General features: G+C 40.3%; 1 protein-coding gene across 5 annotated transcripts; it reads left to right on the top strand.

Annotated features, from left to right (window-relative positions):
• Positions 1–21,368: 21,368 nt before the first annotated feature.
• Positions 21,369–66,277, top strand: DRP2 (dystrophin related protein 2). 5 transcript variants are annotated; one of them, XM_079124352.1, is made up of 24 exons: positions 21,369–21,417; positions 21,575–21,642; positions 34,418–34,595; positions 38,901–39,064; positions 40,602–40,758; positions 41,953–42,073; positions 44,326–44,594; positions 44,959–45,105; positions 45,559–45,637; positions 47,341–47,401; positions 47,694–47,755; positions 49,415–49,489; positions 50,352–50,553; positions 50,774–50,859; positions 52,436–52,593; positions 52,932–53,098; positions 55,110–55,221; positions 56,476–56,612; positions 56,925–56,990; positions 57,222–57,287; positions 58,115–58,258; positions 60,185–60,422; positions 61,870–61,990; positions 62,295–66,277. In XM_079124352.1, exons 3-24 carry the CDS (start codon positions 34,479–34,481, stop codon positions 62,417–62,419), a joined length of 2,874 nt encoding a protein of 957 aa, XP_078980478.1. In that variant the 5' UTR covers positions 21,369–21,417; positions 21,575–21,642; positions 34,418–34,478; the 3' UTR covers positions 62,420–66,277. The 5 variants fall into 5 exon arrangements, with proteins under 5 accessions (XP_078980478.1, XP_078980477.1, XP_078980480.1 ...); XM_079124351.1 differs by lacking the exon at positions 21,369–21,417 and having other exon boundaries at positions 21,523–21,642; XM_079124354.1 differs by lacking the exon at positions 21,369–21,417 and having other exon boundaries at positions 21,523–21,642; positions 66,050–66,276.
• The last annotated feature ends 5,812 nt before the right edge of the window (positions 66,278–72,089 follow it).

Genomic DNA, 72,089 nt, shown 5'->3' with positions numbered 1-72,089 from the left:
TGGATGAAATTGGAGAATATCATGCTAAGTGAGATAAGCCAATCTCAAAAAGCCAAAGGACGAATGATATCGCTAATAAGTGGAGGATGACACATAATGGGGGGGAGGGAATGGTTAGTGTTAGGGTTAGAGTTAGGGTTAGGGAGGGGGGCAAATATGGAGGAAGAAAGTACTGTATAGAGGGTAAAGAGGGGTGGGAGGGGTGGGGGGAAGGGGAAAAAATAACAGAATGAATCAAACAACATTACTGTATGTGGATTTATGATTACACAAATGGTATGCCTTTGCGCCATGTACAAACAGAGAGGCAACATGTATCCCATTTGTTTACAATAAAATAAAAAAAAAAAGTAAAGTCTTTGACAGTAGAGAAATAATTCATCCAAATCCTAAATATTACATAAAGTGAAAAAAATGTACTCTTATAATTAACTGCTATATTGACTAAGACTCTCGACTCAGGAAAGCTGAATGTTTACAGCCAGTAATACCATCCATATTCTAAATAGCTTATTAATGATACTTGTCTTTGGTTAAATTGTGTAAAAACTCCCAGAGAAATGAAAAAGAGCACAATATTAAACAAGATGTATAAAGTTCCCAAATTTTATTAGCCTACCAATATGGTCATCCTAGTACTGAACACACTTAAAAATTTTTAAAAATGAAATTAACTTATTTGACATATGATACAGCAATCTCATTAATGGGTATATATTCTAAGGAAATGAAATCAATATGTTGAAGAGACATCTGCACCTCCATGTTCATTATAGCATTCATTATTCTTAATAGCTAAGAAGTGAAAACAACTTAAATGTCTATCATCTGATGAAGGGATAAAAATATGTGGGACAAATGCACAATGGAATACTCTTTGGTCATCAAAAAAATTAAATCCTGTCATTTGCAAGGATATGGATGGAACAGGATATTGTTATGCGAGGCACAGAAAGACAAGTACCACATGATCTCACTCATGTGGAATCTAAAAAAGTGGATCTCATAGAAGTTGAGAGTATATAGATATGCCTTAATTCAAATGTCTTCAAAATAAAGTTATTGAAAAATTAAAAAAAAAAGTTGAGAGTAGAATGGTGGTTACCAGAGGCTAGGGAGAGTAGGGTGAAAGGAATGGGGAAAGGTTGATCAATATAATGGGAACAAGAAGTATGGCTTGCTGTTGCACAGTAGGGTGACTAGTGGTAATGTGCTGTACATTTCAAAAAGCTAGAAAGTATTTTGAAAGTTTTCACCATAGACAGGTGATAATGTTTGAGGAAACTGATATGTTTAACCTGATTTGAATATTACATAATGTATACTTGCATCAAGACATTACATGATACCCCATTAATATGTATCATTTTATGTTTTTATGCATCTGTTAAAATAAATTTTAAAAAATTTTAAGAGATTAGAAGTGGTATAATGCACTAATAAAAATATGAAAGAAAACAGGGCTGGGGTTGTAGCTCAGTGGAAGAGCGCTTGCCTAGCATGTGTGAGGCACTGGGTTTGATTGTCAACACCACATATAAATAAATAAAATTAAGGTCCATTGACAACTAAAAAATATTTTTAAAAAATATGAAAAAAAAACAAAAAAGATCATAAATGGATAAATCTACCTCTGATCTACCACCACAGGATTTCAATTCATTGAGATTTTAGTTTGTAACTGATCCAAATAAATGTACAAGAGACTTCTTTAAATGATTTTTAAATTTACACATAATAATTGTGCATATTTATGGGATACAGGGAAAATTATGTGTAAATGTTTAATGATCAAATCAGGGTGATGAGGTTTTTCATCTTAAATTATCTTTTTGAGTTGGGAACTGTCAAACTTCTTTCTTCTCATTCTTTATGAAATATGTAATAAATTGTTTTAAACTATAGTCACTCTACTGTGCTGTAGAACATTAAGCTTATTTCTCTTATCTAGCTGTATTTTGGTATCCTTTTTATAATCTTTCTCTATTCCTCTTACCTCCACAATTCCTAGCCTCTAATGACCACTACTCTATTCTGTACTTTGAAATCAGTTTTTTTAGTCTTCTCATGTAAGTAAGAACATGGCAGTATTCGTGATTTTGTGCCTGAATTCTTTCACTTAACATAGTGTCTTCCAGCTAAATCTGTGTTGCCACAAATGACAGAATTCTCTTCATTTTTATGACTGAATAATATTCCGTTGTGTATATATACTGCACTTTCTGTATCCACTCATCCATTGAGGTATATATCTAACTTTATAGATTCAAAATCACCTTTTTCTTAAAGAGTGTCCAGCATGATTTAGTATAGAAAATAATTTTTAAGATTAGTTGAAACTCAAAGGGCATCCTAATTTTCCAATTTAGAGGTCTCTACATTATTTAGTTCTCATGATTCATATGCAGATAGTCAGTATCTACTATAGTTCCCAGTCTATCTTTTTATTGATTTGCCTTTTCTTACACTAGCTGAAAAGTCTCTCAATTGCAAGCTTTCAGAGACTACTAAGGATTATTTCTAGAAGTATTTAATTGTGTTTGTAAACTGGGCTAAGGCAACTAGCCATGCCGACAATTTTAGTTCATCTGTACTTAATTCTGCTATAGCCTGTCTATCTGAACAGATTCTCTCTCAAAGAAATTTATGGGATTATATGGAAAAGAATATAATGACAAGAAGGCTATCTACCTATTTATGCCATATACCTATTGGCCCTAATTCTGCCCTCTGGAAGGTCAAAGAATAAGTTCAACTCCTCTTCCACATCTTGGAGAAGATGGCTGTGGCTCCTTTTCTTCTTTTCCCTAAGCCTATTTTGAGTGGAAACAACTAGACTTTTACTCTTTTGGTTATCCTCAGTATGCCATCTAGTTTATTGATGTTTTGCCTTATATTATCTACTTTATTAACACAGCCTCACATCAAATGTTGTTGGTGAGCCATGTTTGTTCATACAGTGGAATATTATACAGCAATAAAATGTCTTTATCTCACAAACATGATGTTGGATGAAAAGGCCATACACACAAGAATATATCTTATTTTATTACATGTATATAAAATTTTGGAAACCAACAAACCAAACCATTAATATTCAGGGACATGTGTAAAGCCATAAAGAAAGATAAGAACATAATTCTCATAAATGTAAAGCTAATGATCACCTTTGTGGATGAGAAGGACTCAAAGATTGTTGGAATTTTGGGGAGCTAGTATAGTAATGCATGTTTCGTGATAGGGCTGTGTGTGTGGCTCTTGGTAAACCATTGAACTATATATTTCTGTGTGCTTATTTTTATATGTGTTATTTTGTTGTTGTTTTGTACCAGGAATTGAACACAGAGTCATTTAACTACTGAGCCTCATCCCTAATCCTTTTTAAATTTTTTAAATTTTGAGACAGGGTCCCACTAAGTTGCTTAGGGCTTTGCTAAATTGCTGACACTGGCCTTGAACTTGTGATCCTCCTGCCTGAGCCTCCTGAACCCCTGGGATTAAAGGCATGAGCCACCACATCCAACTGTATGCGAATATTACTTACAATATAAAAGGTATACAGCAGCATGATACTTTAATGCTTCCAGATTTCTTTATTATCTTTATTTATTTATTTTTATGTGGTGCTGAGGATTGAACCCAGTGCCTTATACATGTAAGGCAAGCACTCTACCACTGAGCTACAGCCCCAACCCATGCTTCCAGATTTCTGATGCTATTTTCTTTGTCACTGTTTCTTTGTCACTGTTTTTGAACAATTGATAGGGATTCAGTAGTTTTATCTGTAAGTACTTTGGGATTCATCCAGGTAAAGAGAAATTATTCTTGATGTTTCAAACAGGGAGTTTCATAAAAAGAACTAGATATTAAGAGTTTTAAAGGAATTGTAGAGTTAGAAGGAGGGGGCAAAAAGAAGAAATGATACTCAGAGATCAAAAACTAATACTCCTGGGTAGAGCTCACCACTTGTATCACTAGAGACATGGCTGAAAACTATGGGGGCTCCTGCCATCAACCCATACACTGAGCCAAAAGCAAGAAACGTGTCTTTTTCCTGCCTTCTGATCTCCTACCAGTGCCTCCTATTGGCAGACCTTACCAGCAGCTATGTTGGCAAGAGAGCCTGGGAAATTAATAGAGCAGAGACTAGAATGGCAGGAATAGAGTCAAGGGGCATTTGGTTTGGGTCCTTACAATTTAATTTTAGAGTGTTAAGATGTTGTCTTGACAGTTGCTTAACTCATTTTTGGATAAAATAATCAATAATTGCTTTACCCCTTCCAGACGAACAAATGATAATTTTCCAACACAGAAAAGACAGAAAAAAAGAGAGATGATATAATTCTGCTTTCTTTCTTCTGTTCTTTAAAGTTTGAATGTTTAGAAGTATCCAAAAAAACTTGACTTATAGAGTAGTGGTAACATTCTACACTCTGAACCTATTGCCTAGGTTAGAATCCAGACTCTTCCACATTCTAGGCCTTGGACAAGTTGTTTAATCTCTCAGTCTTAGTTCTTCTATGTGTAATACAGGAGTAATAATACCACCTTCTTCTCAGGGTAGTTTCAAGTATTTTGTGAATTAATGCATATGAAGCACTTAGAACAATGCTTAGTATATAATGATACTTGATAAATGTTAACCATTATTAGTATTACTTCTTTACCAAACTTATCACCACTAAGTACTAATATGTGGAAAGCAATAATGATGGTAGTTGATGGATTTAAGATTTTTTGCCTAACAATTCTCTGAAGTGATAATCTTTACTCAAGAAGATTCTGAGTATTTACTGGGAGGAATGTAGTGTGGGGAAAATAGTTAAGTTGGTTCTTTTTTTTTGGGTGCTGGGGATCGAACTCAGGGACTTGTGCTTGCAAGGCAAGCACTCTACTGACTGAGCCATCTCCCCAGCCCCCCAAGTTGGTTCTTATTAATGGTTTTGCCATTGATATATATTATTAGAAAAAAAAACAAGTAAAAATAAAACTGACAATTTTCAATCACTAGCCACCAAGAAATAAAGGAAGATGAAGGACTGGAAAGGAAATGGGAATGGGCTATTAGTGACCTACTCCTGAGTATTTTTATATTGCAAACAGAAGAGGTATTTTCTCCTGGAGACCAAGTATAGGGAGAAAGGTGCCTATGGGTCCTGTAGCTACCAAGAGGAGGACACATATTTAGATTGGAAAGAAAAAGTACCTGGCATTCACTTAGAATGAATTTCAAAATACTTCATCAGAAGCCTGGAATTGCTGAGTTAAAGGAGTCACATTTGATACCATATCAGAGCTCTATTCAGATCTCTTTGTATGTATCCAATATTGAAATAACATCATACCTCTTAAAATGCCATAATAAGTAATACTCCTAATGTTGTAAAATCTAAATGAAGATATTTAACCTTTTAAAGAGAAACTCAGAACTGTAGAAGATGTAGATGAGGACTAAATAATCCTGGTTAATTTTTCTGAATGCTTGTCCCAGGAAGGAAAATTTATTAGATCAGACAATGATGTGGTATGTCTAGGATAGGAAGTTCAATTCTACAACGTGAGTTAGTTTGCCAGTGAGATTTTTTTTTTCCTTTTTAACATTCAGGATAGAATGAGGAAAGTGTTCTGGTTATCTATTGTTGTGTAACAAACTACTTCAAGCCTAAAACGATTTTTGTCTCAGTGTTGTGGGTTGAATAAGCTCACCTAGGCAACTCCTGGCTGAGGTTGGAAACATCTAAAGGTTCAATTAGTCAGGATGTTCAGGATGGTTCATCCACATCATTGGTGACTGATACTGGCTGTGGGCTATGAACTCAGATGGGGCTGTCAACTGGAACACTCACATGTGCTATCTCCATATGGCCTGGGTTAATCACAGCATAATGGCCAGATTCTGACAGGAGGTGACACGAGGGCCTAGGTGGAAGCTATTTGGCTGCTTCTAACCTAATCTCAGTACTCACACAGTGGTACTGCTATCTATTGGTCAATGAAGTCTAGGACCAGCCGTGATTCAGGGAAGAAGGATAAGATGTGACTGTAGGGAAGAATGACTCACTAGGGGACCACCAGAGGAAGAAAAGATAGTTAATGTGTATTGTAGCTTATACAGAAGTGTCACAGCAACAAAGAAAAAGAAAGAATATGGAATATAATAATGCCACTGAGGAATTACTAGGGAACATCAAGCATGAAATAGGGAAGGGAATTGAGTATCAAGTGTCTACCATGAGTAAGCACTGATTACAAAGATGAATAAATAAAATGTAGTCTGCCTCCCCTTTAGGGTTAAGGTCACTTGGGAAAATATTTTGAAAATATTTTCTTTTTGTTGGTACTGCATGTGAGTGGGGAGAGGAATTATTGAATGTTAACACAACAATAGTGCTTTTATTTTATCTTTAATTCAAGAAGGAGAATCGTGGCATCAGCTTAGTCATAAATTTCCTTTTGTGCTAAGCTAAGGGATTCAAACCGATCTTAAATGATATGGGGAACCTTGAAGGGTATTAAACAGTGGAGTAACATGATCAGATTTGGTTCTTCAGAAAGTGTGAACTACAGTGTGAGTAGGGAATGTATTGGAAGGGACTGCACTGGAGGCAAGGGGACAAACTAAGAGACTTTTTGCTACAATTAAGGCAAGATGAGGTCCTGAATTAACAATAATAATAGAGTTACAGGTTAGAAAGATTTAAGATGTAGAATGAATGTTGAACTTTCTGACTGATTATATGGGAGCATGTTAGGTTAGGTTTCTAACATAAGCTAGTGAGTAAATAAAACAGTAACATTCACTGAGTTTGCTTTAGTCAGAGAACATTGGTTGCAAGCAGAAAAAAAGACTCTAGCTGACTTAAACAAATAATGAAATGTTTTAGAAGGATATGAGATAAGTCACACCCAAAGGAAGAGCTGAGCTACTGGACCTTAAAAAGGATAGGGACAGAGTAGCTATGAGTTTTTCTGCAGCCGGAAATTGGGGATGTCTTTTTAGTTGTTATTAGATATCCAAGTCCTAGCCAACTTCCATCTTCATATCCACTTGAGATTCAAATTCTTTAAGAAAATTTTACCTTACTTGGATTATATACCCGCTACTATGACAGGGAGGTGGAGGTACTGTGACTGATTTCCATAAGAACCAATGAAATAGGGGAGGTCCAGTTCCCTCAAATGATGATGAATTTATTTTCCAGTAGTAGGGTTGATAATAAGCAGACATATACCTACTGAGAGAAGCAGGTTATGAAAGAAGAGTGGTTACACAGAAGTGAGCTATGGGGAACTAAATTTTTTTCATATTTTATTGGTGCATTATAATTATATACTGTTACATATTTGTACATGCACATGATATAAGATTATAATTTGACCAATATCATTTTTCAGTGCTTACCCTCTTCCTCTGCTCCTCCCTCCCCTGGTCCCTTTCCTCTACTCTACTGATCTCTCATTTTCATGAGACCCCTGCCCTTACTTTCCAAACAGGAGCTCAGTTTTTAAGCATGTTCAGTTTGGGATGCTATGAAACACCCAGTAAGATCTAATCAGTAAGAACCTTTAAAATATGGATAATAATAGTGACTACCTCAATTGTGTTGTGAAAATTAAATGAAGTAAAACAGGTAAAGAATTTAGAATGGATTTGGAACCACTGAATACTAAGTAAGTGTTAGTTACTATACTATCCCATGGCCATCCTTTTGAAAAGTATTTGCTGAATAATATATGCTAGACACTGTGCTCGATATCTAGGGTTGCCATGGGAATGAAAAACGAGAATGCATATAAAACTCTCTGCAGAGTACCCCTATGTAGAAATAAGCAGAAGCCAAATAGAGGAAAAATCTACTGAGCAGAGGATGCACCCTGGTGGTTGGTAGGGGTAAAGAAAGAGAAATAATTTATTCTGTTTTTAATAACACATTGTTAAAAGACAATTTAAGATGTGATGTCACTTATAAGACAACCAGCCTCAATTTCTCCATTTGAAAAATGAAAGTAACACAAACTACTACTTGGGTTATGGTAAAAAATAAATGAGATAACAGTTATATTATATAGCACAATAGATACTCTATACGTATTTGTTGAATAAATGAGACTTTTAAAACTACTCTCTTATATTCATAATGCCATAAGTAAATCAAGGATGAAAGAAGCAGAATATGATGATCCTCAGGACAAGTTATCACAGGTCCTTGGCTAGTGATACTGCCGTAAGCCCTAGCAGAAACTCCTCACTATCCCCACAGATAAAAACTTCCACCAGAGAAAACCTCACCACCAAAGATCCTGTATGCAGAGCTTCTTTTTGTTCTTACTTCTACCTTATGTCCTACTAGGTCTTATTTCTGAAAAACAGTAATTCCAGTACAAATGTTAGGACTGGTCCGAATTCATTCAACAAATACTGAATGGTCTTGTATTAGTTGTATCAGTGTGCTCAGTCTGCCATAACAAAATACCACAGGCAAAGTAACTTAAACAACAAAAATTATTTCTCACAGTTCTTGAGGTTGGGAAGTCCAAGATCAAGACACTGGCCAATTTATTTTCTGGTGAGGGCTCTTTTCCTGGCTTGTAGATAGTTACTTTCTCACTGTGTTTTCATATGACCTTCCCTCCATGTATAAGTAGGGAGGGAGAACAATGATCTCTTTTCCTCCTCTTACAAGATCACTAACCCCATTGGATTGGGATATTACTTTTATTACTTCATCTAGCTCTAACCACCTCAACAAGGCTCTATTTTCAAATATGGTCACACTGGAGGGTAGGGATTTGACGTATGAATTCAGGGATGATACAGATATTCAATCCAAAACACTATGTGTAGATACTATGATAGAATAGGGTTAGAAAGATAAAGAAAGAAAAATCCCTGTTATAATTTATCTCCATATCACCTATTTATAGTATAGCAGAGTGGTTTTGAAACCACAAAGACTTGAATTAGAGTTCCAGCTATGTGACCTTGTGCAATTTATGCCCTTTTGACTTATTTGCAAAACAATGTAACCAATAGTACCTAATTCGTTAATTAATTTAACAGGTATTTGTTGAGCACTAATATATGTCCACTATTTGTTCAACCCATTAGATTGTGAAGCTGAAAGGACTAAAAATACATAATACACTTAGTGCAATGTAAGTATTCCACTAATGTGTTTTCATTACAAAGCAGAGATTCACTGGAAGTTGAATTCTAGGGCTAATGATACCACCTCGACAAAGTCAAGGTCATAACTTCCTCATGGTGTGCCTTTTACCTCTTAGTACTCCCTCACCCCAGGCAAACAAACAGATGTTCTTCCTCCTTCGTTCCCTCTCTCCATTGCCTTAACATCTGAAGTCATCCATATTAGACATGTCCATCATCTTCGATTTTTCTCTTTCCCCTCCATGTCTAATTGACCATTTCATAGTGCTGTGCTGCAGCTGGCTCATACTGGCTCAAGAGAGCTGATTGAGCACATCTCCTAACTCTACACTCAGCAATGTCCTGTTGGTAGCTTGAAATCAGCCGTGGGAGAGTATTTATACCATGGAAATCAGCAAACACTATAAATGAGGATCTTATATTTTTCTTTGGGGGAGCCAGTTGGTTACCAAGTTACTACTGTTTCTTGGTGTTGAAATCTGCCATCTTTTAATCCCTGCAACCACTACCCAAGATGTAGTTCTCATTTCTTATCTAGACATTTGCTAGAGCCTCCCGAATAGCCTCCTTACCTATGCCAACCAAGCCTCCATACCTGAGCTCATGTGGATTGAATTGTTTCATCGTCTTAGAATGCCCCATGGCCTAGAGAAGTAAGCCAACTCCCTTAACATGGCATTCAATGCCCTTCACAATCTTCCCCACTCTACCTTATTCCTTGCTTCCACTGCCTCCATTGTAGCACCCCTCTGCTGTTCAGTTTCTGGATCTTGACTATGAGAACAATGCACTTGAATACCTCTGTGCCCTTGCTTATCACTTACTCAGCCTGAAATGTTCTTCTCTACCTGATGAACATTTAAATATCAGCCCCTCTTGGAAGTCTCACAGATGCTCTTTCTTTGAGGTCAGAATAAATTTCTCAGTCTGTGTGTGATTAGGCTGAGCTTCCCTCCAAATAGGAAATAGTGCTTTAAAAAAAGTAGTGATAGTAGTAGCCTCAAGCTTTCAACAAACAGATCTTTTGGCTAGCTCGGGCCCTGGTAGATTTGAACAGAAAATATTAGACTGAGTTGGTCCTAAACCTGCTTCTCTCTGTGAAAGTCAGGAAGTATAATCAGAGGTTCACAGGGCTGGAAGAGGTCGTCTCTTCACTTTTAGGCAGAACTGTGCCTAACCCACCCAGGAGTAGCAAATTAGAACTTTTTGAACATATCTTGCACAAGAGAAAAGTATTCATAGAAAATTACTTGCCTCTGCCTGGTACTTCCCCCTCACTGTGAGCCTTCTTACCCTAAGTGGGAGGTGCAAAGAACTCTGACGGAGGAATCTGGAGAGTGTACTGATGCGTGGGCTGGTAGCTCCTTGCTGCATAAGGTTCATTTTGCTCAGTCTGCCATTGCCCTGCTTCCCTAACAATTAGATTGGTCACAAATGGTTGTTCACCAGCCCACTGCTTCTGAGGATCAGTCCATAGGGAGTGGAAAACAAAAACAGGGCCTCCAAATGGCAAAGGGACTTGAGAGAAAATAGCAGAGCTGGCACGGGAATGCCTCATGATGTTAACCCACATGACGTATGCCCTAGGGGTCCTCCAGCCCTTCCTTGGGAGGCCCAGATATACTTCACTGGGTTAGATTTTTGTTGTTTTGGTACATGCACATGTGTGTATGTGTATGTGTATAGTATTACACCCAGGGCCTCACATATGCTAAGCAAGTGCTGTACCACTGAGCTATATCCCCAGCATGTTGTTGTTTAAAGACAATGGAATGCCAGCTCAATGAGGGACTAGTGCCTCAGAGAACATAAACATAGAATTTTATGCACTTCTGGCTACAATTCTATAACAAACAGAAGTGCCCACACATGGTTTTATGTGTTTGTGAATTGAGTTCAAAAGGCCCTAACTCTAAGTGCTGTATGTAAAATAAAAGCAATTAGTGCAGCTGTTACCATTGTATTCCCCAATCTGAAATTAAGTTACAGGCAGAAAATACAAAATATTTTTCCCACTTCAGTTTAATCTCAGTTTGGAAGCAGGAAGCTCATTTGTTGTTTTTTTTGTGTCCCTTGCAATGCTTGGCACTACTGTACACAGAATAGACATTCAATAAACATGAAAGCCAGGAATGGGATTAAAGATTCCTACTTTGTAGCTATTAGTAAAATCAAAATAGAATTCTGTCATTCTGTGGCCTGGGAGGCTGAGGCAGGAGGATTGCATGTTCAAAGCCAGCTTCAGTAACTTAGGGAGGTCCTAAGCAACTTAGTGAGACCCTACTTCTAAATAAAAAAAAATTTTTTAAAGGGCTGGGGATGTGGCTCAGTAGTTAAGCACTCCTGGGTTCAATCTCTGGTACCAAAAAGAAAAGAAAATAATTCTGTCATTCTCTGTCTATATTTCTTTTTATGTGGTGCTGAAGATTGAACCCAGTGCATCACACTTGCTAGTCAAGCACTTTAACACTGAGCTACAACCCCAGCCCCTTCTTTTGAACCTTGTTCTGGAAGGCTCCCAACTCTCTCAAGATAGTCATAAATTAATCCTTTCCTCATTATGCTCATCAATCAGCTTTTCTCTCTGCCACTATTTTGCTTTCTCTTGGGGTCATTTGGGGTACCCTCAACGCTTAGAAATACTTCCAAGTAAAATATTACTGGGGGAAATTTGGGATAATTTGGTTCTAGACTTTGCACTCAAGAATCACTGCCCTAGGTCTGCATTGTACTTTATGTTCTGTGATGGAAAATGGGGATCCTAGAGGCTGGGTTGTGTGAGCAGGAAGTCATTTACCCCAGAGCAGAATGTATTGATGTACAACAATGTCCTCTTGAGTGTTAATATTCTTCTGAAACTTCAGTGCTGCTACAAGTCATTCTCTGGCATTTAGGTGTCATTTCTTCTTGAGTGCCTTCAATTGTGACACCTTCTCCACCACTCTTCTCAGCATGCACTTCTTCCCCAGAGCACTTCAGCAATGGGTCCATTAAACTAGCTGAAGGGTTCTAAGATTTTACTTCATTATCCATTGTCTATTTTCCATTGAACCCTGACAGGTATGCTCTGATTCAGCATGAACAATAATAATAGCTAACATTTATTGAATTATTACCATGTGTCAGGCAGCATGCTAGGCACTTCACATGTGGATCTCATTTTATCGTCATAACTACCTTCTGGCATGAATAATTGTAGTCTTTTTGTTTTACTGAGAGAGGAACTAAAGTCAATAAAGCAGAGAGTAGGTCTTCAGATCTTGTTCTGGTAACAACTGCCAGTACCACTCCGAAGTATTAAAATTAAGTGTTCAATAAGTATTTGAGTACGTAAATTATTAGAGGTCTCTAACTTTCAAAGTACTTCTCCAAGGCCTCCCTCAGGTGGTATCACATGTTTTGGGTCCATTGCTTTGAGGAGAGTTTAGACAGATGATTGAGGGCAATTAGATTGTGCTTGACATTTTCAAGCACAATTGAGTCCCACTTCAGGTAAGTAGAGAGCAGTTCAAAAGTGAAATACCTTCTCTGGTCTGTTGAATATGAGTTAACTGTGCTCTGGCAGCCTTCTTACTCTTAATTACTCTTTGGAGAAAGGTTTGAGACCTGGGGAGTAAACACCCCAAACCCACATCATTAACAACTGCAGCTTCCTCATGGTTAGGGGTGAGAGTAAGATGGGGAAGACACATATAAGTTTAGTCTGGAAATATGATTTCCTTTTAATATTATTGATTCAATTAATCTCTATGTGCCTCAGTGTCTCCATTTATGAAATGGAAGCTTCTATGGTTTGAATGCTGAATGTCCCCCAAAGGTCCATGTGTTAAAGGCTTGGTCCCCAGGGTGGTACTATTGGAAGGTGGTGGAACCTTTGGGAGGTGCAACATAGTGACAGCTTCTTAGTTCATTGGAGGTATGCCCTGAAGAAGACTATAGGATCCTGGTTTCTTCCTGTTTTTTTAGTCTGATTCCTAAATCATGATTTAAACTGTTTGTTCTGCCACACACCTGCCATCATCTGCTGCCTTGTCAGAGGTACAAAGCAATGGGGCCACTCAATCTTGTACTGGAAACTCCAGAGTTATGAGCCAAAAAAACCTTTTCTTATTATAAGTTATCTTAGGTATTTTATTATAGTAATGTGAAGCTGATTAACAGAGGAGTAATCTCCCTGGGTTTGCTTCTTATTTCCAAAACAAAATACTGAATTAAAGTGATTCTAAGACTACAAAGACTCTCTGAAGACTTAGCTGATTATAAGCACTATCTCCTGAAGTTGTGGTATATTGATGCAAAAAGGTGTAATGGGAATGATAAAGGTAAAACAGTAGAGTGAAGAAGGGGCAATAAGGAACTGCTGATATAATATTTGTTTGTTTTTGGTAAGAAAGTTGCAATGAGAGATTATTACTTATAATGTACTTTCAAATTACAAAGCACTTTATAACCATTTTTCAGTATAGTCCTACAAACTGAAATAAGACAAAAAGTAGTGAGGCAAGATCTGAAACAGTCAGCCAGTGTATGGGAAATATGAATTGTCAATGAAATGAGAAAATGACAAATATACTTCTTAGGCCCCATACAGTATATCTTTTTTTTTTTTTTTTTGCCGAGGGCTTTGAGCTTGCAAGGCAAGCGCTCTACCAACTGAACTATCTCCCCAGCCCAATACAGTATATCTCGAAGAGACTTGTTCCCTGCTCTTAAAACTATTTCTTAGAAAACTCTGGTTTAATGCTATAACTGGTAAGGGTGAAGAGCTGGGCTATTTTGTAACATTTTGGGCTACTTAACACTGTACTTTGGAAGAATCATGTCTGTGTTTTGCTCTAAGATCCCTCTATATTTCCTTATTTTTAATACTTCTTGTGTTCTCCTTTTTTTTTTTTTTTTTCTAATTTTCCTTGGTAGCAAGTACTGAACGAGAAGCAGCACAGAATGAAGCAAAAGTCGTCTGGACTTTTATAATTTATAAACTAGTGGTAAAATAAGGGGGAGTATAGAACTTTATATATTGTCAGGCAAAAACATGACCAACTATAGTCTACCGTGCCCATCATTTCATGAAAGAATGAGCATCTTAGTGTGGCTAACTATGAGTTAGCCATTTTTTAATCTTGTTTGGTGTTGGAAATGTTTTACACAGACTACCCCTCTTTATGTGCTATTCAACTCTAGGAATCTAAGCAATTCAACTGGTCCTAGTGCTGTATGGCCTAGTAATGGCTGATCAAGCACAAGCTTAGGAAATCAGCTAAACAGAAGCTTTAAAGTTTTAAAAAAAAAATTAGGTATTTGATATCTCAAACAAGGATTGGTTCAGTAAGATATCACTTTACACCCTCTAGGATGGCTATACTTAAAAAAGACTATAATAATTATTGCTAAGGATGTAGAGAAATTGAAATCCTTGTATATTGCTAGTGGGAATGTAAAATTGGACAGCCACTTTGATAAAGTCTATCACTTCCTTAAAAAGTAAATATAGAGTAGCAATATAACCCAAAATTTTATCCCTAGGTATACACATAAAAGAAGTGAAAACATCACCCAACATAGTGGCATACACCTATAATCCCAGTACTTGGGAAGCCGAGATGGGAGAATTGGAAACTCAAAACCAGCGTGGGCAACTTAGTGAGACTCTGTCTCAAAATAAAATAGAAAAAGGACTGGGGAAAATAATAATAAAAACAAAAATGAAAATTAAAAAAGAAAGAAAAATTGCTGGTAGAGTGTATGCCTAGTATGTGCTAGGGCCTGGGTTCAATCCCTAGTCCCCAATACTGTAAAAAAAGGAGAAGGAAAGGAAGTGAAATATGTTCCTGTAAATACTTGTTTTTTTTTCCCACCCTGCGGTGCTGGGGATTTGAACCCCAGTCCTTCTGCATGCTAGGCAAGCACCCTCCGAGATGGGCTATATCGTCAGCACTAAAAACTTGTACATAAATGCTCATAGCAGCAATATTCATGATAACCAAAAGGTAAAAACAACCTAAATGTCTATCACCTGATGAATGGATAAATAAAATGTAGAATATACATGCAACAGAATATTATTCAGTCATAAAAATGAGTGAAATACTGATACCTGGTACAACATGGAAGAATCTTGTTAACATTATGCTAAGTGAAAGAATGTAGATACAAAGGTCACATATTAAATGTTTATATTTATGTAAAATGTCTGGAATAGGAAATTCTATAGAGACAGGTATAGATTAGCAGTTGCCTAGAGTTGGGAGGGGAGTAGAGGGAAATGGGGAGTGACTGATAATAGGCATGGAGTTTTGGGAGAGTGTGATGAAAATTTTCAAAAATTGATTGTGGTGATGGTTGCATAACTCTGAATATACTAAAAGCCATTGAACTGTGTACATTTTTTAAGTTGTAAGTGAACACAATACCTTTATTTTGTTTATTTATTTCTATGTGGTGCTGAGGATCAAACCCAGTGCCTCACACATGCTAGGCAAGTGTGCTACCATTGAGCTCCAACCCCAGCTTGAATTGTGTACTTTTAAAGAATTAATTGTATGTCAATAAAAAAGGATTGCAGTATTAATTATGGAAAATTTCAGTTTTTAACTCTCATGCTTAATTTACAGGTTAGTATTGCTTTGCTTTTGAAATATATATGGGTTTTTAAAGTTTGTACTATTATCTCTTTGGTGCTTGGGGTTTTTAAATGTCTTAAACTAGCCCTGCTAAATCCTAGTTGTACATCATATATCATATTGGATCTGTCTTTTTACCTTCCCCTTCAAAATCATTTTCCCTGTGTTTCATACCTGTCTGGTGATTAGAATGAAAGTGACAAACTAATGAGTATAATGTGTAACAACTGAAGATAGCACTTACATTTTGACAGATGTTTTAACCTGAAGGAAATGATTAATAGGGAATTGCAGGCAATGTGACAGGGCCAGTGGGAGAAGTAATTTTGATTAGTGATAGCATTTCAGTCTTCTTCAAATCATACCGAAGTATGTACCTACTGTCTCTACTCCTGTAAGATTGAATTTAATATTGAATCTAAGAAGGGGATAATCTGAATTTGATTATTATTGGCCAGGCAACACTGTATGAGGCATCTTTTATCACTGACAGACCCTCACCTTGAAGCAGTTCTCATTTTTGCCTCTTCCAGGCAAATATCTTGCCTTTCTTTTGTGATATATATAGAGTTCACTATGAGATGCAAAAAATTAACAACCCTTGTCTTTTAGGCCCAGAGTTACTTTAGATTCCAAAGCAAATTCAGGGTTTTAAGTCATACCTAAAAGGAGCCTCTACCAGTTGATGGTCAATGTATTTGCCAGATGTTATGGCAATAAGTGCTTTTGAGTATGCCAAGAATTATGAAGTGCTAAGTTCTAGGATATGTCCTATTTTTCATATTGTGGGCCTGCTTAGAAGTAGGAGAGAAGTGGGAAGAGTGTTGGTTTTGGAATCAGAAGGATTTGGGATTGAATCCAGCTTGCATTTCTTATTGGCTTTATAAACCTGTGCAAATTGCTTAACATCTCTGAGCTGCAGTTTCCTTGTCTGTAAAGTTGGAAATAATAATCCCTACCTCACTAAAGTGTTTTGAGCACCACAGGAGGTAACAGATGTCAAGTACTTTAATACTGTGTTTGGCACAGGATACGATCCCCAAGAATGCTAATTCCCTTTCTCCTCTCAATGCAGGTAACAAGAATTGCTTACCTTGCTTCAGAAACCTAAACATAATGAAAGTACAAATCAGTAGTAGTTATGTTTAGCCTAGAAAACCAGTAGTTCTTATTGAGTCGTATATCTTATCCTGAAAGCTGGTGGTGAGTGTGCATATGTCTAGCCGTCTGGGTTGGAGGAAGGATAATGTGAAGGATGGTGAATAATAGTCTGAACTGTATTGTTGATATGTCTAGTTAAAGAACTATGGTATTGGATCCAGCATGGAAACAGGGAGCTAATTATATTCCTGACACGGCTTCCTTAGCTACTACAATCTATTCTAGGTCTTTATGTCCTCTGTAGAGAGGGAAACTGCCAGGACCTTAATGCAATGGAAATAATAATCTCTTACATTTGAAGAGCACTTTATGATTTTAATGTATTCAATATATATTCACACCCATTATCCCATTTGATTCTCAACCTAATCAAATGAAGTAAACAGAGCAAATATCCCCTTTCTGGTGAAGGAAAATAACCAAGGCTAAAAAAGGTTAACAGCAATTTTGTAGCAAAATTGGGAGTAGAACCTTTGTCCTTTGACTCTTAATTCTTTCCTCTGTACCACTTTGTAGCTTGGATGATTTTTGTCTAAATGGAATATATCTGAAAACATAAATAGAGCATAATATTTTGTTATATAACACCCCAGATGCTGGAACTGGTTTAGCAGAAGCTTGAAGAACAGCAGAAGAGGGTGGGAGGTAACCAAGAGTGCAAAATGAGTTCTGAATTTTGAGATGTTCAACAAAAGCAGCCAAGAGTGTTCAGAGCATTGACTGGGACGACACTAATTCTTCAACCCTCAGTATATTATGGCTTTGCATTATTCCTCAACTTCAAAGACAAAACTTGATCTTTTGGCATTGGTCCCCTACATCTCTAACATGTTCCTTCATCTACCTGCTTCCTTCACTTATGTCATACATGCTTGGTGGAAACCCTTCCCTGTGACTCATTCTTCCATCCCAATTAATACTAATCTTGCTTGTTCTGAGGCATTTTACTTCTGTCTGTTACTCTACTAACCCTTTCAGTTTTACCACATGGAATTCCCATTCATTGGAAGAAATCTCTGCTACATAAGTAAAAGAATAAGACAGAAGACATGTTGCAAATGATAACTGACAAAGCTTTATTATTATTATCCTCTACATTTTGGTCATACATTTTACTCCTTAGTCTTAGTTGAAACTTGAGAATTATTTGCTTTGATGATATTGCTTTCCCCCAAACTTTCTCCAGCATGTCAGTAACACAGTCTTGACCTGTTTGCATATGTGAGGTGGGTAGGGTAGTGCTGGGGGGGACTTTGTCTAGTAGGGAAACATTCTTCCCAATTCCCAAATTCATATGAGTCAGCAGACTTCCTGCTCCTAATATGATTGTAGGCAACAGGAAAACAGAGATAATGAAAAGATTGAGTATTTTAAAAAAGCAGGAGAGGGAGGGAAGTAGGGAGGGAGAGAGAGAGAGGGGACAGGGGAGAGAAAGAAATGTATATGGAAGTTCTAGGCTTGGGATTGTAGCTCAGTGGTGGAGTGCTTGCCTAGCATGTGTGAGGCACTGGGTTTGATTCTCAGCTCCGCATATAAATAAATAAAATAAAGGTCCATTGCCAACTAAAAGAATATTTAAAAAAAGAATTTCCCAGAGGAGATAAGGAGAGAATGTTGCAATGTTATAGGTAGAGTTGTTGACTTCAGGGAGGAAGAAAAAGGATTTTATTTTGTTTGAAGATGATGTAAAGGGAAGACTTAAATTCTAAAGTGGAGAAGATTTCAGAGATAGCAAGAAAGGAGGTTAGTGTGGTTGGGTGTTTAGGAAGAGTAGAAATTATTTGAAGTAGTACTTTGGTAAACTTGGCCAGGGAGTCAACAGTGAGGTTGTGGAATGGTAAAAGCAGCAAGGGGAATTAACTACACTACCTCCCAGTTTATTGATCATTTAGTGACTTAGCAAGTAATCAATCTAGGAAGAAAAGATTAACAAAAATGGTAATATGAAGAAGATCCACTAGGGGAGAAGGCCCATTCTTCTAAGACAGGACTAATTACTCATTTTTCCACCCTCACTACAGATTGCCCTACTTCAGGTCCTCAACAGATGAATGCTGCAACTCCCCCTACTAGACACCCAAGCTTCTAGCCTTTCTCCCCTCCAAATATCCTTCATTACACTCATCACTCTGTTGTATTTATGTTTAGTTATCTCACCTCTTAGTCTGTGAGCAACTTGAAAGCAGTTTCAGATCCTTCTCTATGCCCTTGGGTCTAGCATAGAACCTAGTATTTAGTAGGTACTTAGTGATTTTTTTTAAATGAAAGCCACTCACTAGGTTGATATTTCTAAAACATAAATCTGATCATGCCACGTTCCTGTTGAAATTTTTAAAATGATCCTTAGCATAAGATTCCAATGCCTCTAGGGTCTCTGATCCTTGTGCTCTTCAATTGCTTCATCTTCTACCATCTTCTCCCCTTTCCCAGCCCAAGCCCTATCTTAATTTAGTCATACTTAACTAGTATTTACAGTCCTTTGGTAAGCCATGTTCTCAGCTTTGTGCTTTTACACATATTTTCTCTCTACCTGAAATGCCCTACCTATCCTTGTCTACCTAGCAAAGTTTAGCTTAGTAATATCAGAGTAGGTCCAAACTTCCTCTTTCCAGTTACCAAGGTGGGCTAAAGTCAAAGTTTGTGACCCAACCTATTTTATCCTTGTTTGCCTTCCTTTAAGAAATAGTTGAGGCTAAACTATTCTGGTTCTCTAGTTTGTCCAGATATCTACTGGGTAAAAATGAATCTTCCTGAGGTTTAAATGTGGGAGTTGTGATGGTAAGCATAGAAATTGTCTCCTGAAACACAACTAGAGACCCTGTTCATCCTAACACCCCCTAGAAAAACCAAAACAAAACAATTCTCCAAATACCCTAACAGACCAACAACAGTAAGGAGTGCACCTTCGTTGGCTTATGAGATGGCTCATTCTCCAAAGCTTCTAGGAGCTAAGTAAGTTGTATAAGTGTGTAGAAGAGGGCAGCAGGCTGTGTGGGTACCATGACAAACTGAAGCACTCTAACTCATCTAAAGGTTATTTGTCTTTTCCCTTTCTTACTCCATTCATAATCACATTCTTGTGGGGCTTGTTCACTCAGGACACTTCAGAGAAAGAAGTCTGATATCTAAGATCTTTTGTGTTTCTGACCTCTAAAGGAAAGTTAGACATTTTGAGTACAAGGAATAGCATAGGACAAAAGATAGATAAACTATCCTGGGAATTCTACCCTAGTCGTGTTTTGTTTTAATTACTTACTTAGGCCTGACACTAGATCAGGCCACTGCTAGGTGGATGAAGGCAGTATAGCATAGTGGTTAATTATGTAGGCATTCCACAGAGGGATCTATATTAAGTCGTAGATCCATAACTTATTAGCTGTGTGACATTGGGCAGGTCACTTAACCTCACTATGTTACAGTACCCTTATCTGTACAATGGGAATAGTAAGTAGAAGCTATTTGCTATGAGGATGAACTGAGCTACTAAGTGTGCAAAACACTTCAAACAGTGCCTAGCTTGTAGCAAATGTTCGATAATATTAGCCATTAATAATATTTTATTATCATAATCTAATAACTAAATCTTGGATGTGACAAACTGATAATGGTTTAATGTTTTCTTTCTCCTGGAACTGTCAGAACTTTAAGTCTTGTTTGCATAGGAGGATGGTGATGGGGGCTTTCTGACTGCTATCCATTCACCCATTCATTCATTTAATTTACTCATTCAACACATATTTATTAAGTAATCTGCTGTGTGCAAGCATTTAGTAAAGAGATATAATATCCTACTAATGGTTTCTTCCAGGTTCCTCAGGGTGTTTGGAACTCAAACCTTTAACAAAGGTGGCAGGTAAAAGAGTAAGGGCTGGTGTAGACAAATGCAGGGAGGGGGACTGGGGTAGTCTTTTAGGAGAGGCATGGAGGTTATATTCTCCTCAAATCATTCAAAGTCCATTTTTTTCCCTACTTGTTGAGATTTTTTTTTTCTATATATAAGATCTAAGAGGAGGTGAAGGTGGGACACAGGGGTCACACTGGAAGACTGCCTCGGTCCCAAGACTGTACTTTGAGTACCAATGACAATTCTAGAGCACAGTGTTTCAATCCCTAACACAGAAACTGAATCCTGGACTGGCTACCAAGGGCCCTTGCCAGCTGCTGGCTCTGAAGTTGGTTTTGGCTCTGGGATAGATCTGTGTAAGTTGGGGCCCAGGCTCCTTGCTCAGCTCAGCAGCTTATATTGATCTCCGGGATTCTTTTGTCTCCTCCTCCCCAGTGGAAGCCTCTCCTCCTCTCCCCCTCTCTCCCTCTGCTTTTCAGGCTCTTCCGCTTTCCTCCTCTGCCTCTGATGAATTGAAATCTCTGAAAGCCGCTATGGCTCTGGTAGTTTTATAAAACTGTCCTTCCTCTTTCTGCATTTGCCCAGTCAAGGGTGTCTTTGCCTGAGGTCGCAGTGATGCTGTTAGTCCTGGTGATGATTGCATAGCAACACAGAGCAGCTCGGAGAGGGGAGGAGGAAAAGGAGAAGGAGGGCAGGGAGGTGGGAGAGACAGAGGGAGAGTGTGCTTACAGCAGCTGTCGGCATTCCTGTCTCAGGGACTTCTTTGCTGATTCACAGAGGCAGTCCAGCCCCAGCCTCCCAGCTTCCAGCTACCGCCTGCTTCTCAGACCTGACGGAGTCAGAAGGTAGGCCACAGAGAAATTATTTCCAAGCCTTGCCCTTGTTCAGCTGGCTGAGGGGAAATAACTGGAGGGGAAGCTCCCTAGGTACTGTGTGAATGTGTGTGTGTGTGTGTGTGTGTGTGTGTGTGTGTGTGCGCGCGCGCGCGCGCGCGTGCCTGTCTGCCTGCATGTGCCTTTGGGGAAAAACTTGCATTAAAAATGCTCATAATTAAGTAGCCACTGCTTAGATTTATAAAGAAAAAAAGATACCCAGAAATAGAAACTCAAGGCAATTTGATCAATGATGATCTAAAAATGAATAAAAGGTAGGTCCTTGGTTTGCTTCTTTGAGAGGAGAGGGTTATTTATTTATTTATTTTAGGTTCTCAATGACATGCTTCTTGTCCAAGGGTAGATTTCCTGGTGAGAGGGAAGGGAAGGTGTGTGGCAAACATTGGCTGGAAAGGGAGAAGAGAGGAAACACAGGACCTTTGAGCAAATTTTCTGAGCAAATGAGTATTCTGACCAGCAGATAGGACACAGGAGTTCTTCCCTGAAGTAAATGGGGCTCTGACCTAAGAGCCTGGGGCTCAAGGGCTCATCTAATCTCTGCATATACTTCCTGGCTCCCTTCATTTTCCCTATTGCACTTTAGTTCCTTGTGTTCTTCCCTGTAATCAGGAGGCATCTCTCTACTCTTGAGAGCATAGCTTTGAGTGGTTTCAAATCGACTTACTTCTCTTACAGTCCAACACCCAATTTCCTTCTGCTCTCCTTACCTTTCCAAGGATCAGACCAAGCATCCCAACCTGGTAAGTGAGCCTGAGATTGTATGGATAGTTAAGGTTTATTCTTCCCTTGGTAGACAGGTAGAGACAGGCCTCATGGGTACTGGGTCCAAGCAGGTGGTGGAGCTGGGGTGGGGTAGGATAGAGGAGGAGGGATGTGAGCAGCAGCTGCTGTCGGCTTCCATTGAGCATGGTGCTGTCTGGAAAGAACATACTTTTATGTTTTCTTTTTGATGGTTCAAAAGAACAAAGGCTTTTAAAAAGCTGTCTAGTTCACCTTACTCCTGACTTTTCCAATGAAATCCTTGTTTCTAGATTAAAGGTCCTCAAGTAAATCACCTTTCAAAAAGACCCTGTGGGAGCCACAAACCTCAGATTTTCTCTTTAAACTTGGGTGGGGAAAGAGCTCTAAAAAATCCTAAGTCCTTCTAAGGAAACCCCCCTGAAAAGGTAGTGCTGCAAGTTGAATAAGTATCCTGTCTCTGACAGAAGGCTAAGTTCCTCTGTCCCTGGGAGGACAGGCCTATTTGCAGTCCAGTTCCCTGCAAACTATTTCTGTGGGATGAGGGCACATGGAAAGAGCTCTTCTCCTTATGAAACTAGCTAAACAGTTAGTTTAGCCCTAACTAAACAGCTCTGAGCTCATCCCTGAAGTACCCTTCAGTTCTGCTATCACCTAAAGGAGGGGAACATGGTTTGAAGTAGCAAAACAGCAAAGACACAAAAGCCAGATGTAGAGAACATATCTGAGATGCAGCCTCCAGCCACAGATTCTCAGAAGTTTCTGATGTTGAATCTACCACAATGTCAGCTGGGATAGAGTCTCACTAATGAAATCTGGGAAGATAGCCTTATAAACTTATCAGCAATACTTGCTCATAAGAACCCTACTCAGTAGAAATTACACTATAAAACTACATTTTTCCCTTACAAAGGATTCTAAAAACACATTAGCAACTAAAATAACAAGTAAATCCTCTTATGATAGCATTTATTCTGGGAGAACATTGATAGATTCTGTTCTGAAGTGTCGCTGCGTATTTGTGTTTGCGTGTGTGTGCGTGCGTGTGTGTGTGTATGTGTGTGTGAGTGTTTATGTGTGTGAGCATTCTGTGAGATTTTTGGAAATACTTCTTAACTAAATTTTCCTTTTGGAGACTCACAGTGTACATAAGCATATTAAAGTCTCTGAGAAGTACTGCTGTGAACAAATAATTTTATTTAACCCTGTATATTCCAAACTGATTTTACCAGGGAACAATTTTCTATATGGAAAACACTTTAGCATCTTGTAGGCATGATTTTGAGAATTGCTGCTAAAAATACCCCCAAACAACCAAACAAAAAACCTGAAAGTAATAGTCATGTGGAAAACACTTGTAAAATAATCTAGTCCAACACTGCATTTTTAAACATGAAAAACCCACAAGGTTAAAAATATTCTTCTTCCCATAACTGGTGGGTTTCTCAGATTGTCTTCTGATTTCCAGCTCACTGCACCCAACTGCTGCTTCTTCTCTAGCAGGTTCTTTCCTGTAAAATTAGTTCTAGGAAAATGAAGCAGATTTGAGTAATAATATTTAATTTCAAGTTCAACATTTGTATTTAATACATTTCCTTTAGTATTTTATTATATTTCCAAATGGTCGACTTTCCTTTCAGCATGGGATTTGTGGCATTTTAAAAACATTTTGTTACCCAGTGTTTTGTGCATTCAAAAGGGTATAAATAATAATTCAGTGAGAATCAGAATCCCCACTACCCAGTTTAAGAAACATACCAGAGTAGCTAAATCCCCTTTCTATCCTTCCTTAATTAAAATTCCCTCCCTCCAAAGTAGCCACTGTTCTGGATGTAGTGCTTATCATTCCCATTCATTTATTTATATTTTTACCACAGATGTATGTAGCTTTAAACAACATATACTATTGTTTTATGTTTAAATTTTTATATCAATAGCATGTTATATATATATATATATATTCTTCTACAACTTGTTTTTTTATTCAGTATTATATTTGCAAAATGTATCTATGTTGTAACATGTGACTCTAGTTTGCTATTCTTTTCACTGATCTATTATGGACATATAACAATTTGTCCATTCAGCTATTGATGGATATTGAGGCTATTTCAAGTTTGGGGTGGTCAAAGTTAGGGCTACTATGATCATTATTGCATACATATTCTTTTTTTTTAGTATTTTTTTTTATTGTAAACAAATGGGATATATGTTGTTTCTCTATTTGTACATGGAGTCAAGGCATACCATTTGTTTAATCATAAATTTACATAAGGTAATGTTGTTTGATTCATTCTGTTATTTTTTCCCTTCCCCCCACCCCTTCCACCTCTCTTTTCCCTCTATACAGTCCTTCCTTCCTCCATTCTTACCACCCTCCTTAACCCTAACCCTAAACCTAACCCTAACCCTAACGCTAACCCCTCCCACCCCCCATTATATGTCCTCATCCGCTTATCAGCGAGATCATTCATCCTTTAGTTTTTTTGAGATTGGCTTATCTCGCTTAGCATGATATTCTCCAATTTCATCCATTTGCCTGCAAATGCCATAATTTTATCATTCTTCATGGTGGAGTAATATTCCATTCCATTGTGCATACATATTCTTAAGTGACATTTTTTTTTGGTAGTGGGGATTGAACCCAGGGGTGCTCATCTACTGAGCCACATCCCCAGCCCTTTTTATTTTTTATTTTGAGACAGGGTTGTAGTAAGTTGCTTAGGGCCTTGCTAAGTTGCCAAGGCTGACTTTGAACTTGTGATCCTTCTACCTCAACCTCTTGAGTTGTAGGTTACTACTGCCTTTTTTGGTGTATGTTGGGGTGTGGGTACTGGAGATAGAACTCAGGAGCACTTTGCCATGAGCCAAATCCTCAGCCCTATTTCATGTTTTATTTAGAGACAGGGTCTCACTGAGTTGCTTAGCACCTCACTTTTGCTGAGGCTGGCTTTGAACTCACGATCCTCCTGTCTTGGCCTCCCAAACCACTGGAATTTTAGGTTTGCACTACTGTGCCCAGTGTAGTTGACTATTTCTATCAGGAAGATGGAATTGTTCCCTCACAGAGTATGAACCTCAGCACCCTCAAGAGATATTGTCAAGTTACTCTCCAAAATGGTTTACTAACTTATACTCCCACTAGCAGTATATAAAAATTTCTGTCTTATTGCATTGATTGGTTCTTAGAACAAAATTCTCACCCATGGGGAAATATCTCTGATTTTTTCCAGGGGAAACAACATTTTTCAAAATTGCTTTACTGCTCACTTCTAAGGAACACATGTCCTTGTTTCCATTTGTAAATGAAAGGATTGGCCTAAGTGATATTGAAGGTCCCTTCAGTTTGACAATCTGAGTTCCTCTGATTTATTCAATAAGTGAGGTACATCTGAAGTGCAACTTTGGTTTTTGGCTGTATTGCAAGAAATTACTTGAGGAACACATAACAAAGTTACCAATGGGAAGCGTGTCTCCTCTCTTACTGCCGTGCCATCAAGTATAGGGGCAGTACTATAAAAGGGAAAGCAGTCACACAGCATCACCTTAGATTGGGGAGAGGAATCTGTAGCCCACTAGAAGGGGAGTCTTCTTCCCACTTCCCTGTTATTTCTCAAACTTCTCCATCTTAGAATTCTTTCCCTATTTCTTGATTTTTTCTCCTTCAAATTATTTAAGAATATATATATATTCTCATATATCAGATATATGCATATATATACATATATGCATATACATATATACATATATATATATGCATATATCTGATATGTATGAGAATCCCTTCATACAACTCACCAGAAATAATGTCAACAAACAGTTTGGTGTGTATTTACCCAGGCTTTCTTTCTGTACATATATATATGTAGAGTCAAAAATTTTTTTTTTTTTGCAAAATTGGACTTCGACCAGACATACTATTCTGACATTTGTTTTATTTTACCTAAATATAAATGTTTGAAATCTGTTAAACCATTTCATATAGATCTACTGCTCTCTAACAGCTACATCGTATTCCATCGTGTGAGTGGCTACCATAATAGATTGTATTTGAGCACTTACTGAATGCCAGAAACTATAGAATAACTGCTTGCAACAAGGCTACAAGGCAGGCCTTTTTGTTATCCCTGCTTTATAGATGTAAGAAGTGAAGTACAATAAGGTTAGGGAGCATGTCCAGATATGTGCTAGTAAGTGGGAGAGCCAGATGCAATTATGAGCATCCAGGCTCCAGGCCCATGTCCTTAACTGTCACACTATGCCATCTCTTGGACATAATCCATTCACCATTTCCCTGTTGGTGGACATTTAAGTTGATTGCATATTTTTACTATTACAAACAGTACTGCAGCAGACATCTTTGTTCACTTCTGTAAGTCTTTATGTAATGGAGGTTCCTAGACTTCTGTAGTTTTTAGGTGGAAAGAGCTTATTCTTTAATTCAAAAAATATTTATTGAACTCTATGTTCTGGGCAAGCTTTGAGCTCAAACTAAGAGTATTGACCAGAACTTTACTTCTCAGATGCCCTAGAAAGGTCATTTAAGTGCTTTGCAAAATTTGCCAGCCTGGTGCTGCCCCTGACCTAAGACTTAACTACATCCTGTCTGTTCTTAATTGATTGTATCTTTGCTTAGATAGTAGTATCACTGAATTTGTGCTTGGACTTGCATTTGATGAGCTGTAGCCCAAAAATCCTCTCTACCTTCTGGGGGGGGGGGGGGTCAGTGACTAAAATGTCTCAGATTCTGGGTTCTAGACTTTACACAGGCAGAACAGTGTAATGGTGAACTTGTAGTCTAGGACACAACTCTTGGTACAAATCCCAGCTCCTCACCACAATTTGATAGTGTGACTCTGAACAAGTTACTAACTGCCTCTGTGGCTGTTTTCTCACTGCACATCAAATATAACAGTAGTAACTACTTCACAGGGTTGTCATGAATATTAAATGAATCAATATATGTAGACTGCTTAGTTAATATATACAAAACATGAAATGCAATACAACAGTAAGTTGTAACTGCTATTATTTGTCTGGATACAGAAAAACTGCCAAACCAATCTCGCCATAAAATAATTGAAGAGCTCCATAACATTTTGGAGAGGAGTGGGGAAAGAGGGAAGAAGTAGCTATTATTAAATGGATAATATGCTCACATGGTTCAAAATTCAAAAAGTGTGAAATAATAGTAAAAAGAAATCCTAGGGGCTGGGGTTGTGGCTCAGTGGTAGAGCACTCACCTAGAGCATGTGAGGCACTGGGTTCAATCCTCAGCACCACATAAAAATAAATAAAAATAAAGGTATTGTGTCCAACTACAACTAAAAAATATTTTTAAAAAATCCTATTGATGTGTCTGCTGCTGCTGATGGAGCCTTAGAGGTGCGAATAATAATTAAATTTCTCAACCTAGCCAGTGATTATATGGGGATTTGCTACATAATAATTCAATATACTTTACATATATGCTTTATGCAATTTTTTTTTATTGTAAACAAATGGGATACATGTTGTTTCTCTGTTTGTACATGGCGTAAAGGCATACCATTTGTGTATTCATAAATTTACATAGAGTAATGTTGTTTGATTCATTCTGTTATTTTTTCCCTTCCCCCCACCCCTCCCACCCCTCTTTACCCTCTATACAGTACTTTCTTCCTCCATACTTGCCCCCCTCCCTAACCCTAACTCTAACCCTAACATTAACCCTTCCTTCCCCCCCTTTATGTGTCATCCTCCACTTATTAGCGATATCATTCGTCCTTTGGCTTTTTGAGATTGGCTTATCTCACTTAGCATGATATTCTCCAATTTCATCCATTTGCCTGCAAATGCCATAATTTTGTCATTCTTTATGGCTGAGTAATATTCCATTGTGTATATATACCACAGTTTCTTTATCCACTCATCAATTGAAGGGCATCTAGGTTGGTTCCATAGTCTGGCTATTGTGAATTGAGCAGCTATGAACATTGATGTGGCTGTATCTCTGTAGTATGCTGATTTTAAGTCCTTTGGGTATAGGCCAAGGAGTGGGATAGCTGGGTCAAATGGAGGGTCCATTCCAAGTTTTCTAAGGAATCTCCACACTGCTTTCCAGAGTGGCTGCACTAATTTGCAGCCCCACCAGCAATGTATGAGTGTACCTTTCTCCCCACATCCTCGCCAACACCTGTTGCTTGTATTTTTGATAATCGCCATTCTAATTGGGGTGAGATGGAATCTTAGGGTGGTTTTGATTTGCATTTCTCTTATTACTAGAGATGTTGAACATTTTTTTGCTTTATGCAATTTTTGTAAGTATATTTCTTTATTAAAAAGGGGAAGATAGAGGGAAATACCAAAGGAATGGAGAGAATTTCTCAATAGTAGCTGTTCAGTTCTTTTTCTCTGATGGTAACAGGTTCTCTGGTATGCTTCTAGTGCTATTTTATGCAAATTTAAGCACATATTTTCCTTTTTTATACAAATGTAGACTAACCACCTTAGTTTTTTTCTTGTTTTTACTTAAAATTTATCTTAAGGAGCTGTTCCATATTGGCACATAAAGTGTTTTTAATTCTTTTTAAATAGTGCTCTCCCCTAGTGGAGGGTAGACCTCCATTATATGGAATTATTTATTTAAATGGTCCCCTAGTAATGGGCATTTATGTTGTTTGCAACTTTTTGACATTTCAAGACTTGCTAACATTGTGCATACAATTCACACAATGCAAGTAAATATGTAAATCTAAAGCTTTTCTTGTATTCTGTCCCAGGATTTGCATCAAAAAAGTTAAGGACCTGTGTACTTACCTAATTGGAGTTCAACTCAATAAATTAAGTTGAAAACAGTTATTGACTGCCTGTCTTGTGCCTAGCACTGTGTTTAGAAATATGTGGACTAAAATAAATATCAGGCATGGACCTTGTCTTCCATAAGCCAATACTCTTGCTTTCATACCGGAATCCTGGCATTTCCCACACATTTTAAAAACTTCCATCTATGCCCAAGATAAACAATATCTTTCCTCCTAAATCTTGCTGGAAGGGCCTTATATGTATCCCAGAACCAAAAGAATATTTCTAGCATTCAGTTATTTCTAAAAGCTACAACTTGGTATCTAGCAGGAGTTCTAGGGGAGAGCACAGAAGGGTTATTTCCACCCCAAAAGCATACTCCACACTATTCCATGTGTTCAAATCTTCTCCAGCACCTTAGCTCAAAAACATCTCTTCCACAAGTATATCCCAATTCCTCCAACTAGAAGTGAACATTTCCTCCTCCATGACCTCTTATGATGTGATTTCCAGGTCCCACATAAGGTATGAATAATTTTCCCTTAAACTTTTTTGTTTATATGTCTTATTTACCACTTGACCTGTTAAGAACCAAGTCTGTTTCATCTCCAATTCTTCATAGCCTCTGCAGATTTAAAGGAGAACTAGGGAGAGAATCAATATGTGCAGGTGGTAAGTTGGAGCAGGATGGAGCTAAGTAGAGAAGCAGAGGAATCTCTGTGTAGAACAAAGAGCATAGGCTCAGACATTAATAGACCTAGGTTCACTTATGTTTCAGTATCTTCTTCTATAAAATGGGATTATAATTCTGTCTGAGACCTTTCCAGGGTGTGCTGAGGATCACAAAAGACAGCCTGGAAGACTACAAGGCATTCTGTATAAATAGAGAGAAACTTAACATTTGACAAACTAGCAAACCAAGGCCTAGAGAGATGAAATGACTTGAGGTTTGTAGTCAGGAGAAGAGTCTGAAAGTATAGTCATGCTGGGATTAGAAGGAGCTTAATTCCATTTCTGCCTGTGTTGGGATTGGAAGGTATGAGTTCATTGATTCCTGGGTTTATCTCACTTTTGTCTTGTGAAGTATTAGCCTGGCATCAGGTCAGTAGAGGAATAAGAAGGAAGTTAATTTGTAGAGAAGTGAATCTCAAAATAGGAAAGAAGAGATAGTTTACAAAACAAGAAATACAAATGGCCACTAAAAATATGAGGTGGGATTAAGCCTCTCTAGTAATTAAGGAAATGCAAAGTAATTCTCAAGATGCCTTTTTCACTCGTAAACTTGGCAAATAAAATAATACATACTGTTGGCAGGTGTGATGGGAAATTGGCACTCACACATTGTTGGTAGAAGTATAAAGTGATATAACTTTTTTCCCTAGGGCAATTTATAAATGTGTGTCACAAGCCTGAAACTGGTTCTATAGTTTTAATCCAGGAATTCCCCCTTCTAGGAAATTATACTAAGGAAATAATCACAAATATGCACAAAGATGTTCACTGCAGTTTGACTTATAAAACAAAAGAACTGTAAGCATATGTCTAGATGTTACATTATGGTATATACATTCAGTGGAATACTATATAACAATGATTATAGCTAACACTGAGCCATGCAGTATTGCCAGACAATGTGCTAAATTATTTAAATACATGGTTAATTTTAATTGTTAGAATAATTCTGGTATCACCATAATACCCATTTTGCAGATGAGGACACTGAAGCTCAGAGAGATTAACTTATTCCAGGCTATACTGTTAATAGGTTGAATAGTATAGATTTGACTCTAGTTCTGTCTGATGCGAGAGCCCACAACCTCAACCAAAGTTCTCTAGCATATATACAGCTGTTAAAATAATGTTTTAGAGGAATAGTTAATGGCATTCTAAAATGACCATGATATAGCAAGTGAAAAAAACAGGATACAAAATGATAGCAGAGTATGATGACCATTTTATTTTAAAAAATGCATGTCTATATATTTTCACAGAGAAACTATCATGTCTTCAAACCCATTAGTAATTACTATCTCTGGATGGTAATGTTAGAGATTATTTTGGTTTTCATCAAGATGTTTATATTTTTCAGTTTTTCTATAAATAACTTGCATTAAGAGCTGGGGATGTAACCCAGTGGTGGAATGCTTGCCTACTATGCACAAGGCCCTGAGTATGATCCCCAGTACCACAAATAAATACAATCTTTTACAGAGGTTAAACTTTTTTTTTTTTTGTGATGCTGGGGATTGAACCCAGGGCCTTGCACTTCTGAGGCAAGCACTCTACCAACTGAGCTATATCCCCAGCCCTACAGAGGTTAAACTTTTAAAGTCTGAGGATACAGCCCAGTGATAGAGGATTTGCCTAGCATGCATGAGATCGTGGGTTCAATCCCCAGCACCACAAAAAAATCTGTTTTTTAATTTTAAGAACATGCATTAACCTTGAAACAAAATAAAATATTAATATGAAAAGAAGTCTGAAAAGATAAAGAAAATGTTTACATATACACAATGGAATATTACTCAGCCATAAAGAAGAATTAAATTATGGCATTTGCTGGTAAATGGATGGAACCAGAGACTACCATGCTAAGTGAAATAAGCCAGTTTCCCAAAGCCAAAGGCTGAATGTTCTCTCTGATATGCGGATGCTAACTCACAATAGGTAGTGGGGTTGGGCCGGGGGTGGGGGCGTGGGAGAGAGAATGGGAGGACCACTGAATTGGACAGGGTAGAGTAGGGGGAAGGAAGCAGGGGAGGAATAGGAAAGACAGCAGAACGAATTGTACATATCTTTCCTATGTTCACATATGAATATATAACCAGTGAAACTCCATATCATGTACAACCACAAAAATGGGAAATTATACTCCATGTATGTATGATATGTCAAAATACATTCTACTGCCATGTATAACTAAAAACAACAAATAAAAAATTTTAAAAAAGTCCTAAAGCAAACCTTTTGTAGCCTTTATGCCCATAACACATTCATAGCAATACATTTTTTTATCTGAGTGACTGACTTTTTATGTTAGTGTGTGATGATAGAGGAATCATCTTTTCAACCATTCTTTGGAGAATCTCCTTGGGAGTGAGGAGCTCTGTAGTTGTTTAGTCTCTAGAGATTTTGACTGTAAAGTGTCTTTGTGCCCTCATAATCTATAATCATTTCTAAAATCTTTGGGCCATAGACCCCTGAGGAAGAGGGAAGAGTACTTGATGCAAGGAATCTATGGATCTTTAAATGTACCAGTGTTTTTCTCACTCTGTATGTTCTAAAAGTACAGATACTATTGTGGGCATGAGTGGGTGAAGTGAGATTTTTTTTTTAATTTTAAGAAGGGGCCCTTACACCTAAATGTAGGGAACCACTGGAATAGAGTCTAAAAATGGTGGCTGTGTAATCATCAGCATCAGGAATTCAAGAGATCAGTTCTTGCCATTTAGATCAGGGTTTCCTTTCTTTCTTTCTTTCTTTCTTTTTTTTTTTTTTTTTTTTTTTTTTTTTTTTTTGGTATGGGGGATTGAACTCAGGGGCACTGGACCACGAGCCACATCCCCAGCCCTATTTTGTATTTGTTTAGGGACAGAATCTCACTGAGTTGCTTAGTGCCTCTCTTTTGCTGAGGCTGGCTTTGAACTCTCGATCCTCCTGCCTCAGCTTCCTGAGCCGCTGGGATTGCAGGCATGCACCAGCACACCCAGCTGGATCAGGGTTTCTATGTATTTTTGCCAGGCATTAAGGGAGAGCACCTTTATCATTTACAGGTAATGTCTTTGCCACCCATCCTCATCACATTTGTGAACATTGGTGTATATTGGTTTGTACATTTAAAAGTTTTACTCAAAGCTCTCCATTTCTGAGTTTAGCTCCTCACACCTAAAACTTATAAGCACAGCTATTATGTAACACTATTCTCACTTCTTACCACACCAAATTTTCTTTCTCCTGTCTTCCCTCTTGCTGTTGGCAATACTGTTCACCCAAATTAGGAACCTTAACTCTTTCATGTCCCTTACCTTTCACATCCAATTGATCACTGAGCCAAATACATTTTACCTCTCTAATGTATTGTCAATCTGTGCTGCCTGCTTCATCCTCACAGCCTGCCTGTCATACCATCTACTCAATGGGTTCTTCCCTTGGGAGAATCACTCCACAAGGCAGGAAGAGGACTCTATAAAATGAAAATCTGGTCATGTTACTCTCCTGCTCAAAGTCTTCAATGCCTCCCTGTTGTCTTCAATGCCTCCCTGCTTGTTATTTGAGGCATGGCCCAATCTGGCCAGAGCCTCATTTTCCAACCTTATCTCCTGCTACACCCCACAAAGCAGCTACCTTGTCTTCTGATCATACTGAACGTACCACATTTTATTTTTGTGTTGTTTGGAATATTATTTTTTGTTTTATCTTCTTTGCCTAATGGCAGTTCCATTTCATTTTCACGACTCACTTCAAGCATATTCATTGCTCTTAAATGTGCTTGACCTGACCAGAAAGAAGTCACCTTTCCCTCATCTGTCTCTTTACTCAATCCCACAAATACTTCTATTATAATGAAAATAACACTTTATGGTCTTTATTTTCCCTGTATTTGTTCTCTCTGTATGTGAACTCTTCAGGATCAGGCTCCATGTCTTTTTCATTGCTGTGCCTCCTAAACTCTAGCTATGTTGAACTCACTGTTCTCTGAATATACTATGTCTTTTTCAACATCAGCCTTTGCATAAGTGGGTATATCTGCCATGAATACCCTTCTCTATTTCTCTCCTTCTCTGCATAGGCAAACATCTGCTCTTCTTTCAAGACTTATCTCAAATAGAGTGTCTCTGAATCTACACATTTTCAAATTGAGTTAGCCATTCCGCACTCTGTGCTCCTCTAGACTTCCAGTTCAATCTTGTTTACAGCATTTTTAATGCAAGCATTCTGTTATAATTATTAGCTTACCTGACTGCCTACCCCACCCACTTCAGACATCAATTCATCTTTGTATCATTGGCATCAAGAATAGCATGTAAATAATAAATAATTACTTAATCAATGATTATTTTATGGCATATGGTGACCCAGGAAGAACTAATAGGTGATCAGTAAACTTTGAATTCTTATTTACATAACTGATCAAGGCATCTATGGGTAGGTGCTAAATTGACTTTTTCTAGTCTTGACTCTAAATTTCTCCTTGTTACTCTTCCAGGTGCTTAATGCTTAGCAGTTGGTCTGCTGCTCATCCTCACCCCCCATGAGCCTTGGTTCTGATGCAACCTATGGTCATGCAGGGATGCCCTTACACCCTCCCACGATATCATGAGTGGCGGGCTGCTGACAGGTTCCATCAGAGCAGCAGTCTCCGAAGCACCTGCCCTCAGCCTCAGGTAAGAGTCCAATAGTAAAAGAAAGACCTGTGGAGAAACAGTGAATGTGGCTTAGGGGTACACATAGGGGTAAGAACCTATGAGGCTTAGGGGTATTCTCTGTATGTGTGAAACCATTTGGATAGCATGGGGGTCTCTTCAGGTCCATCCGTTATCACTGATAAGGCTCTTTTTTTGGCGGGGGCATGGTGTAAGGGAGGTGTTGGACTGGGAAAGCCAAAAGGCCCACTGTGGGTTACAGATCTGGGGAGGCTCCAGAATAGCATGGTCCTTAGGCACGACCTAGGACAAATCAAGACCTTCCTTTGCTTTGTGATATAGCTCACATTCTGCAGGTATATTTCTTATGCCATTGGCTCCTCCTCTCAAGTCCCTAGTATTCCCTGTAGTTCCTGGCCTGGCCCAGCTTAGAACTCACTGAGCTTCATACCTATCTTTCCTCTCTCTCCTCTCCTTTGGAATACAGTGATGGAGGTGTATGTATCTGTCTGTGTATGTTGGTAGGAGGGTAGAGGATGTGTGAAAGGCAGTAATCTAGAGAGGACATCTGTCTTTCCTGACAATGAGGGAGATCCAAGGAAAGTTGAAGAGAGATGCACAAGTATACTTTGGGTTGTCCTCCAGTGCTTTGAGATCCAGGGGCCACTGGGATGTGAGCAAGCACTGTCTCCTAGAGTCACACTAATGGACTGTAGTGCTAAGTCACTGCTAGGGTAGCAGGAGCAACTAAATGTATAGGGAGAAGGAAAGGAGGGAGAAAGTGGGATGAAAAATATGGATTCTGTGGAGCTTGTTTTATGAAGGATAATGAGGGAAGGTCCAGGTCCAGGAAGCATGAGCGTCATGTCCTTCTGAAATGTTTCCCACATCTAGCTAGGGAGAAATTGCTACCTCTAGTATATTATCAAACCCAGGGTCAACTTATGAGTCCCCCAGTAACCTACCCCTTTTCTGGAGTGGGGCTTTCTTGGGGTTGCCGAATTGAGATGCCTGGACCCTTCTAAAAGGCTGCTTTGCTCATCGTCCACCCATTCCAGGCTTCACCACCTAGGCAGAGGGCCCTGAGGGCTTCATTTTGTGATTGTGAATGGTATAGCCCAACCCCTCTCTTCTGCCATGGTTTAGTTTCTCTTCCTTCCATATGGCCTTTGTCTCAAAGTTTCAAGAGATGGGTAGAAAGCCCTGTGGTGGGTGGGGTGTGAAAAGCAGACCTTGGCCACAAAAGCCAGAAGCAGAAGGCAATTGATAGGGAAAGAGAAAGAAAACAGTTAGTTTTTATGATTTTCCCATTTTGTGCCTGGCTCTGTTAGGTGGGACTTGAGAGTATAAGGCGAACTAGGAGAGTGGAGGCGAACTAGGAAACTAAGAAGAAGGCTGGAGGGAGTTAAAGGCTAACATGGGTGGAACCCAGCTCATCGTGGGTGCTTCCTCCAGGACAGCCAGGACAACTTGGTTATGGCTAGGTCACAAAGGACTATTTCTAACTCTGGGGCATATTCACTCCAAAGTACTCTGTGAGACTGGCTTGAGCCTAGTTATGCCAGAACAAGAGAAGCTGCATCCAGGAGCTAGAGCCACTCCCTACTCTTGACCTGTCATTCCCTAGCCTCCCGAGTTGGCTCCACCCCAGACCACTAGAAAGGGTCAGACAGCTGTTCCAACTATTCCTGTAGGTGGACCTCAGCATGGAAACAATGTAGAACTGTGGAAAGCCCAGAAGACTCTGTGGGAGATAAATGAGGATGAGAACAGAACTCTTTTTGGTAAAAATGAAGTGTTTTCCCTAAGTGCTGAGGGGTGGGAACCCAGTTCAGGAATGTTAACCTTTGCCCAGGCAAGTCTGCTAGAGTTGGAGAAGAGCAGCCACTTCCAGGAAGGGCTCTGCCCTTTGATCAGTGACTTATGGGAAAGGGCTTTCCTGGGCTCCACCAAGCATCTCATGGGCGGGCACAGGAGCCTCTTTGACACTGGCATCCTGCACGGAGCTGTTAGGTTCCATTGCCCCCTCCCTCTCCTGAACAGGTCCAAAGGGAAGTCCAGAGGCCATCGATGTCCTTCTGTCCTCAGGGTACAGTGAGAAATCTCAGTGTTATGACTCTTCCTTCAATCCTCTCTGCCTCACAAAGCCAGGGCAGAGCATTCCCATATTTTCACAGTGGGCTCCAGTGAATCTTCTGGCCCCTGCACTCATTCAATGATAATTAAATTCAAAGCGATTCTACTGCCTTAGCTTCCTGATCCTGCCATCCCATGGCTCTGTCCACAGGTGTGCCACACATATTCATCACTGTCTCTGAGGAAGCTTACTTAGTTACTTAGTTGAGGAGAAGGCTTATCTTTCTCTCAGACTTATCCTCCTGCCAGGCCTTGGGGAAATTGCTTACCAGAGGTTTGTCACCAAAGTGGTCTGATCCTTTCTTCCACCTCAGAGGATGGGTGAACCTGGAGGTGGAGTGAGCCCTTTGTGTCTTCCATGGAAAGGGAAAATAAATCAACAGAAACTACCCTCTGCATGTCCCTCCTAAGCACCATGGAATGTCCAGTCCCACTCCTGCTATCCTTGCCAGCCTGGGAGGGCCATCCTGGCCCCGGTGTGGAGGGCCCAGTTGGGAGTGAGCCGGAATTCCCCAGGAACAAAGCTTCGATTCAACAGCCAGGCCCTGACATAGCCGCCCCCTCCAGATTCCTGGGGGGTCAATAAACAAACAGGGTGACAGCCCCCGCCTCCTGGCCTGGCTCAGTTCTTCCTGCCTCCCTGAGCAGGCTTGCTCAGAGCTCATCAGGACTCTGCCTGTCTGTGGTCTGGATTCCTGCTGAAGGATAATCATGGAGCTGCCTGATCTGGCCATGGACTCCCAAGGCAGCACAGGTAGGGTCAGCTCTGGAGCCACAGGGTGGCTGAGTCCTAAGCATGGTCCCCAGAGCTTGGCAACTCCCTCACTTTGCTTTCATGGTGTGGTTGTGAGCTGTGGTCTTAATGAGATGATTGATTTCCTAGATTGCCTGGAGAGTTTGTGTGAGGAGGAAGTATGATTTGAAGGGAGAGGAGATTACAGGAGTCTCAGCCACTAGCAGAGCCAGTTTCTTTCCACAGGAAGGCAGGAAGGTAGACAGGCAGACCTGTGGGTCTCCACCTGGGGTGGAGCAGCCCAAACTGAGATTTCCTACTCTAATTTCCTTTTCCTCCACCCATCCTGATTTCTGACTGGACAGACCTGGGATCGTGCAGTAGCTACTTTCTTAAAGGCTATTTGACATAGCTACCCTTCCCCAAAACCCCACAATAACCTAATACACAATAACCTAATACCAGTACATGGAAGAGCAAGTGATGGACTATGAGCCAGAGTTCCTAGGGCTAGAACTTAGCAAGCTCCATGGCTTGTCCTCTTGGGTGCTGACTCTGGGTCAAAGTCCTTTGGAGATCAGGATTCAGATTGCTGCCTGAGCCTTTTCTTAGTTCATGTTCATGTTCTGACCAGTGCTCTTCAGGATGATTTCCAACCTTTCTGACTGGTGGGATATACAGGTGGGAAAATGAAGAGACCACATAAAGGCTTAGGTCCATTTGGGAAGCAGAATATCTGCTACTGATAGCTCTTTATGGCTATTCTGCTCCCTTTCTGAATCTTTATGGGCTTATCCCTCAGCTTTATTTTCTAGAAGGTCAGTTAAACTGTGGGACCCTGAAATATGAGCCTATGGCTCAGTTTGAATGCTGTGGTTGTCAGCATTTGGACAATTCCAACCAGCTTCTTACTTAATGCAAAAGTACTTCCAGAATCCCATCTGGGCAGTGGTCCTGGAAGAATTTACAATAAGCAGAGTAGAAATGGTGGGTGTAGTGGCACATACCTATAATCCCAGCGGCTCAGGAGGCTGAGGCAGGAGGATTGTGAGTTCAAAGCCAGCCTCAGCAAAAGCAAGGCGCTAAGCAACTCAGTGAGCTGAGTATCTAAATAAAATACAAATTAGGGCTGGGGATGTGGCTCAGTGGTCAAGTGTTTCTGAGTTCATTCCCTGATACCCACACCCCCCAAAAAAGAAAGAAAATAAAAGAAGAGTAATAATAATAGTAGTCAACATTTCTATGGACTGACCTGTACCAAGAGAAGGCCTTGCAATGAATAGGGTCACAGACTCTTTTTATATCTCATCCCCTGAACACACTCACAGAAAATAGGATTTCTGAACCCTAGGACCAGCCCTTCTCTCCCTTTGTTCACTCTTGTTCCACCCTTGGCTAGGCATAGATCAGGGCATGACACACTCCAGGGATCAAAGGATGTCTCTGTTTCTGTCCAGGTTAGAGCTGCTGTCACCTCCCCTGCACCTTCTCAGGATGATGCCAGGGTTCCCTGCCTAAGTCCAAAGCTGTTGAATGGGTCTATTGGTGCCGTTGACCCTCTGGAACCATCAGCCATGAATCTGTGTTGGAATGAAATAAAAAAGAAGTCTCACAACCTCCGGTAAGGCCTGACCCCTAGAAACAGGTATCCTGGCTATGACAGCATTGGGCTTCTTTAGCTGCTGCAACTTGTCATTCTCCTCTTAAGCCTGTGTCCCCTCCTTTTCTCAGCCTTACTATCCACTTCTCCCCATCTTTCTCTGGCACTGGGAAAAGAACGCTGAATTAGAATTTAGGACATTTAAATTTAAGCCTCAATTTTAAGTAGTTGTGTCACTTTGGATAAGTTATTTGAGTTCTCAGAATATTAGCTTCTACTTGTTTTTTGTTCTGTTTCAAGGGAAAAAAAACAAGTGAAGGAATAATACCTGTCCTCACTACCTCAATGTTGTCACGAGAATTCAAAAAAGATTTGAAATGATTTCTAAACTTAAATGTCCTGATGTGTACACGAAGGAAATGATTCCCTCCTCCTCCTCTTCCTCTCATAGCTGTCCTCTATCTTGGTGGGTCTCATGTTTGTTTCCCTCTTTTTATGCCCTCTATTCCCATCCATTAGTTTTTCAGCCCAGCTAGGCGAAACATAGTAAGAGCCTGGAGACAATTGCTGTGTGTCATTCTCTTTCCCCTACCCCTCTGTGTGTGCCTGACATTTTTCCTCTCCACCCCCTATCATCAAAGCCCAAACTCCTGGCTCCTGGTGGGCTCTGGAGTCAGATAAATCTGGGTTTGAATCATAGTACTACCAGTGACTTAACTGTGTGACCTTGGCAAACTACTTAACCTCTCTTGACAACACTGGTGCCTACCCCATAAGGTTGTTGTGAGAATTAATTGAATCAATGATTTAGGTAAAGGGTTGGCCCAGGTTAAGGAAGCAGTACATAAAGATGTTATTGCCAGCTAAGGGAAATTGGCTCAATGGCCGCACTCAACCTTGCCTGGCCTCCAACTTCTTACCACTGGGACCTCAGCTCATGTTTAATTTGTGGGGGAAAGGGGAGGCAGACAGAGATGATTATATGGTACACATTTTTTCTTCCATATCTTATGCCTTTAGCCAATACTCTTTGTCATTCTTTGGGTCCCTCAGGCTGCTTATATTTGTATGCGTCCTTGCACATATGTGTGCCCCTGATCAGTCATCCACCTTGCCTTTCCACTTTCCACATCTTCTCCTGCTTAGAAGATAGGCTTAGAGCAGGCTTTATGTGATTTGGATTCTTCTAGGGCGAGAGGGGAACAGCTGTCATCCCTAATGCCTCTGTTGTTTTCTTCCCTTCCCAGCCTGATACTGGGCATTCAACTGAGGTAACTGATATTTTAAAAAATGACATTTAAGCTATTTGAATTTGGGTTATCTGACTACCTATGGTTTGACTCATCGGTTTCAGTACTGTGATCCATTTGGAGGGGCCTCAGGAGCTTCTGTGGATGGGTAGGAAGGAGGGATTTGGGCCCTCTTCCACTTCAGCTAGAGCAGATATTCTTGAATCTGTTTTATGTATTAAAGTTCCGCATAAATGGTCGTTTGAGGATAAATGTTTTACCACTTAAAAAGAAGATTTAACAACCCTGGTCTTACCCATTGTGTTCAGTGCTCGCCTAGAGGCCTTCTCAGACCACAGTGGAAAGCTTCAGCTCCCTCTACAAGAAATTATTGACTGGCTCAGCCAAAAGGATGAGGAGTTATCAGCTCAGCTGCCCCTACAAGGGGATGTGGCCCTGGTGCAACAGGAGAAGGAGACACATGCGGTAGGTTAGAATCCTGGAGGCCATGGTGTATAGCCTCTCAACACGGGAAGAGTCCCTTCCATAATACACTGATAGACAGGCACCCAGCTCTGCTTAGACACCCAAAGCAACAGGAGGCTGTATGCAGTCCTAGTAGTCTGTGGATAGTACATCACAGACTAAATCTTTCTGTCGTATTTAAAATCCTGCCTTGATTTTTAATAGGGACATGGGGGAAATGAACACAATATGATGTCAGGTGAAAATGCACAGAATACAAAACTATATTCAGATGAATCTCAATTGTATGAAAATGTGTGTAGATATGCATGCATTTATACATATTTATATCTTGACATTGGAGGGAACTATATTAAATGTTAATAATGGTTAACTCTAAGTGATGAAATTGGAATTAATTTTAATTTTTATTGTTTATAATTTTCTAAAATTTTAAATATTTCAGTGATATATATTGCTTCTATAATCAGAAAATAACAATATTTCTTAAAAAAGAAAATAAAATGGAATATAATACAACAGGAAAATAAGCTATAACTGCATGGCATAACATGGATGAAACTTACCGATAGTATCTTGAGTGAAAAGCAGCCAAATATGAAAAGAAAACATATTCTATTATTCTACTTATATAAAGTTTAAAAATAAGCAAGCTGATTGGTGATTAGTCAGGATCATGGCCACCTTTTAGGGGGAAGGATGAGATAGTAACTGGAGGGGGCCACCAGGGTGTTCTGTGGGATGCTGGTAGAGTTCTGTTTTCTGATCTCTATACTGGTTGCACAGATGGAATCACTCTAAGGAAATTCATCAACCTATATACTTCTGACTTTGTACTCCATGTTTCACAAAAATTAAAAATTGAATATAACTCCTGTCTATCATGTTTTTTTATTCCTAAAAGTCTCTTAAAGGGGACTTTCTGAGTCTTCCAGATAAATAAGATCCCCACATTTTCTTTATCCTGTGGCATAGCCAGACTCATTTCATATTAAATGGAACCTCAGGTGTTAGAGTTATTCTTCTGCCTATAGGGAGGAATGCACTTCTTTTGGTCTGGGTAACTCAAAAGTATTTGGTAATGCCAAGGGATCAAGTTACACTGACAAGAAGAAAGATTATTAATTGCAGAATGGAATTTAAAGTGATCGAAAGACTTTCCTTTCCTGTTGACCACATTGCTAAACTTCACAGGCCTTTATGGAAGAAGTCAAGTCTCGCGGCCCCTATATTTACTCCGTACTGGAGTCAGCTCAGGCCTTCCTGTCCCAGCACCCATTTGAAGAATTAGAGGAATCTCATTCTGAGAGCAAAGGTGAGTGGTCTTCTGCTCTATTCCCTTCTTTTTGAGCTATATACCACTAAACAAACACCTTCCTGCCCTACCAAACCCATTTTCTTGATTTTTATATGGGAGGATAGTTTTCTCCTGTGAGTTCAAAGTTGGAAAGAAGCAGGATTCATACTGTAAGAAAAAGCTGAAAGAGAACAGAACCTGGAACAGGGATCACCAGCATATGGCCCAGCCTGTATGTGGCTCTCTGGAACATCACATATAGCTTTTTAATGAGACATGAAAAAAATTTAAAACACTCTAATCAAACTAACAGTGAATAAAAGTAGCAGTAGGTCCTTTCAAAACATACTGTTTCCCAGCAGCTCTTGAGACTGAGGCAGGAGGATCACAAATTCAAGGCTACCCTTGGCAACTTAGTGAGACCTTGTCTCAAAATTAAAAAGTAAATAGGGCTGGGGATATAACTCAGTGGTGGTAAAGTGTTCCTGGGTTCAATCCCCAGCAATAACAAGCCAACAAACATACTAATTATTCCAACATTAGAGGGACATGGAGCAATACTCTAATCAACTAAAAACCTTTTTAAAATCTGAAAAGTTAGGCAATGACCTTTGAGAGGAAAATTGAATATAGCTCTTTGAGAACAACCCTGATGACTTCCGGCCCTTTCCCTTGATAGAGAGGGATACTCTCAGTTGTTTATAAGGCAGTAGGGTGGGATCCATGGTGACTAGGTCTGATGCCAAGGGTTGATGGCCCAGCAAGCCCTCTTCTCCAAAAAGGATCCTCAAACCTCTGAGATAGGCTGTAAATAGCCTGGAGAGGAGCCTTTACTAATTGAGCCCTTTGTCAGATCCATTCACTCTCTGTTTATTTCTAGCCTCTCAGTAGGAGGGCTGGTACTTAATTTGTTGCCCAATGGGCCACAGATAAGACATGCTTCGAATGGAACCACCATTTGACCCAGCTATCCCACTCCTCGGTTTACACCCAAAGGACTTAAAATCAACATACTACAGAGATGCAGCCACATCAATGTTCATTGCTGCTCAATTCACAATACAGATTGTGGAACCAACCTAGATGCCCTTCAATTGATGAATGGATAAAGAAGCTGTGGTACATATATACAATGGAATATTACTCAGCCATAAAGAATAATAAAATTATGGCATTTGCAGGCAGATGGATGAAATTGGAGAATATCATGCTAAGTGAGATAAGCCAATCTCAAAAAACCAAAGGATGAATGATCTCCCTGATAAGCAGATGATGACACATAGTGGGAGGTGGGAGGGGGGCAAGAATGGAGGAAGGAGGGACTGTATAGAGGGAAAAGAGGGGTGGGAGGGGTGGGGGAAAGGCAAAAAAATAACAGAATGAATCAAACACTATTACCCTACATAAATGTATGTCTACACAAATGGTATACCTTTATTTCATGTACAAACAGAGAAACAATATGTATCCCATTTGTGTACAATAAAAATAAATTTAAAAAAAAGAGAAAGCAAGACAATTCCAATTAGTCTGAGGTTTTAGGGCTCTGAATCTTCTTCCAAGGGGAAGTCTAAAGGAGGATGAGGAGACCTACAATCTAGGAGTCTATGAAGAAAAGCTGGGCACTTTATACCAACATTGTCTGAACTGAAATTTCATAAAATGCCTCCCTTCTTTGGATATAAGTGGACAGCAGATACTAATGCAAAACCATTCAGGGCCATATGAATAGGACTGAGGAAGATTCACCCACTACATATCCCAAAATATTTTATTACTTACCTAACCAATTTGTTTAAAATATGAAGAAGACTTGATGATATAGTAAGTAGGAAAAACCAAAATTGTCTCTTGACTGGTGGTGGACACATGGACCAATGTGATAAAATTGCAAATAACTAAAATGGGAACTCTAAAAAAAGTTGGTGGACTGTGTCAATGTCAAAATCCTGGTTGTAATATTATACTATAGTTGTACAAGATGTTGCCATTTGGGTAAAGGGGGCATGAAATCTTTGTATGATTTCTTACAACTATCTGGAAATCTATAATAATCTCAAACTAAAGTTTAATTTCAAAAAGAAATTTGAATATGCTAAAGGAACTCAACCATGTAAAATGTGTATTTGTGTGAGTATGAATATATATGTAAACATGTATAAACATATGCACCTATACACACACATTTTACAAAGGGATGTCTGTCTCTGTCTTTTCTTGGGCTGCTCTGGCCTGTTTAGTCTGACCTGACTTCCTGTCTGCACTTGTAGACACCTCCCCCAGACAACGGATCCAGAATCTAAGCCGCTTTGTATGGAAGCAGGCGACAGTAGCCAGTGAACTATGGGAGAAACTGACAGCCCGCTGTGTGGACCAGCACCGTCATATTGAGCGTACTCTGGAGCAGCTGTTGGAGATCCAAGGGGCGATGGAGGAGTTGAGCACTACTCTGACCCAAGCTGAGGGAGTCCGAGGCACTTGGGAACCCATTGGGGATCTCTTCATTGATTCACTTCCAGAGCACATCCAGGCTATTAAGGTATACAGGACCTCTCCCCTAATTATAATCACATCTGAGACCTGATGCTTTTCTGATCCCTGACAATGTTCCTTCTGCTGAGACTCCACTGTTGGCTTGGACACGAATTCTTCTGGTTTATGTTCTAGATTTGGGACTGGTTTGGCTGTAGTTCCCTCTATTTTTCTCTTGTTTTTCTACAATGAGCAGAAGATGAGTATGAGAACAGTGGCCACACACACTTAGTCTTGTTGCCCTAATAGGAAAGCACCCAAGTTGTGTTATTGAAAGAAAACCTCTGGGTAAAGAGGAAAGAGTTGAGATCAATGACTAATCAGTTCTCTTTCCCACTCTCTGTTGTGGCACTTTGGTCCTGCTTCTCCAGCTATTCAAAGAAGAATTTTCCCCCATGAAAGATGGAGTGAAGTTGGTGAATGATCTGGCACACCAGCTTGCCATTTCTGATGTGCACTTGTCAATGGAGAATTCCCGGGCCCTGGAGCAGATCAACATCCGGTGGAAACAGCTACAGGTAGAAAAGCAGCCTGGAGTGAGGGATGGGGAAGCACCTCAGTGTAACTAGGCTTGAGGAAAACTTCTTCAGGCACAAAGGAAATGAAGGGGTATTAAAATAAAACCTACATGGAAAAATAGTAGTGAAGAATGTGTGATCTGGGAACAGGCTTCTTACCTCTGAGCTGCAGGGAATGATTGAACTGAAAGTATGAGAGGGGCCTGTCTAGATTTGAGCACTCAGGGTAGACAGGGACAAGGAAAGAATCACTGTGACCTAGAGTTAGGGAGGCTCTTCTCTGCTTGGGAGAGCGGGAGAGGGCTAGGAGTTGGGTGATGATCAAAGGGGCTGGAACCAGAGAAAAGCCAGACTATAAGTCTATAAGTACATGAAGATTTCTGTTGGCACCTGGGGATCCCAAACTGAATAACTAGAATAAATTCACTGCTTTTCTTCCTGTTCTTTCCATAGGTATCAGTTGGTGAGAGGCTTAAGCAGCTCCAGGATGCCCATCGGGACTTTGGACCTGGGTCACAGCACTTCCTCTCTTGTACGTGAGCCAAACTGAACTTCACTTTAGCAGAACCTCAGTCACCTTCCAAGAGAATCTACTTTTTTCTCCCTGGGGACCTGGTGGAGCCTAGGATACTTTAGATAGCAATAAGGATAAAGCAAAGCGGTAGTTAAAAAGAACAGGTTATCCAACCAGAGATACCTGAGTCTGAGTCACTGTACCTCAATTTAGTAGCTGTACAAACTTGAAAAACCTTTCTGAACCTCAATTTTCCTATCTGTAAAAAGAGGGAAAATATTATGCAACTCATCAGGTCATGGGAATTAAAAGACTTTATTTGTTCAACAGTGTATATTGTGGGTCAGATACTTTTCTAGACACTGGAGCTGCATCCATGAATGAAACAGACAAAAACCTCTGACTTGGACAGCTTACATTCTAGTGAAGAAAGCCATATTACAAACCAATAAGTAAAATATGTATAAGGTCAATTGGTAACAAGTGCTATGGAAAAAATAGAGCTAGGAAGGCATGGTTAGGGAGTACTTGACTTAAGGGAAAAGGTATTGCAGAAGCCTCACTCAGAGGGTAACAATTGAACAGAAGCCTAAAGCAATTGAAAGAATGAACCATGCGGATAGCTGAGGGAAGATACCAGGCAGAAATTTGAGGTTCTTAAAGTAGAGGTGTGCTGAGGAACAGCAAGTAGGCCCATGTGGAATACAGCAAAAAGAGTGGGGAGGCCAGAGCACAGAGGGCCTTGTTGGTGAAAGTAAGAACTTGGGATTTTACTCTGAATAGAATGGAGGTACCTTGGCAGGGTTTGACATGAGTGATGACATGATCTGACTTATGTTTGAGCATAGTGTTAAGACTAGGTTTTGTGGGGGCAAGAATGGGATCAGGGAGAACTGTTAGGAAGCACACTGCAGTAATCCAGCTGAGGGATGATGGTCACCCAGACCAGATGGGTAGCAGTGGATACAGTAAAGATATACAGAAAGGAAAATTAGATATGTACACAAATCATGAGGATATCTAATCTGGCACATAGTAGGAGATCCATAATCATTAACCATGGTTAGGTTTGTTGCTATTATAAACAATGACATGCATCTACACCCATAGAGGATTCTTGTACTCAGGGAAACTGCAGTGAGCATGTTAGTCATACAAGCTGAGTCTCTCCTAGGAGATCTGGGACATAAAGACAGGGATGGTAGAGGCATGAATTTCCAGAGTTCCTCATGAGAGGCAGGTGGGGTGGGGAAAGGAGAGAAATGGGCAGTGCTATTCCCCTCTTCCTACAGAATGAGAGGCTTGACCTTTTTGTGGAAGGGCTTTAAGCCCCATGAGGAAAATAGGGTCCACTTCATATCCACAGGATCAGTTCAGCTGCCTGCAGCTAAATGGATAGAAGTGGAAGCTTGTTCAGGGAGAAGAATGTCAGGGTAGCCAATGTCATGTATTCCTGTTTGTGCCATAGCCACATTTCTGATGTGTTAGGGCATCAGTGACAACTTTTCCCCCTTCCCCAACATCAGAGAGAGGTGTGTTCATTAGAAGTGTTTACCTATCCTCAGGGCTATTAAGAACTGGTAGTGAGAGTCAGAGGTCTCCTTTGGGGCTTGATTACCTTTGGGGAGGGTAGAGCAGGGGAATGGCCAGGAGACAGAAGGCCTGAAGACCATTAGTGGCCCATAGCCAGCTTGCTTTCTCTTTCTCTTCTCCTTTACCAGCCTCTGTCCAGGTTCCCTGGGAAAGAGCAATTTCACCTAATAAAGTTCCCTACTACATCAAGTGAGTGGTCATCAGAATCAGAAGCTGGTCAGTCACCTGCCCACCCGTCCCTTGCTTGTCCTTTTGCTACCTTCCCCATCATTCCTTGTCTATCGGGTTTTCTCCATCTACTCCAGTTTTTCCTCCTACTCATCTCAAGAGCTCAATATTCCACCTGGGTAAAGGTGAACCCTTGTGCTTTGGGACCTTCAGGGTTCCACTGCAGCTTCTTATATCCAACCTATCACTGAATGTACCACTGTGTGTGTTGGGGATGGGGTGGATGCTGGCGCTATTGATGCTTTTTTTGTAGCCACCAGGCTCAGACCACATGCTGGGACCATCCCAAGATGACTGAGTTATACCAAACCTTAGGTAAGAATGTGGGGTATCTGTATAGGTTGGGGATCTATACAGTTCCCTTTGTCCTGCAGTGTACATCAGTGGATGAATGAATGGAGAAAATGTTATATCTACACACAGTGGAATACTGTTGAGCCTTAGAAAGAAATCCTGCCATTTGTGAAATGAGCTAGGCACAGAAAGACAAATAGCACATGATTTCACTTATGTAAGGAATCTAAAATAAACTCATAGAATGCGAGAGTAGAATGGTGGGTTTCAGGGCCTGGTGGAGGAGAAAATGAAATATTGGTCAAAGGCTAAAAAGTTTCAATTATGCAAGATGAATAAGTCCTAGAGCTCTAGTACACAACGTAGTACCTGTAATTAATAGTACTGTTTTCATACTTAAACATTTTTTCTAAGAGGATAGATCTTATGTTAAATGTTCTTATGACACACCTACTACTACTGCTACTGCACTACTACTATTACTAATACTACTACTACTAATAATAATAATAACAAATAAGGGGACAGGAGGAAACTTTTGGAGGTGATGGATGGGTTTATGACATAGATGGTGGTGATGATTTCACAGTATATGAGTATCTACAAACTCATGATGTTTTATATTAATCAAATATGTACAGATTTTTGTATGTCAATCATACCTCAATATAGTGTTTTTTTGAAAAGAATAGAAGGGAACCTCAGCCAAGAAGCAGGTAGAACAGAAGTGAGTGCTGTGTCTTTTCTCCAAAAGCCTTCTTTTCTTTCCCCTCTACACCTTCCTCAACTGGAGGCTCTACATTTCCCTCCAACCATTCTATAATTATATTAGGGAATTATGTCTCTAGATGTGAGGTCTAATCTGCTTTGAAAGATGCTGTCCAAGCTCAATGAGCGTGACTTTTGTGTGCCTTATTGTTGACTACTAAGAGAGGGTCATCATTATGTTGCAAATTTTATCCATGTTGATGCAGGCGAATGTAGTTCATTCATTTGCACTGCTCTAGTGTGTTCCATTGTATATAGCAGTTTCTTTATTCATTCTACTGTTGATGAACATGTGGGTTTCTAGTTTGGAGGTAAAAAGAACAATGCTGCAGAGGATTTCTTGTGCATGTCTTCTGGTACATGTGCAACACTTTCTCCAAGGCATATTTTTCAGTCTACAGATTATAGCATCATTTTGGTGTGTTTTAACAAGCATTAAAAAACTGAAATGGACTAGGAAATGTCAACATGCAACAGATCCTTAGCAAGAGCTATATTTGATATTAAATTTTGTTTTTACATTATTGAATCTAGTTACAATTTTTTTCTGACATGTTTAAGTTATTTATACAGGCACACAAGAGTGTTTGCATACTAAGTCATGATGTAAAATGAATTTCTTACTATGAATCTTGGTCAAAAAATGTTTGTAAATCACTGCTGTGGGATATATACCTGACTGTGGTAGGAGACATGAGCGTTTCATTTTTATAGGTAATACCTGAGTTGTTTTTCAAGGTGATTATATAAGTTCACACTTCCACTAGCAGTTTTCATTCATACGTATTCTTGTTGGTACTTGCTGTTGTCAGACTTCTATTTTTTGCCAATCTGGTGGAGTAACATGGTATCTTGTTGTGGTTTTAATTTGCATTTCCCTGATCTGAGTGGGTCTCTTTCCATTCTTTGCAGCTGATCTGAACAACATTAAGTTCTCAGCTTATCGTACTGCCATGAAGCTCCGCAGAGTCCAGAAGGCCCTGCGCCGTATGTCGCCTGTCACACTTCCCTATGGCTTTCACCTTCTTCATCCTGTTCCTCATCTGTCTGCTGTTTCCTACTTTCATCCTATCTTGGCCAGGATTGTTGTTGATTAGTTTGGTGGGAACTTAAGGCTGGCACATTCTGTCTGTAGACACCTACTCTTTCTAGGTTCCTTCTACTCATTCCAAGCCTCAAACTTGTTTCCAAATTAACGATAGCTATCCAATTCTTTGTCCCTTTCCCTCTGTTGGGTCCCTCTACCCAACATGGATAATCAAGCAACTAGTTCCTATCAAGAAGTATCCCAGCCCATGGTTTACCATCTTGGGGTTGTTGGATATAGCAATAACTGTTCATTCAAGCTTCCTGGCCTCAGCATGTCTGGGTAGGCTCATTCAGCATTGGAAGTAATTGAAATGTCCTCCTGATATGTGTCATATTTACCCAGCCATACCTGAGCCTTTACAGACACTATCTAGGTTTTCAGAACAAGGTTCATGTACAGACCTATTTACAGTTGAAACTTACATAAAGACAGAGAAACTTAAAATGAAATATATTCCTTAGGTATCAATTCAACAGAGGAGGTGAATTTATTCACACCTCACCATCTTCTTGAAACTGGTGTCAAAGACCCTATGGGTATATAAACATGTTTAATTAATTTAGGGAATCTTTTGCTGCTCTCCCTCTTCTTGGGTAATGGTCTTGGTAAAGGACAAGCTTATATCATCCTTGCACATGATATAAGCACATGGTCTGGAGATTGAGTCAAATGTAGGGATGCTGGTGACTTTATCTCCATGTTCAATCCCTGGAGTCCTACTTTTGGCTATATATTTTCCCTTTCTCTTTTCTTTTCCAGTGGATCTGGTAACTCTAACTACAGCCCTGGAGATCTTCAATGAGCATGATCTGCAGGCCAGTGATCATGTGATGGATGTGGTGGAGGTCATTCACTGCCTGACTGCCTTATATGAACGGTTAGAGGAGGAAAGAGGCATCCTGGTCAATGTCCCACTATGTGTAGACATGAGCCTCAATTGGCTCCTCAATGTCTTCGATAGGTAAGGGATTTCACTCCTGTCAGCCTCCAGGATAAATTCAAGGGGACATCTCCAGTGGGTATGGTGGGAAGGGGTTGCTCCCATGGTGAACTTTGACCTAGTTCAGTTTGGGGCATGTTTGATCAGAGCTCTGTTGGAGTCAACTCAGTGAGGAAAGTGACTGCCAAGACGTTAACCCTTTACATATATTCATGTTCGTAGTCTCTTCTTTTAAACCTAGTGGTCGCAGTGGAAAGATGCGGGCATTGTCCTTTAAGACTGGCATTGCATGCCTGTGTGGCACAGAAGTGAAAGAAAAACTTCAGTGTGAGTACAATTCCAAAGACTGGAGTGGTATTGGGTGGAGGGAGAGGTGTTTCAGGGAGGAAGGAAAGGTCTAAAATAAACAGAAGGTAGGTCTTATGACTCAGCAGAGGGCTGCTTGAGCCTCCTTGTGATGCTTCTTGGTCCAGGATTGCCAAGAATGCATGGTACCTAAAGGCCAAGATGACCCTAAGGCTTGTTATTATTCCCAGTGTCATTCTGGGGGATTTAGTTTCTTCTGATCTGATGTAAGTACTTAGAATCCATGTTGACACTGTGGAGTACCTAGGGCCCTGACTTTTAGTTCTAGTTTCCATGGCCTATCAGGCTTTACCCTCTCCAAGTCTGAAGCTGAAGGTGTGTCACACATTCTCCTGGAGACTTCTCATGTTGTTACATGGACAGGTTGCAATAATCCACATTCTATAGGAGATGAACAATATGTACTTCTGTAGTTTTTAGCCTTTCTGGTGTATGGTACCTTTGTTTTCCCCTTCATCCTCAAACTTGTATTCAGCATTTTGAACTTTTCAGCAGCAGCATTATCAGCTGTTGAATCCTAAAGTGCATAGAGCTCTCTGCTAAATGGGGTGAATGCTAGGTTAAATTAGATGTGGTCCCTCCTTCAAGTGATTTACAATCTAGAGAAGGGCATAGAAGTACATAGAAAGCATGTTTAATGGGGAAGAGGACTTTTACAAGTATGTTCATGGTTCTATTATTTATTTTGCCCAACATTCCTTTGAGATGGGATAGACAGTGATTATCTGTCCTCAGTTTTCAAGTAATGAAACTGCAGAATAGAGAGGTTTATTACTTTTCCAAGATTCTGCAGCTAGTCAGCAATGGATCCAGAACTCAAACCCAGGCCTTTTGCCTTCTGCTTTTGTGTATATTCTAGACCTTTGGCGAGGTATGAAGCAGACAGACAATAACCTCTGGAAGAGGTTTGCTAAGGTTGACCTGAGATGGAGGAGGTTCTAGAAGTGCCAATAATGTCCATACTCAAATATAAGTACTCTAGTATATTATACAAGCACGTAGAGGTCATTTTTAGATGATCAGATGTTTTGAATTAGCACCTCTTTTATCCATGCTATTGCTTCTTTCCATTTGTGTGGAATATTGAGATATTATTGCAGTATTACACTACATGAACTACATGAGTAGGAGTGGCTATGGAAACCCAACTGTGATGCATGATTAAATGCCCCTGAGCCTTAGCTCTCATATTGCTTCTTAAGGAATATATTTTCTCAGTGGCATCATCGTGTCTGGTACTACTCTTTTACACAGCTTGCTTTCTGTCCTTCCCTCTCCCTTTCTTTTTCTACTTCTGTTCCTGATGCTTTCCATTTGTGTCTGTCTTGCTTTTGCTTTCTGAACTCAGAGAATGCTCTTTTTAGAACTCCTAGGCTTCTAGAAGCTCAGGGATAATCCTCAATGCATTCTGGTTTCAAAAATTATTAGCTTCATCGATATGTTCTCTCCCTGTCTTCCTTTTCTGCTTTTTCTCCTCATATCATTCTCTGGCCATTCCTATATTGGGGCTGGCCATTCTCCATGGTGGGCCCAGCAGACCTCTTCAGCCAAGTGGCCAACTCAGGCAGCCAGTGTGACCAACGCCACCTCGGTGTCCTGCTTCATGAGGCCATTCAGGTGCCCCGTCAGCTGGGTGAAGTGGCAGCATTTGGGGGCAGCAATGTGGAACCCAGTGTCCGTAGTTGTTTCCGTTTTGTGAGTATGGAACTATGGAGGGAAGGATGGGGGGAAGCAACATGGAAGAGAGGGTGGGAGAAATGGAAGGAGGACCAAAAACTAGGCTCTCAACATGAAATATTCAGATGTAAGAGAGTTCGTTGGGTTGGGACAACAGAACAGAGGATTTTCTATGTCTAGGGTTGGAGTACTGTTGGGGAGTGTGCCAGCTCCTCTAAGACAGGACAGCAGGTGGCCTATTCTAAAGAATGGCCAACCCAGGCCCTGCTGGTTCTCCTGCTTCTTGGAGGGCTGCCACGCTTAAGGAAAGATATGTTGGGCCTTGATCATATCCATTGAACTTGTTGTTTCCCCAGAGCACTGGGAAGCCAGTCATTGAAGCTTCCCAGTTCCTGGAGTGGGTCAACTTGGAGCCCCAGTCCATGGTGTGGCTGGCTGTCCTGCATCGGGTCACCATTGCTGAGCAAGTGAAGCATCAGACCAAGTGCTCTATCTGTAGGCAGTGCCCTATCAAGGGGTTCAGGTAGGAAAAATGATACCTGCTGGGATGATAATCATCATAAATATGTTATGACACATATAAATCAGATATTATAAGATAACATATTACATAATTATTGTATAGTTATAGCTAAACTTTTGTGTATGACTATATATTGTAATTCTGTAGCAGAATGTTTAACTTTTTTAAAATTGGAAATTATGAAATACTTTATTTTTGAAATATGAAGTACTAAAAACCTACAAAAATGTATAGCAAATACTGTAAGAATTCCAAATGGTGTGCCAACAAACACATTTTACAGTCAACTCCCCAGAAAAAAAAAAATGGAAACCTGATTTGTAATATTTGCTAATTTCTGCGATGTAGATATTCCTACTCTGGCCCTTGTCAGGTTACTTACAGGAGGTTCCTAAGCAGAGTCAAAAAGAGATGCACAGCCACACAACATTTGTAGTATTTCCACCAGGTAGATAAAAGTTGAATATCCCCAATCCAAAGATCTGAAATGCTCCCAAATCCATTTTGGAACATTGTGAATTTCTAGAGTAGAGATGCTTAACCAGAAAAGCATATGTGAATATTCCAAAATCAGAAGAAATGAAATCTGAAACACTTCTAGTCTCAAGCATTTCAGATAAAGGATACTTAACCAGTACAATAAGTGTAAATAATCACAAGAGCATAGATAGTAGTAAAGTCATTAAGAAATGATGAGATTTGAATATTTATTACCCTTATTTTCAGTATCATTTAATTATGAGCTTTTATAATTTAATTTTTAGGTAATGGCTGTGTTTAAGAACTGGCTTAGAAAACCCTTGAAATTGAACAGCCAATTCTTGTGAGCTAATAAGGAACTGCCTCTAGCACAGTGAAGTATATACCCACAATCAAGCTTAAGGAATAAAACATTATTGTGCTACGTTTTATGTCTCCCTGATTACATTCCCTTCCTTCCTCCACAAAGGTAACCATTATCCTGAATTTGGACCTCTTTAAGATGCTCAACTTTTTAACTTATTATAGCACTATCATACAACTCTCCCTACAAATACCCTGCCTTTTTTTTTTGTACCAGGGATTGAACCCAGGGGTGCTTAAGCACTGAACCACATCCACAGTCCTTTTTTAGTTTTTATTTTGAGACAGTGTCTCCTAAGTTGGTTAGGGCCTCACTAAGTTACTGAGGCTGGCTTTGCAATCCTTGTCTCAGCCTCCCAAGCCACTGGGAATACAGTTGTGTGCCACTGCACCTGGCAAACACCCTGCTTTTTATAAGATGAGCAAATGAGAAATAGAGATGGAATGCGACTTGTCCAAGTTCACATAGCTAGTTGATGGTAGATTTAGGACTAGGTATTGATTCATCTGACTCCTTTAAGTCTTGGCATTTCACTGTTCAATGCTAATAGGTCTGGGTGTTTTAGCCAGGCTTTGGAAGTAGATCTAAAGGACTATTTTATATTATGTAATAATAGAGTTGTTGTTATTTATTGTTATAAATAACTTTGGAAATAACTTATAGACAACTTAACCAAGGCTAGTAGAGTGAGTTGCCCTTGTATTAAAAGTGTAACTTGTACATGCATCCTACTGTCATGTACGACTAATCAAAACAAGTAAAAAATGATACGTTAAAAAAAAAAAAGTGTAACTTCTCCAAGGTAAGTGATGGTACCTGGAAGTCTGGATGCTTTCAGGCTATCCTCATTTAGAAAGCTATTTGCTAAATCAGATGTTTACTCCTACTTCCCTCCCTGCCTACTTTTTTTAAAAAGGTGATGAGACAATGTTCTTTCCCATACTTCATGGGAATATGGGCTTGTGATATCATGAAGAGTTATGGTCTCTAAAATAAGTTTCCCCATCTGTCGAGGATTCAGCCACTGCTATGTCTATGAGGTTGAGCATCTTAAGACTCCATGTCCCACCTCCTTCTAATATGTGTATATATTTAGACGTTAGGGTAATGGGTAAAGTCATTGTGGCACACTGGATTATCTTTCCTACCATGTCTCCTTTCCCAAAGGTACCGGAGTCTGAAACAATTTAATGTGGATATATGCCAGACTTGCTTCTTGACTGGCAGGGCCAGCAAAGGCAACAAGCTGCACTACCCTATCATGGAATATTATACACCGGTATGGAGGCTCTGGGCTAGGTGGGAGGGGTAGGCAACTCTCAGGTACTAGGCTTTGATACATTTTTCCCAGAGTTGGCTTACTGTGTTCTACTGTCCTATGGGGAGCATTCCCAAAAATGTCCATGTAATTCCCCAGTTTAAGGGATTCAGACCTCTTTTTTTCCATTGGAGCTTTTCCCTTGTTAGAGGGCCACAGTTGGCCCAGGACACTCTCAGCTCCTTAAAGGACACTCATTATTTCACTGCCGAAAAAAACTCAGGAAAGGGAGTGGAAAAGGCAGTTCCAGGTGACTCATGTTACCCTGCCTACTTGAGTTTTTCCTGGCTAGCTTCCTGTATTGCTCCTATAGTAGACCACCATGTTTTTCCTTGTTACTTTGTCATTCTTCTACCCTTTCTAGTCAATATGAAAGTTTGTGCTCAAATTAATTACTCGGTTCCTCAGGAAGTAAATTGATATGTTCTTTACCTTGGTTCATAAATTCCACTTGGTTTTCATTGGAAACTGTACCCTTCACATTTACCTGAGCCCAGACTAGTCAGCATTTCTGAACTCCAGCCACAGAATTGCTCCTGTGATGTGTTCAAGACCCATAGGTCCATGTGTAGCTTCCTGAGATGACTCTGCTCCCTACATATTCCAGAGTCCCAGGTGTATCCCTAAATCCCTTCTCACTACTCCTTCACCCATCCCACCTCCCCATCTTTCAACCTATTTCCCCATAATCCATCTTTCCAAGCTGTCATCCCTTCTCCATATTCTGTTGCACAGAAACATGTGTGACCCAGTGGGAGCAGGGACCAAGCCCTTTAATTTTCATTTATTGTCATTTTGAGGAAAACATTATAAAAAGTCAAATACAGAAAACTGGCTGTAGATGGTAAGCTGATAATCTTCTACCACTTGCTCATCCTCTACATCCTCAGAATTTATTTGAAAAGATATTTTTAAATTAACAAAATATGCTCATTGTAGAAATATTTGAATTATGCAGATAGAGGCATTTAAAATATAAAATGAAAGTGTCCCTCTATACTTACCTGGCCCCTACTACTTCAATCCAACTTCTCAGAGGCAACCAGTGTTCATAGTTTGGCATGTATCCTTTTAGAACTTTAGCTAGGAGCAGGGTGTGGTAGGTGTTAAGAATAGTGGAGTTCTAGTCACACTTTTGCTCTAGGGGATTAGTCATAATTTCCCAGAATATCTGGAAGCCACTAGAATGAGCCTCTCTGTCCTGTCTCCCCCCAGACAACATCCAGTGAGAATATGAGAGATTTTGCTACAACCTTAAAGAACAAATTCCGCTCAAAACATTATTTCAGCAAACACCCCCAGCGAGGTTATCTGCCTGTGCAATCAGTGCTGGAGGCTGATTGCAGTGAGACGTGAGTACCAGTGGTAGAGCAGGGACTGTGGGCAGTCTCACTGACCTTGTGTATGTGCTGTGAAGGGGCTGAGTCCCAGGTAGGCTAGAGGAATATTCCAGGGAAAATTCCACCAGTGACAGGGCAGTTCTGCTTGGGCCTGACCTAGACTCAGGCCTGAGAAGTAGGCTAGAATCCAGATTTTGTATCCTGTTCCCATCAACTCTTGCCAATCTCCACAATGTAAGGGGTGGAGTGGGGGAAGGCAATGAGGAAACAGGCTGTGTAGCTGTCCAATCTTTGGTCCTCTGAATCTTTGCTGCTTTCTTCCAGGCCGGCTTCTTCCCCAATGTTGCCACACGCTGACACACACTCTCGCATTGAGCATTTTGCTAGCAGGTACAAGGTTTTGGTGGGGGGATTGTAGGAAGTCCAGTGGGGAAGGGTTTTCAGTTGGGACGATGAGAATTGAACCAGGGCCAATGGGATATGTAGCAGCCAGCAAGTCCCAACACTTAGGGGTGGTTGGAGCAGCTCCCAAAGCTGATGATCCTGTTGTGGGATTAGAGTGCTTGAGATGAAAGCAGGCCCCATCCTGTTTTCTCTCCTGTTTCTGTTCTTTCTTCCCAGACTTGCTGAAATGGAAAGTCAAAATTGCTCCTTCTTTAATGACAGCCTATCCCCAGATGATAGCATGTGAGTTTCCACAGCTGCTTATTTTCCAGAAATAGCTCTCCTTGGGATCCTTCTGACACTATCTGGGAAGGGTATAGCCTCAGGAGTGTGATGGTTAGGGTCCTTGACTCCCTGAAAAAGGAAGGCTGCTTCCTGTGTACAATGTTTAGAAAGAGAAGCAGTCTTCCCTCCACCAACTGAATGAGCCATCTGCCCAAATCTCTTCCTGTTGTAAGATTCCATTATTTTATGCCCAACTTTGAGGGAAGAAGATAATGCCCTCATCCTGAAGCTGCAGAGAGGAGCTATTTTCTTGTGCTCAAAATACTAAAGCCCCATCTAGTGCCACTCCATCACATCAGGGATTTGAGTAAAGTACAGCCAAAGGCACTCCCTTGTGCTATAGCCCAGAGAAGGGATTCTACATCTCTAGGGAAGTCCCTGGTCTGCTCAGGCAGCCTGGGAGCATCCAGCTACATAGACCAATGTGGTCCTGACTGAGACTCAAATCCCTCTGGGAGGTGAGGAAGCCAAGTGGCATACAGGGAAAACAGCACAGAAAAGGAAATGATTTGCTCATATCCTAGGAATCTGTAAGGAGAACTTAGTAGCCCCATAACCCTAAAAATATTCGCTCTCAGTACCCCTAACCACAGCTGCTGGCACCTTTGAAAACTTCTATCCCTCTTAAGCTTGAATATTTGGCCTTTCCCTCTCCATGTGTCCTAAACGTGAATACTCCAGCATGCATCTGCAGGGTCCTGAATTGAGTGCCTAGAACTCATGCCCTGAGTTGTTTTCTCTATTCAAAGTTGGCCACCTGATTTCCTTTCCCAATACCCACACAGAGATGAGGACCAGTACCTGCTGAGGCATTCCAGCCCCATCACAGACCGGGAGCTAGCCTTCGGACAGCAGGCTCCATGCAGCATGGCCACAGAAAGTAAGGGGGAGCTAGAGAAGATCCTAGCCCATTTAGAAGATGAGAACCGGTGAGTGTGGTCATGGCACAATTTTGTGTGGGTGTTGGAAGCAGACAGCTTGGATTTAAGACCTGGTACTTCCACGTCTTAGTTGTGTGACCTTAAAGAAGTTTATTAGCTGGGAGTAGTGGCACATGCTTGTAATCCCAGTGGCTCAGGAGGCTGAGGCAGGAGGATGGAGAGTTCAAAGCCAACCTCAGCAACAGTGAGGCCCTAAGCAATTCATATAGGGCTGGGGATTTGGCTCAGTGGCCAAGTGCCCCTAAGTTCAATCCCTGGTTAAAAAAAAAAAGGAAGTTCTTATTTTCTGTGGTACTCCATTTCCTCATCTAGAAAGTGACTTCTTGGGTCATTTGTGAAGACCAAATGAGATCAGGCATATAATGGTTTACCCAGTGCCTGGCTTATTGTATGGATTCAATAAATGCTAGCACTTATAATAATTATTTGAATCCTTTTAATGTAACCCCAAGTTTCCCATGTACCTACTAGATGCATATAGAGAAGAGGAAAACACAGAAAATACAGATAAGAGTGTGCATGTCTTTGCTCTCAAAGAGCTTTATGTGTCAGAAGTAGAAATAATTATTTATCACCTGGTGAAAACATTCCAGGGGATGATGACACTACGGAGCACTTGAAGGCTTGAAGAGAGAAAGTAAAGATTACAGGGATGGCATTAATCTCCATAAAGTAGGGATGGAAGCAGGGGTCTGAGGAAGGTCCAAGCCACTTTGAAGGAAAGAAATGGAATCTTCAATAATTCTTAGAGTAGCATTTGTCAAACATTAATGTGCACATGAGTCACTTGGGGAGCCTGGTAAAATGCAAATTCTGATTCACTAGGGCCTGAATTTCTGTATTTTAACCAGTTTCCAAAGGGATACCCATGCTACTGGTTTACAGACCATACTTGGAGTGGCAAGTCTTTGGAACCATGCTCCTTTCAGTGTAGAATACAGACAAGGGCCAATCTGTAAAGTGATTGTCATCAGTTCAGGAAATAGAAATACATAAAGAGTAAGCTTTTAGAAACTTGTAGCAATTGGACATTGCCATGCCATACAAGCACACCATTAGCACAGACCCATCTCATTGAGCAGGCTAGTTTGAGTGTTACTGAACTTGTGGGTTTCAAGTGATATGAACTATGAATTAATAATGTGTGTTAGGATCACATATTCCACAATGCAATGGAAAAAACCCCTTGTTTTTCACTAGGAAGTTTGGGAAATACAGCATTAGAGCATCAGAGGGAAGGCCCTGGGAAATATTGGGCAGATGGTGATTTTCTTCTGTTGCAAAAAAATAGTAGTATCCCCCAAAGTAGGCTGTCCCTTTGGAATCTGTTTCCTTGATGTCCTAGCATGACCATTCAAAGCAGGCCAAAAAGGGCTGGGGTCGTGGTTCAGTGGTAGAACACTTGCCTTGCATCTGTGAGGCACTGGGTTCATTTCTCAGCACTGCACATAAATAAATAAAAGTCCCGTTGCCAACTACAAAAAAAGAAAACAAAGTGGGCCAAACAGTAGGGCTATGGAGAGAAGAGGCAAGATGGGCAAGCTCTTGTTTATGTTTTACCTTCTTCTGGAATCTAAAAATGGAGTAGGTGAGTCAGTGGCCCTAATGCCTCTTTTATTTGTAGATCATGTTTCTGTCTGATTTGAAGGTCAGAATTAATCCCCAAAGCAGTACATCAAAGCCCTGAGACATTTCTTATGTGAAATGCCAGCTCCCTCTGCTCTAAGGTCTCAGAATGTCAGAGTAGATGATGTACATGCTGGAAAGGAAGTGGTGGTGGCCATTCCAGCAAGAGTATGATTGGGAAAGTGGGGTGGGAGAGCATGGGGATTGCTTACACTGGTATATGAAGGGACATCTCGGATCTGGACTGTACTCTTGTAGAGCCATAGGTCTTGACTTTACCTTTGGCAGGATTCTCCAGGGAGAGCTGAGGCGCTTGAAGTGGCAACATGAGGAGGCTGCTGAAGCACCCACCCTAGCTGAGGGCTCCACTGAGGTAGCACAGGACCACCGCAATGAGGAACTTCTGGCTGAAGCCAGGATCCTCAGGCAGCACAAGAGCCGCCTGGAGACACGCATGCAGATTCTTGAAGACCACAACAAGCAACTAGAGTCCCAGCTGCAGCGCTTGAGGGAACTGCTCCTGCAGGTGAGGCTGGAGAAAGAAAAGGAATCAAGGCAATCCCTGAGCATAGGGGGAAGGTTTGGGGAGTTGGGTGCATCAAAGAGGAGAAAAAAAAACAAGAACTTCTTGACTGTGGTTATCAGGTGACTTCCTGAAGAGAATTCTTGGGCTGGCAATTGGAGATGCTGAGGGAAGGAAGGGGCTGCTATGGGCACATTCTTAGCCTATTCACTTTTACCCCTCTTCCACACCACCCTTGTATGCCACTCTTAAGCTTCTGAGGGACAGAGGGAGGACTTTTGAGGACTCACTTCTTCACAACCCATTGTAATCTGGTATTGAAACAATAAACTTCAGCCTGGTGCAATGGCACACACCTATAATTCCAGCAACTAGGCTGAATTAGGGAAGTTGAATTAGTTCAAGGCCAATCTATGGAACTAAGCAAGATCCTGTCTCAATTTTTTTTAAAAGGCTGGGGATGTAGCTCAGTGGTAGAGCAACTGAGGGTTCAATTCCCAGTAATGGAAAACCTTCAAAAATCATCCAAATAGTTGATTTTACATGTTTGGCATTTGCCAGAAAGAAGCATGGTTGGATGTGTTTGGCAAGAAGATTTTTACAATAAAGGAGTCCCTTGGGGGACTGGGGATATAGCTCAGTTGGTAGAGTGCTTGCCTCACAAGCACAAGGCCCTGGGTTCTAATCCTCAGTACCGCAAAAAAAAGGGGGGGTCTCTTGTTAATTTTTGCTCCTTTCATCTCTGGGAGAGAGTATGGCTCTGGAATCAGACAGCCCTAGGTTTGAGTATGACTCTGCCAGTTAGTGACTGTGCGATATAAGGAAGTTACTTAACCTCTTTAAGCCATGGTTCCATCATAGAGAGAATAATAATGCCAACATCATAGAATTGTGATCAACATAAAATGAGATAATGCATTTACATTATTTAGCATGATGCCAGGAGTATGGTACACTCTTCACAAATGTTACCTATTATTGTTATTATATCTAATAGGGAATAGCACTCCCTGCCCCTTTCCACCCAGCCTGTTTCCCAGATCCTCCAAGAGACAGCCTCTAAATGAATTCCTGGAAGTTTCTAACATATGCTGTTATGTCATGAACCAAGGATCAGGTGTACAACTCTACATGTCCTGAGAAAAATGGGTTCTAAATAGCTTGATTATAGACAAAATGACAGCAAAAGACCTTTAGGTGCATTGCCATCCTTATAAGAATTGGTAGCTTTTGACACATGTTGCTGAAGGAACAAGTTAATTGGTAATTGAATATATTAAGAAGTTTCCTAAAAGGGGAAGCCACTGTTTGTGAATACTACCAAAAGCTTCTAAAATTCAAAAGGCCAAGGAATGATCATGAGTTCTCTAAGGTCCTTTCTAAGCTCAGGAGTCTGTCAAAGTAAGGTTAGGAAGGCACACCACACAAATCATGCCTTACTTCTTGCTAGCCACCCACTGAATCAGACGGCAATGGCTCTGCAGATTCGTCTCTAGCTTCCTCTCCACAGCAGTCAGAAGGCAGTCACCCCCGGGAGAAGGGACAGACAACTCCAGATACTGAGGCTGCAGGTGAGTTTCCTAACCCTCTCAGCCCCTTCCTTCTTGGCTTTGTTCTGCCCCAGATTTCCTGCCCAAGGTTCTGCTAAGGATGGAACTGGATTTTCCTCATGCCTTTGATCTTAGGGTAAAGGATAATTCACTCATATGTTTCTTCTACAAATACATCTTGAGTGCATCCTGCATTATAGTCATAGTAACAGGAAGATGTAAATGTTCTGGGACTGACCATCACCTAGCTGTATCCTACTTTGTCATCTTGACCTCATATAAGGGAGTTTCACATTATCTTCACAAATCTCTCTTTCCAACTCAGATGATGTGGGGTCCAAAAGCCAGGATGTCAGCCTGTGCTTGGAGGACATCATGGAGAAGCTCCGCCATGCCTTCCCCAGTGTGCGAAGCTCTGATGTGACTGCCAGCACCCTGCTGGCCTCTTGATGGAGCCAGATCCCCATTCTATAGTCCATAGTTTTTACTGGTTCTGGTCAAAATCTTCCCTCAGCCCTCACCCAACCTTTTCAGTTCCCACTGGCCCCCACATTCTTCAACCAGAGTATTTGGGCTCAGGGCAGCAACAAAGTTGGTGGTATGTGAGGCGAGGGTTGGGGAGGGGCACAGTAAAGAGGAGGCCTGATTCCTCTAACTCTAGACTTGGGCCTTTAATTCTGAAGTTCAATATCAGTCCCTTATGCTACCCTTTTGTTGCAGCACAGGCAAATGGCACTTAGCCATTCAGATGGGAAAGAGAAGCTGCTTTGCATAACTAAGCAGTGCCCACTGGCCCCTTTGTCTTCTCCATGGAATTGTGGAGAGGGAGAAGCCTAATGATCCCAGGGTGCCAGAATTAGGGATCCACAGGGATTAACCCTACTCTCTGGCCCAGTTCAGGGAGGCCAAAGGGTATTCCTGAACCTCCTTCCACCTCCAAAGTGCCCCTGAAGAAGTCTGGGCAATATGTGTCCTATTTCTTCAGCTTCAGGGCATAGCTCTAGCCCTTCAGAGTCTACCTATGTATTGTTTCCTCCTCGAATATATACAGTTCCTTATGTCATTGTCCCTAGCAGACTTTTCTCAAGGAGGAAACAGTTCATTCTGGTTCCTACTTCTACCTTACATTTGGGACACGAAAGAAATTCTTTCAGGTTTAGATTCTTGCCTCCACCTTCAATCCTCCTCTTTACTGAAGGTTTCAGCATCCTAAGAGAGCCACTGATATGCTCTGGAAACCCTACTGAAGCCACCCTTTGCTCTTTTGACTCTTTCCTTAGAGACCTGGAGGAGGAGTGGCAGCTTGCTCTCCTTGGGTGAGAAAGGGGAAGCCACCCTCTAGCCTGGGGGAGTATGACTGCCTTACACCCTTCCAGGCTATGACCCTTCTGTCTCTTAGGCTGAATCAGGTGAGGTGGCTGATTGGCCCCAGATAAACATAAGGCAGTTGTAACTAGCCATTCTGAATAGTGGTCCCTTCCTAAGAACTACTTGCCAGAAATCAAAAAGCTGGTCACTTTGCACCCAGACAACAGTGGAGTTTTCCTGTTCATAAAACTGTTTTTTCTAACTCTGAAGGCAAACCCAGTTCTCAAACTGAACTAACCATTCCTAGACAACATATACCATGGCCTCTTTATTCATAAACTGTTCAGGGTTTATAGTGGGAGTGGGAGGAGTGGGCTTGGGAACTTTGAACAGTCAGAGCCCACTTAGGCTGCTTTCTACCAAGAGGAGATTTATTCCCCAGAGTCCTGCAGTCTACTTAATTTGCCTGAGTTTATATACATACATATCTATTCTACATATCTACTGTACATCAGTGCTCTTCTGGCCTCACTCACACATTAAACTCTAATACCTCTTGAAGTATTAATGTTCTGCCTTGCTCTTTGTTAGCCTCAGCCTCTGGTAGGAAAGAGATGCATCCTGGCTGCTTCCCTAGGATGTCTCTGTCCATCAATGTTTGGGGTGAGCTGCCCACCAGACCAAAACAACAGAAGTCTGTGGCCACAGAGGAATCTAATAGGAAACCTCACTCTGTTCTCTCCACTCATTCCAAATCTTGTTCTTTGGAGACCTGGGCCTTGGATGAATTTTCCTGGACCCCCTAAACAGTGGCTCAGGTGACAAACTAGAGCAGATCTATGCTCTACCCACTCCTGAAGAAAAGAAGGAACAAGAAGTCCTTTATTATCTTTTACCAGGATAAAACAGAATACATCCTCTGGCCACTTTCAATTCCTAAGGTCCAGTTCTGGGCTTAAAGAAAACAATGGTTACCACCAAAATCAAGGGGGAGTGAGTTGGTTGGACTGTTGTGTTGTAATCAAGTAGTGGTCAATGGGTAGAACTGCTGGGAACCTAGATTGACCTGTTCCAGGGGATGCAAGGAAATGGCTTGGGTCCAGAAGCTAAACATTGCCTCCTACCCCACTAAGCCACAGGTTTAGGGTATTAGACCTTTTTATCACAAAGTGTTTTTTATCTGCTTTAGTGTTCATGAGGCCTCTGAGCAGGAGAACTGGGTATCTGGCTTCATGGTGAGCAGGTTATAGGCAGGTATCCAACAAGAAACCTGAACATCATTCTGAGTAGGGTAACTTTGTAGGGGCCTTGATTATAGCTAAGAATGGGATAGAAGAAATTTGTTGTAGATAGAGGACTCAGGAACTTTGAGGCATGTGCCTGTCTTAGGAAGGCAGATAATAAGGAATAATAAGATAATAAGGAAAAATCTTTTACCAGGAAAGTCCTTTCTCTAACCCTCATCCTACCTGAGAGCTCTTGGGCTGCCTGTGGTAATTGCAGTGGGCCAGGAATGGTAGAAAAGATGTAGATCTTGTTATGTAGGATTTGTACTGTAGGTGGACCAAAGCAGCGGGTCAGGGGTTGAATTTTCACTAAGGGGGTCACTGACACTTTGTGGTCTTATGTTTTCCTGTCATACCTGAGGTGAGTATACTGCTCAAGGGTCTAGTGACTGCCACTGCAGCATGTGTGGGCAGTTTGCCTCTAGTGAGGTAAATGGATCCTTGTATACTGTGAATTCATACTGGGGTTGGATTTACCAAAATGTGTTGTATGTTGTTAGGTATTTGCTATGTATCATGTCTCTTAAAGGTATTATGTGTGGTGTTGTGTAGTTTATGGCCCTGTACTGGAAAGGTGGTGAAGGGAGTTGCTAGGTTGGTAATCTAAGGAAACCTTCTGATTTGTAGGATTAGCATCAGTGATAAGGAAGGTGAGTGTTTGCTAGAGTTGTCAAATAGTACCAGGGAACAGTTTGGACTGACAGGCAATTTATCCTCAATAAAATTTGATGGAGGCCAAAAACCATTCTGAAGATGCTTCTGCTTCCAGCTAGAACAGCATGAATTAACACTGGGGAAGGCTAACTGTCTGGAGAACATGAAGCCATAATGTATTTCCCTGTAGAGTATCCTACCCAGGAGGATATGTGCCCTTCCCTCAAGATTGGAAAGGCTGGAATCAAGGCTCTCAAGTGCCCACTTCCTTCAATGCCCAAAGTTGTAAAATATTTCCCTTTAGGGAACCTGTTTGAATTTCTGGTGTTCTAAGAACTGGGCTGGCAGGCTATAGTAGTGAGAATCCCTGAGACCAGGCAGAGGCCAATGCTGGGAGGTGGTTTCCAACCAAATTCATTTTAAGGAATACCTGCATTGGCTGGTGGAAACTTTGAAAAGAGTTTGGACTCTAGATCCAACATCAGGTTAGAGGATTCTTTAAACTCACATCCTCAATAGCAGACTCATGACCTGTGGAACCATTTCTGACTAGGAATTCCATCAAATTACACTTGACATAATTGACAGATAACCAGGAAAGTAGCTGCCTTAATACAAACAGTCTTGGGAGAGAAACTGGAGGCCCTGCCCTAGGGCTGTGAGACTTAGCTCCTCAACTGGGCAGCTCTATCTCTGGGGTTCCCTGCCAAAACCTGGCTCTTGGAACAAAGAAGTACTTTATTGACTTTGCACTGTTTTAACACCAGTGGCTGTGGGAGAGGATAAGGCTCAAGGCCAGGGCTGTGCTCCCAGTGTCCACCTCCTCCCACAGCTGCCATATTTGGGAGGTGACCTGCTGAATGTACTTGCTGTTCCCAAGGCAGTATTGAGTCCAGCCTGAAGTCTGCTATGCTGTTTGCTGGATGCAAGAACTGGTCACAAGATAAGAATTGTGGACAAGATTTGGGGGAGGAGGCAAGGGTGGCAGGCAAGTGTAGAAAAGTTTGGGATGAAGGGGTGGGGCTGGAAGCAAATTAATTAACTTTGCCACTTACTGTGGTGCTTTCCCCTTTCCCTTGAATTCTGCTTCGAAAAGAATAAATTTGTATTTGTTTACCTTGTTTCCTCTAGTTATTATCTCTGATACTGATACACATCTTTCTCTTATTTGGTGGTGGGAAGACAGGATGGAGACTGCAAAACATAAGGCCACCAGGTGGGACCAATACCTGTGGGATGATAAGATACCCCTATTGGTGTTGTCCTCTACTGTTACCTGGAGTGGTGGCCCCTTAAGCTCCACTCCTTTCCAAATTAGCTAGTTATCACTTCACAGGATGAGCTCTAAATAGAAATAGTTTCCAAATTTCATCCTCATCAATCTGAAGACTTTTTCATCAGCTGAAGCCATATAAAAATCAGGACATCGAAGTGAGTTTCCATAAAGTTACATTTATTTAGTAAAGGTCTATACTTTATTCTGAGATTGTGGCTATATTTTTTGTTGTTAAAATGTCTTTATGAATTGATGGTTATAGGTTTTTTGAATGTCATTTTGTGGCATTAGTACCTCTTTTACATCACCAATTTCTCTTTCCTTACCAAACCACAGTAATGCTTTCCAATAGAAATACAGGTTGTAAAACAGGCATTGTGGTGCACACACCACCAACTAGGTGTGAAATTCCAGCAACTACGGAGGCTGAGGGAAGAGGATCACAAGTTCAAGGTCAACCTGGGCAACTTAGTGAGAAGATGTCTCAAAAGAAAAAATGGAAAGGGCTGGGGATGCAGTTCAGTGGCAGAGCCCCACTGGGTTCAATCTAGTACTGGGAAAAACAAAAACAAACAAGTTACATATGTATTTTCAAGTTTCCTAGCATATTAAGCCATGTTAAAAAACACATTAAGAAGATAGTATATCATGATCAAGTGGGTTTCATACCAAGGATGCAAATTTGGTTCAATATAGGTAGATCAATAAATGCAATTCACCACATAAATAGAATTAAGGACAAGGATTATATGATCATCTCAATATATGCAGAAAAAATCCTTAGATAAAATCCAACACCCATTAAAAACACTAGAGAAAATAGGGATAGAAGGAACTTATCTCAACACTACAAAGGCTATATATATGACAAACCCAAAGCCAACATCAAACTGAATGGAGAAAAGTTGAAAATAGAAATAACACAAGAATGTCTCATCTAACCACTTTTATTCACTATAGTTCTTGAAACTAGCAAGAGAATCAGGCAAGAGAAGGAGATTAAATGAACACAAATAGGAAAAGAAATATTCATATTCTCTCTGTTTGCTGTTGACATGATCCTATATCTAAACATGATCTTATATCTAGAAAATCAAAAAAACCTCCACCAGAAGACTTCTAGAATTGATAAATAAATTCAGCAAAGTAGCAGGATACAAAGATCAATATTAATCCAACAGTGACTCTGCTAAAAAAGAAATCAGGAAAATTCTACCTTTCTCAATAACCTAAAAAAATAACTACTTGGGAATTAATATAACCAAGGAAGTAAAAGATCTCCACAATGACAATTATAGAACACTGAAGAAAGAAACTGAAGAAGACTTTAGAACATGGAAATACCTCCCAAATTCTTGGATAGGCAGGATTAACATTGTCAAAATGGCCATTCTATCAAAAGCAATATACAAATCTAGTGTAATCTTCACCTAAATATCAATGACATTCTTCGCAGAACTAGGAAAAAACTCCTAAAATTCATTTGGAAGAATAAGATACCCAGAATAGCCAAAGCAATCCTGAGCAAGAAAAGTGATGCAGGAGGCATCACAATACCTGATCTCAAATTATACTACAGAGCTATAGTAAAAATTCAGCATGGTATTGACATCAAAATAGACACAAGCACCAAAGGAACAGAAGAGAAGGCATAGAGACAGACACACATACTTGCAGTCATCTGATACTTGACAAAGGCGCCAGAAATATATGTTGAAGGAAAGATATCCTTTTTAACAAATAGTGCTAAGGAAACTGGATATCCATATGTAGAAGAAAGAAACTAGACCCTTATCTCTCACCCTGCACAAGAATCAAATAAAAGTGGATTGAAGACCTGGGAATTAGACCAGAAACACTGCAACTACCAAACGAAAGCCTAGGGTCAACACTCCAACATATTTGTGCAGGCACTTACTTCCTTAAAACAACAACAACAAGAACAACAACCCTACAGCTCAAGAAATAAAACCAAGAATTAAGAAGTGGAATGGCATGAAATTAAAAAGCTTTTCACAGCAAAGAAAATGATTAAGAGTGTGAAGAGAGAGCCTACAGAATGGGAGAAAATCTTTGCCAGCTATTCATCTGATAGGGGATTAATATCCAGAATATATAAAGAACTTAAGCTTAACACCAAAAACCAAATAACCCAATCAATAAACAGGCAAAAGAAGTAAACAGACATTTCTCAAAAGAAGAAATACAAATAGCCAACAAATACATAAAAAATTTCAACATTCCTAACAATCAAGGAAATGCAAATTAAAACCACACTAAGAGTTCTCACTCCAATCAGAATGGCAATTATCAAAAATATAAAAAAATGCCCAGTGTGGTGGTGCATGTCTGTAATCTCAGCAACTCAAGAGGCTGAGGCAGGAGGATCACAAATTCAAAGCTAGCCTCAGCAACTTAGAGAAGCCCTAAGAAACTTAGTGAGAGCCTGTCTCAAAAAGAATAAAAAAGGACTGGGAATATGGCTCAGGAATTATGTGTCCCTGGGTTCAATCCTGGGTACCAAAAAAAAAAAAATACGAAGAATAATAAATACTGGTAATGATATGAGGGAAAAGGTACACTCATACATTGTTGGTGGGACTGCAAATTAGTACAAACATTCTGGAAAGCAGTATGGAGATTCCTCAAAAAACTAGGGATGGAACCACCATATGACCCACCTATCCCACACCTTGATATATATATATATATATAAAAGTTCTAAAATCAGCATACTATAGAGATACAGTCACATCAATGTTTGGAGCAGCACAATTCACAATAGTCAAGTAAGTTATGAAACCAGCTCAGGTGCTATCAACAGACAAATGTGTGTATATATATATATATATATATATATATATATATATATACATACACCATGGTGTTCTACTCAGCCACAAAGAAGCATGAAATTATGGCAATTGCAGTAAGTGGATGGAATTGGAGAACATCATGTTAAGTGAAATAAGCCAGACTCAGAAAAACAAGGGTTATTTTCTCTCATACATGGAAGCTAGAGCAAAGTAAGGGGGAAGAGTGGTGTCAGATACCATACAGATAGAGGGAAGGTCAGTAGAGTAGGAGGAGATTGGGGACAGAGGAGGGACAGGAAAGGGGAAGAAATGTGGAATGAAGTCGACAATTTCACTATGTGCATGTATACATATTCCACCATGAATTCCACCTTTGTGTATATCTATGAAGCGTGCATAAATAAATAAATAAATAAATAAATAAATAAATAAATAAATAAATACCAGGAGAGTAAAGGAAGGGAAATGGTACTGGGGGCTGAGGGGAGGGAAAAAAGAAGACACTGGGGACTAAAATGGAGCAAATTAAATTTCATGCATGTATGATTATATCAAAACGAACTCAACTATTATGTATAACTATAATGTACTAATAAAAGAATATTTAAGAAAATTCCTAGCATATTAAAAAGTAAATGTAAAGAGTTGAAATTGATTTTAATATTATACTTTATTTAACCCAATGTATCCTAAGTATTATCCTTTCAACATGTAATAATTATAAAATAAAACAATTATTAATGAGACATTTTACATTTTTTTTACTGTCTTTGGTATTGTCAAGCAGTCAGCTGGTGAAAAAAACAAAACAAAACAAGAAACCTAGATACTTTATTACTTATAGAGGCATCAAAAACAAGATTAGTAATGGTATCAGCTCTCTACATTCCTTGTCCCACAGGATGATACTGAATTTAAAGGGGCCAGATGACATGCAACATGAATGGTGGGACCCCCTGGTGTTGAGTTGCCAATATCACACTGCAGCTAAGTAGTTTTATGTCCTACAGCTATACCTAGGCTGGCAAAAGCCTTATAATTTACAGGAATGAGAGAGGCAGATGAGAAACTGCCTAATGGCAGCTTTTCTCAAGATAGGGAAGTGAATGACAACCAGTTTTGTAGCCACTACTCACAAATGCCTGTCTTCACACATTCTGGCAGGATCACAGGGCATTCTGCCAAGACCTGAGTCATCTTGAAGTTGAGCCTTGTTTATGTGGCCTATGTGGCCTACATGGATAGGGCAAGGCAGAGCTCATACCAAGCAGTTCCCCTACAAAAATCCTCTCTCTCTCTCTCTCTCTCTCTCTCTCTCTCTCTCTCTCTGAGTGTGTGTGTGTGTGTGTGTGTGTTGGTATTAGGGATTGAAACCAGGGGTTTTATATACTCAGTCCTTTTTGTTTTTTTATTTTGAGATAGGGACTCACTAAGTTGCTGACTTTGAACTCGTGACCCTCTTGCCTTAGCCCTGGAGTTGCTAAGATTGCAGGCATGTGCCACTGCATCTGGCAGTGTGTGTATTTTATACTTATGCATCTCAATTCAGGGTAGCCATGTCAGGTGCTCAAAACATGCATGACTGGTGGATCTACATAGCTAGTGGATACCACTGGAGGTCTATAATATGGCAAAAGTCAGAATGACTGAGCTATAGTAAAGGCAAACTTTGTGAGGTGTCAGCGTTTGTGTGTGTGTGGGCACACATGAGCATGTGTGCACATGTTGAGGTTGGGTGAAGAGTCAGAACAGCAAAAGCCTTGTGATGAGGGCAGTGGTAAAGCAGTTCCCCAGGTTACATTGAGAAGTGGTAACAGAAGAGATGGAAACACACTGAAGACACGCCAACTTGCCCTTGCCCCTTTCTGTTGTCTGCCCTCACACTCTGCCTCTCAGCAAGGCTCTGGCAGCTCTTGGGCTACATAATCAGACAGAGACTGCACAAAGGCTCCTCTACCTCTCTCACTCCTGGAAGTTACATGTGGCATATGCACTAATCCCCACTGACCTCAGCCTTTCTAGCAAGGTATTGTTTCTGTCCCAGTCCTCTGCCTTCCTTTATTTAGAAAGGCTTCTCTTCATTTCACATTCTGCCTCTTCCTCCATCTTCGGCCCCTGAATCTCAATTCCTTTCCCCATTGTCTTTCTCATTATTTTGATCTTTTATGTTCAGGATTTCTGACAATTTTTATATCAACTTGGTTTTTAAGTTGTCCTCTAATTTCTCTTCTAATCTTGGCTTCATTTTGTTTGAACATGCCTATCTTCAGTAGTCCAGCTTATTTGCCTACATTTCCCCCAGCAGTCCTCCTATCTTCCCACCTTCCCAGGCTCTGCCCATATATTTGGATCTCTTCTCTGAGGATGGCTTAATTATTGCCTGGAATAGAGTACTAAAAGTGGTGCAGACAACTTGGGAGTACATTTCCTAGAGCAGCACTGATTTTTGTCAATTAGGATCAGAACTGGGGCTAGCTGGGCTACTTCCAGAAAACCTTGAGATGTCTCTTGGTAATAAACACTACCACTCGTTTTACAAGATGAGAAAACAGAGCCTCTAAGATGTGTGGACTTGCCCAAGGCAAGTGATAAGAGTTGGGATTCTGACCTTGTGTTTGTTCCACTACATAATTCAATCCAAACACTGGAGTTGCCATTTATATCAATTATCTATACTGCTCTCCAAATCCCAATGCTATATGGCTATTATGAGATAATTTGCTTGGTTCATAGGAGTTTTCCTAAGAACTTGTTGGAAGGATGCTTCAGTACGGGCAGTA

Source organism: Sciurus vulgaris, assembly GCF_902686455.1.
Source record: "Sciurus vulgaris genome assembly, chromosome: X".
In the NCBI taxonomy this organism is placed as follows: Eukaryota; Metazoa; Chordata; class Mammalia; order Rodentia; family Sciuridae; genus Sciurus; species Sciurus vulgaris.
The sequence above is the reverse complement of the archived record's forward strand: the minus strand, read 5'-3'. Positions and strand labels throughout refer to the sequence as shown.

Bases quoted from the DNA above. Each gene is read 5' to 3' on its own strand.
- DRP2 (XM_079124352.1), top strand. From the start codon at position 34,479: ATGCAACCTATGGTCATGCAGGGATGCCCTTACACCCTCCCACGATAT. The intron at 42,074-44,325 runs GTGAGTGGTCTT...CTGCACTTGTAG, and splicing joins ATCTCATTCTGAGAGCAAAG to ACACCTCCCCCAGACAACGG. The intron at 61,991-62,294 runs GTGAGTTTCCTA...TTTCCAACTCAG, and splicing joins TCCAGATACTGAGGCTGCAG to ATGATGTGGGGTCCAAAAGC.